This window comes from Eretmochelys imbricata, chromosome 13 (assembly GCF_965152235.1).
Source record: "Eretmochelys imbricata isolate rEreImb1 chromosome 13, rEreImb1.hap1, whole genome shotgun sequence".
Lineage (NCBI taxonomy): Eukaryota > Metazoa > Chordata > Testudines > Cheloniidae > Eretmochelys > Eretmochelys imbricata.
The window spans coordinates 41,374,083-41,446,171 of NC_135584.1; the positions used below are offsets into that span (position 1 = coordinate 41,374,083).

Below are 72,089 nucleotides of genomic sequence, written 5' to 3' on the forward strand. Positions count from 1 at the left end.
AGGAGTCCATGCACAGGGGTGGGGTAGCAGTAGGGGCACCCCCTAGAATTGCATGCAGCTCATTATAGAAGTGGGTGGAAGAGAACAAAGGGGGCTGCCAGTCATGAGAACACCCCTGCTTCCCACCTAAGATGTCTTCTGGAACTAACAAGGATTGTACCAGGGGAAAGGATTGGGCCAGACTAGGAAGGAGTCTGGTCTGTGAAAGGTTTCACAGTAGCAGTCGTGTTAGTCTGTATTCGCAAAAAGAAAAGGAGTACTTGTGGCACCTTTGTCAGTCTCTAAGGTGTCACAAGTCCTCCTTGGTCTGTGAAAGAAGCTTACTGGAAGATTGCTGAGGGTGAGATTTACCTGTATTCAGTTTCTTAATGTTTTAGGCTTAGACTTGCATGTTTTGCTTTATTTTGCTTGGTAACTTACTTTGTTCTGTCTGTTATTTTTTGGAACCACTTAAATCCTACTTGTTATACTTAATAAAATCACCTTTGTTTGCCCATGACTTTGCAGCTATTCCTCAGCCTCACAGATGAGCTGGGTACTTAGGAGCTCATTAGTGACCCCAGCTGCATGTAATGGGGCTTCATTAGAAAGACTGAGCCCGGCTGTGGTGGTGAGGGAGGTGAGCATTGCTTCAAGAGAGCTGGGAGCTCAGCAGAGGCCTAGAGGATGGGGATCTAGGCAGAGTTGCTGGAGGAAGGTTTAGTTAGTTGGGGACAGGCTGTGGCCAGAAAGCAGAGCTACGGGAGTGGGGTGAACTCCTGGGGGGCTAGAGTGAAATGGAGCCCTGAGGTAGGGTTTGTGAGGACCAGGGAATGAACTAGAAGGCCATGAAGGGTGGAAGGCTAGTTTAAAGGGCACTTGGGCTCCCAGTGGGAGGAGTCTAGGGGCCTTCTACACTCATAAGAGGAGGAACTGAAGTGAAGCTCAGATGGGTGGGGAAGGACCTTTGGTTCAGAGCTGAATTGGGACAGGGATTGGAACCCATATCTTCCATTGTCAAAGGGAGGGTGATATTAGGGTGCAGACACCCCCTTTCTTTTTCAGGCCTCATGAGTATTAAATTATTCACAGTGGAATAGCTTCAACAGGAGAGATTGAAAGACCCCTCCCCAAAATACCCCATAGCCTGATGCTTAGGCCATTAGCCCAGGACAGTTTTGCTGCTGTGACAGGTGACTGTGTTACAGGAGCCTAATTCATATTTTGAGAAGTGACTTAGTAGCTAGAAAAAAATCTATTTACCATGAGGCTTAAGTGAGTGAGGAGCCTAAGAAGTTTGGGGGAAATTACCCTCAGTCTGTTTACGTGGGTAAAAGCTCTCTGGGGTGACTAAAGGCTCAACCAGTGTTCGCCGGAGACTTGGGTTCTCTCACTGAGGGTTTTAGAATTGCTGTAGATGTGGTTTGTGTCACTGTGTCCCTAGCACAGTAATACATGGCTGTGTCGTCGGTTCTCAGGCTGCCCAGCTGTAGATAGGCCGTGCTTATGGAGGTGTCCCTAATGATGGTGAATCACCCCTGGAAGGCCTGGGAGTAGCCAGTTCTACCGCTACTGGGACTGATATATCCTACTCACTCCAATACTTTCCCACGAGCCTGCCGTACCCAGTTAATGTAATAGCTGGTAAAGGTGTAGCCGGAGGTTTTACATGTCACTGTCACAGACTCTCCAACAAAGAAAATAACAGAAAGCCACTAGCCATCACCTTCACCCCCTACTAAAACCTCTCCAACGCATCAGCAGAGATCTACAACCTATCCTGAAGGACGACCCATCACTCTCACAGATCTTGGGAGACAGGCCAGTCCTTGCTTACAGACAGCCCCCCAACCTGAAGCAAATACTCACCAGCAACCACACACCACACAACAGAACCACTAACTCAGGAACCTATCCTTGCAACAAAGCCTGTTGCCAACTGTGCCCACATATCTATTCAGGGGACACCATCATAGGGCCAATCACATCAGCCACACTATCAGAGGCTCGTTCATCTGCACATCCACCAATGTGATCTATGCCATCATGTGCCAGCAATGCCCCTCTGCCATGTACATTGGTCAAACTGGACAGTCTCTACGTAAAAGAATAAATGGACACAAATCAGACGTCAAGAATTATAACATTCAAAAACCAGTCGGACAACACTTCAGTCTCTTTGGTCACTCAATTTCCGATCTAAAAGTTGCAATTCTTCAACAAAAAAACTTCAGAAACAGACTCCAACAAGAGACTGCTGAATTGGAATTAATTTGCAAACTGGATACAATTAACTTAGGCTTGAATAGAGACTGGGAGTGGATGGGTCATTACACAAAGTAAAACTATTTCCCCATGTTTATTCCCTCACCCTCCACCCACCACTGTTCCTCAGACGTTCTTGTCAACTGCTGGAAATGGCCCACCTTGATTATCACTACAAAAGGTTTTTTCCCCTGCTCTCCTGCTGGTAATAGCTCACCTTAAGTAATCGCTCTCATTACAGTGTGTATGGTAACACCCCTTGTTTCATGTTCTCTATGTATATAAATTTCCCCACTGTATTTTCCACAGTATGCATCCGATGAAGTGAGCTGTAGCTCAGGAAAGCTTATGCTCAAATAAATTGGTTAGTCTCTAAGGTGCCACAAGTCCTCCTGTTCTTTTTACGAATACAGACTAACGCGGCTGCTACTCTGAAATATATCATTTGGCTTTCCCTGTGTGAAGGTGGAGGTGGATGGGGGGATGGTGTTCCACAGAGGATTTGCTATTCATTCAAAAGGGAGAGAATTTAGAATTCAGATTTTCCTTGTACTGTGCGGTTCTCATCTGACACACAAGCAGAGGATCCTGGGAAGTGACCAATTGTTTTTCTTTTGCACCCAGAGCACTCCTAGCCAGAGCTTTTCTAGTGCTTTAATCAGTGCAGCTCTAGGGCGTTTCTCTGGGTATTTGCCCACCTCTGCACAGTGCTACAAACCCAGAGAGCCATAGGCTGCTGTACAAACTGCTGGGTAATTCTTGCGCAATCTTCCTCTTTCCCTGCCAGCGGCAGCTTCTGAATGTGGAACAGGAGCTTGGTCAGCACACGACTGAGGCGGGCTGTAGGATAGAAATTTTGAAACACAAGATCAGGCTGAGAAAAGCATTTCAATTGGGGGAAAGTGGCAAGAATCCAGTTCTGCTGGTTTACCACTGCCCCATGGACTTCAAAGGAGCTCTGGCGGATGGACGCTGGCTGCATGGCCACCCTCTGACGTTAACACCTGTTGACATCATTTGAGCACCTGGCCCGCTGGTTCCAGGAAAGCTGGGCCGATTCACACTAGCTGTGGATCTGGCTTTCTCTGCCCAGCGGCACCGGCTGCAGTAGACAGCATTGGGGCAGGTAGGAGCTAAGTGGCTGCAATTGCTTGTCCCACAAGTGCGTTAAAAGGCTCAGTTCTGCAAGGGTCAAAATTCAGCCCGTGTGAGTGGGAATGGAGGGGTCTGAACCGCTCCTTCTGAGATGTGTTTCGCAGCATGGGCTCTGCGGGGTGGGCTGCTCAGAGGAGGTTCCTGTTTTGGTCCCAGCCCTCACTGGTTTCTATTCAGTGTGTGTCTCGTACAGTGATACCTTACAGTGTCTTCATTAGTCCTGGAGACGAGCTGGAGATAGTAGGCGTCCTGGGCTGTCTCTGGAGAGACTGGGCCGGCTTTGGAAGGACTGGGAGTACACTAAACCTCTGTCATTCTTGCTAAGCCCCAACCATTCCCATGCTTTCCCTGGACGCTGCCTTACCCAGTGTCACCAGCAGCACCCATCGGTGATGGAGACCCCAGAAACAGCACAGGTCAGTTTGAGAGACTCGGAAGGTTTCAGCGGTCTCTGGCCGGATTGAACGAGTGTCACTTGAGAAGAGATGCCTGGAGACAGAGAGAGAGAGAGAGAGAGATTAATTCAACATCGTGTAGTCCTTTAACTAAATAAACTCAGTATTGCATCACTCCCCACAGCCTTACTTGTAGGGAAACCAAAGCAAGAAGAGAGAGGAGTAGCAACTTCAGAGTTGGGTGAGAAGTCCAATCGAGAGTGAACGTCCTCATTGAAGTTACAGAGAAGCAGACCTCCATATATGAACAGGGAACAAGGAGCGGAGATTTGCATGTGGCATGTTGATGTCTCAAAGGGCACAAAAGGTCCCATAGGCGATGATCGCTCCTGAGCATAAGGTGAGAAAGAGGCTTCGGCACTTTAAATGAGCTTTGCTTGTGAGGTGTGCAGACACCAGAGCGTGTTGGGAGACATACGTCCCAGAGCATCCACTGAGGGCCAGTCTCTGCCTTTTAACAGGGAAAAGGGTCTCCCTCTTCATTTGCATAGGGAGGCTGCGCCACCCTCCAATGTATAAAACCAGACACTCAGAAGGAGTAAGGCTGGGCACTTGCATGATCAACTCAGAGAGGTCCATGCAGTCCGGGCCAGGGAGCGAGGTGCGTCACAAATTTCTCTCTCCACTACTTGTATGGCCCCATCACTGTAGACTCTGATCACCTCACAGTCTGTGATGCATGCGCGTCTTTGAAATAGGGGGTATCATTCCTACTGCCTGCCTCAGTTTCCCCACTTATGCACTGAGCTAAAGTGACCTGCTCAAGGTCACACAGGAACTCGCTACCAGAGAGGGGAGTTGAAGCAAATTCTTCCAAACTCCAGGTGAGTTCTAACCACTGGACCATCCTCCCTCTCCCTCCTGCAGAGATTTAGGAATGTGCTGCACTTTGGGCATGTGAGTAATCTTATTAATTTAAATGGGACTACTCGTAGGAGTAAATTTAACTAGGAGCTTTGTCTAGGGTGGAGTAATGTGCTCTGCAGGGGTCTCATTTCTGTTTGAAGCACTAAGAACACAAGAATGGTCACAATGGTCAGACCAAAGGTCCATCTAGCCCAGTATCCTGTCTCCTGACAGTGGCCAGTGCCAGGTGCCCCAGAGGGAATGAACAGAACAGGGAAACATCAAATGATCCATCCCCTGTCGTCCATTCCCAGCTTCTGGCAAACAGCAGCTAGGGACACTATTCCTGCCCATCCTGGCTAATAGCCATTGATGGACCTAGCCTCCATGAATTTATCTCGGACTCTTTTGAACCTTGTTCTAGACTTCAAAGAAGAACTAGATAAATTCATGGAGGATAGTACTAAGTTAAGGTGCACTACAGAACATGTGCAGAGCCTTCTGGTGCACGTTACAGACCAATCCATGTGCAATCCATTGGTGTTCTTTAGAAATCAAGCTCCATATGCTTAGATCTTTGTATGGTTTAGGTTTAAGAATGGATTTTCAAAAGGCACCTCCCTCTAAAATTCAAGGCAGTCTGTGTGTTGCATTCCCTCAGTCCCTTTGAAAGACCCAGTCTAATTCCCTGTTGCCTGGACTTCCTTGTGAACTAAATTCCCACCAGGTGTCTCTGCTGTTCTCATGTGCTGCAGGGAAAATGGAATGATGAAGTACGAAGTCAAGTTACATGAGGAGTAACAAAAGATTTGGAGGGGGAAGAGCATCAGATTGTTGTTTTTACATTAGTGCCCAGGGCCCCCCACCAAAACAGAGACCCCGTTGTGTAAAGTGCTGTGTGCACCCCTCGGAAGAACCTGCAGTGAGGAGTTTAGGGAGCCTTGTCAAAGGCATGAATGGGAGCTAAGCAGCCAGTTCACGTGGATTTTTAATTGCAATGCACTTTGGGCCTTTGAAATTCTCCCCCTGAAAATTTAAGGTTAGGGTTTGCAAGGAACCCTAACACAGCTAAGTGCCCAAATCCCGTAATTGGACTGAGTGCCTAACTCCCTTTGGCCCCTTTGAAAAATCCTACCCTAAAGAGACAAGACCCAGACAAGTACATACCTTTTTAAGCACCAATTTTAGCAGTGACTGAGATTTTTGAAAGATCAGAAAGGAGATACGCCTGCAAATTCCATTGCACTGAAGATTAAATTAATAAGCAGTGGGTTTCATACTAAAGAAGAGGAAGTACTTTTTCATGCAATGCACAGCTAACCTGTGGAACTCATTTCCATGGGATGGTTTGATAGCCAAAACTATGGTTAAAAATGGATAAATTAATGGATAAGTCCATCAATGGCTATAAGCCAAAACACTCAGGGATGCTTTGGGTGACCTTAAACCTCTGACTACCTGAAGCTGGGAGTGGAAGACAGGGATAAAGCACTGCAGAATTGCCCTTTTACGTACACTCCCCCTGAAGCTCTGGTATAGGCCATTGTCAGACAGGATACTGGGCAATGCGGACCGTGGTCTGAACATAATGGCAGGTCTTATGTTCAATAGGATCTGGGTTTCTCACTCTGTTGGGGTTTGTCTACACAGGGATAAACCCACTGCTGGCCTGGGTCAGCTGGCTGGGGCCAAGCGGCTAAAAATGGCTGTTTAAAAATGTTCTCTGGCTCTTAAAAAAGCAGTAGCCCTACTTAATTTGTATGAGGTAGTTCAAAAAGACTTTAAAGCCAGGCAGCAAACAAAGGGGCAGGAGAGAGGGAAGAGGAGGTAACAATAGGGAAAGGTTTCCAGTTTACTTAGGTTAAGATTTCCCAAACTGCCTTTCTTCCTAATATAAACCAGGCATCTAAATGCCTTTAGGTGGCTTTTTAAAATTAAATCTCAGCCAGAATTAATACTAAAAAGGAGGGAAAACCCAACTGGGTTCAAGACTGAGCTTGAGAAAGTTCTGGTGGGTGGTGGTATGATGAGATGGCCACATGCCATTGTAGGCACATCGACAACTGCTGGTAGCAAATATCCCCAATGGCCAGTGATGGGACACTAGGTGGGGAGGGCTCTGAGTTACTACAGAGAACTCTTTCCCCAGTGTCTGGCTGGTGGGTCTAGCCCACATGCTAAGGGTCCAACTGGCTGATATCTGGGGTCATGAAAGAATTTACTGCTACCTCCCCCTGCCAGAGCCTTTCGCTGCTGGGTTTAGCTACACAGACAGTGAGTATGGAGGCAGCCTATGTGTTTCAGACCATGTCTCTGGTTTGTCAAGCTCATGTTGAATTCCAATCCTGGTCTCTGAAGTGCTTGCAACCCCTCCCAGATTGGTATAATCTGAAAACTTTTTAATGTACTCTCTCTGCCATTATCCAAGTCATTTATGGGGCTATTGAATAGAAGTGGACCCAGGACAGATACCTGTGGGACCCCACTCGATATTCCCTTCCAGCTTGACTGTGAATCATTCATAACTACTATCTGAGAACATTTTCTAACGAGTTGTGCACTGACCTTATAATAGGTTCATCAGTCTATATTTCCCTGGTTTGCTTATGAGAAGGTGATCTGAGACTGTATGAAATGTCTGACTATAGATGAGATATACCACATATACTGTTCTTATCCCCGCCCCCATTCCCTCGTCTTGTTACCCTGTCAAAGGAGGATATGAGGAGGGTTTGATGTGATTTGTTCTTTACAAATCCATGTTGACTGTTAGTTGTCACCTTATCTTCCAGGTGCTTGCAAATTGATTATTTGCTCCATTCTTTCCAGGTACAGAAGTTAAATTGAGTGGTTTATAATTCCTGGGTTGCCCTTATTCTGCTTTTTATTGATAGGTACCACTTGCCCTCTTCCAGTCCGCTGGGATCTCTCCTATCCTCTGAGAGTTCTCAAAAATATTCTTTAATCACAAAGATCTCTTTGGCCAGTCCCTTAAGTATTCTCTGGTGTATTTCATCTGGCCCTGCTGACTTGAGGACGTCTAACTTGTCTAAGGAATTCTTAACTTGTTGTTTCCCTATTTTAGACTCAGATCCTACCCCATTTACATTGATGTTCACTGTTAGTCCTCTGATAACTGCTAACCTCTTTGGAGAAAACCTAAACAAAAATGGCATTTAATACTTGGGCAATTGCTACGTTGTCTTGTGACTGTGTTTCCGTCCTCATTGAGCAGTGGTCCTTCCCTGTCCTTCACCTTCCTCTTGCTTCTAATGTATTTGTAAAATGTTTTCTTGTTTCCCTAAATCAGAAGTTAGCAAATTACAGCCTGAGGGCTACATCTGGCCCCTGAGCTCCCGGCCACGGAGGCTAGCCCTCGGCCCCTCCCCCACTGTCCGCTCTCCTCCGCAGCCTCAGTGCTCCGCACCGCAAGTGCTCTGGCCCTCCGCTCCTGCTGGGCAGCGTGGCTGCGAGCTTCTGCCGCTCTGAGCGGCGGAGTTAGGGCGCGGGGAGCCAGCGGGTTGGATAGGGGGCAGTCGGGGGACAGCGAGCAGGGGGGATTGGATAAGGGATGGGAGTCCCAGGAGGCCTGTCAGAGGGTGCTGGTGGGGTGGATAGGCTTCGGGGCAGTCAGGGGAGAAGGAGCGGGGGGGAGTTGGATGGGTCACTGGTTCTGATGGGGGCAGTCAGGGGGTGGGAAGTGGGAGGAGGTGGATAGGGGGTGGGGGCCGGGCTGTTTGGGGAGGCACAGCCCTCCCTACCCGGTCCTCCAATGTAGCCCTTGGGCCAAGAAGTTTGCCCACCCCTGCCCTAAATGTTCAAACACTACAGTAATGGGGACAATATGAATACCTAAAATAGCTTGAGGGCTAGAGCTCAAACATGGCTTATATATATATATATATATATGCAAATGCATATCCTTAATGCCCTGCCTAAGTCATTTAATAGCTCTGCACCTTTGCCTATCGGAATGTTGATTGACATTTTTCAAGGGGACTTAGGTAATGGGGTATCTAATTCCCCTTGATTTTACCCTTTGAAAATTCCAGTTGTGATTCATGATACTTTTTCCCCCCTAGGAGCTCTGTCAAAGGTCCAGCTGGTGGAGTGCGGAGGGGATGTGAAAAAGCCCGGAGACTCTCTCCGCCTCTCCTGCAAAGCCTCCGGCTTCTTCATCAGTAGCAAGTGGCTGGATCGGATCCGTCATGTTCCTGGGAAGGGACTGGAGTGGGTCTCCAGTGTAGACAGTGCAGGTACCCCCTATTACCTGGACTCAGGGAAAGGGCAATTCACCATCTCAGAGATGCCTCAGGTAACCTGGTGCATTTGCACATCAGCAGCCTGAAACCTGAGGATGACAGTGTGTATCCTTGTGCTTGAGATATGGGATCCCACAGTGATTCACTTCACTACGAATACTCTAATGGGATCCTGCGCTGGAGAAAGTCACTAAAGAAAGTGAAATACTCTGACTGCCTTCTGCTTCAGTCACAGAGTACAAGAAATTCAGAGAATCCTAGAAAGGTAGGGCTGGAAGAGGGACTTCAAGGGGTCAATGAGCCAACCCCCCTGCACTGAGGCAGGATTAGATATACCTCGACCACCCCTGGCTCTTCATCTGTTCTTAAAAACCTCCAGTGATGGGGATTTCACAACCTGCCTAGGTAACCGGTTCCAATGCGGATAGTTAGATATGCTTATCCTTAAAAACTTCTCCCCCACACCCCATATCTAACCTAAATCTCCCTTGATGGATTTTGCATTTCTTTATTTTCTAAAAGACACAGAATCATAGAGACGATAGTTGCTCCTGACGGAGAATCCACCATGACTCTTGATCAGTTGTTCCAATGGTTAAATCACCTCAATGTCTTTTTTAAAAAATCACCTTCTTTCCAGCTGGACATTGTCTAGCTTCAGCTTCCAGCATCGGATCCTATTGTACCTTTGTCTGCCAGACTGAAGAGCCCATGATCAAATTTCTCTTCCCCACCTAGGATCTACAACAGGCACCAGTGTAAAGATGCATCATTTTCAGAGGCAGCAGGTTGTTGGGATTGTCTCTGGAGATGGTGAATCTCACTCAGTGGGAGCTGCGCTCTGTGACCCTCGTGCCCCCCACGGGCCTCTGCTTCTCCCTCGGCAGCCGCCTCCCCCTGAGCCACCCCATGAAATCCCACCGTGTCCCTGTCCACAGCCCTTCGCCACGTGACTGTCCCCAATGTCCTGCGGGCCAGCGCTGGGCTGAGTGAGGCCATCGGGGCTGAGGGGCGGGGCCTTTTATCTCCATGGTGACTCTGTGACATGGGGGCCCTTTATTGTGGGCAGGATCCTGAGCGGCACCGTTTACACCGGAGCTGTGATTTCCAGCTGTCAAATGGATGGAAAAAATGCTCGAGTCTCTTTGGAAAGTCCCGGCGGTGCCCCATCCCCGGGCTCAGCAGAGCGGGGTTTATTCCGGCGCCGGGTGATCTCTGCCCCCCAGCCCCGCCCGGACCCTGCATGGCCCATTTCCACACCCCGCCCTCCATCTCTGGGGTAGGGAAATGGGCCATTCAGAGCCCGGGAACGGAAGGGTTAAACTGGCGGGAGGTTTGTGTCCCGTTCCCCCGGGGGCCGGGTCTCCTGCCCGAGCCCGAAGCGGGGGGTGTCGCTGCTGCCCCCGCGCGGCCGCCGGGAGAAGGGCGATTCCGCAGCCTGGGTTTTTGTACGATCACAAACCGGTTTGGTGTCACTGTGTCTCTCGCACAGTAATAGCGGGCGGTGTCCTCGGGCTTCAGGCCGGTCATTTGCAGATACAGCTCACTCTTGGCGTTATCCCTGGAGATGGTGAATCGCCCTTTCACTGCATCGAGGTAGTATATAGTACCCCCACTGCTGCTGATATAAGCGACCCATTCTAATCCCTTCCCGGGAGCCTGGCGGACCCAGCTCATCCCGTAGCCGCTGAAGTCTAACCCGGAGGCTTTGCAGGAGAGGCGGAGAGAGTCTCCGGGCTTTTTCACACCCCCTCCGGACTCCACCAGCGTCTGGGACCGGACACCTGGCAATAAAGAGAGGCCATTAATATCGGTATAAAAACAGCGAGAACACAATATTCTTCTAACTCTGCCAGGTCTTCAGAGGAGGAAAATACCTTCCAAAGCTGCTAGAGCGACAATGACAAGGAGCAAAAATCCCATTTTGCCGGGTGCTGGAGGGGAAAGTTCTCAGGGGACTGGCTGGTGACTGCACAGACCCAGGGGCTGCGGATTGTGTCTCCGGCTACAGCGTGGGCAGAGGGAGGCAGAGATTTAAAGAGGAAACTGTCTCCCTCATTTGCATGCCCCGCTTTATAAGAGACACACTCTCCTGCTGCCAATGATCAGATTTACTCGCCTGCGGGAGTCGGACTGTCCCGTCCTGTGTGTCTGTGCAGCTCCGGGCACAGAGCGCTGGGGTCCTCCTGACACTTTCGGACCGTGGGAGGAATGAACAACTCCCTGCAGGGATTGTATTTCCTCGCATGGGAACTGAGGGTCTGGCTTTTTTGACCTGATATTGGGGATTGGGGGGACTCAGCTCTGGAGCCCGGTTCCACAACATAAGGGCCATGCAGTGTCCGGTCAGGGGGGCCAGTGTCCGGTGTGGGGGAGGCGCGAAGTCTTGTCTCAGGGATCCATTGGGCTGGGCCACCCGCTGGAGGCGGAAGATTTCCCATGGTGCTGGGAGGGATTTGGGAGGGAAGCCCCTTTCCCTTCCCGGCAGTGACCGGCTACACTGAATGATCCATGACACCAGGAACGTGATCTGAGCAAGCCTGGCTCCTGCTTTGGACCAGGTCTGGGGGCCTGCCTGTGGGTGCAGGTGGGAGTAGCTGGCGGGGTGGGGAGTCTGAGGACAGAGTTAAGTTTTGCAGTGAAGCCTCCCTGACATTCGTGTGCCAAGAGCAGCGTCTCTGGGTGTTTTTCTTTAGGGGAGAGTTGAGGAGGATTAAGGCTACAGTGAAGGAAGATTATTATGCATGGTTGAGATTTATATTCCTGTTTATATTTCCATTCCCACTCCACTTCCCATTTACACTCAGATTGTAAACTGGGCAAGGGGGGGGGGGTCCCATCCTCTTTCCGAACTGGAATTGCCTGGGTCCATCAGAGTGGGGCCCAGCTAAGGGGATAAAGATAGCTGGAGTGAGGACTCAAATCCTTTCGCTAGCCCATTTCACCAGGGTAGTGTATAAGCCAGGAAAGTTCCTCACAGTAGCTGGACCATTCCCTCACTAACATAATTGGCATCACGAACAGGATCCTATCCACAGGGTCCACCCCACTGGTTTCCTGGTTGAGTTCTGACAGCACTGTCCAGGCCTGGTCAAGAACCCGACTATGGCTGGAATTGAAGAACTATGGGCCCACTTTGCTGAACTTGTGCGCAGATGATCAGACCAAACTGAGGCATTACAACAAGCTAGAAGAGAACAGAGAGAAGCCTTTTCACTGGCTAAGGCAGTAATAGACCATCAAGCAGCAGAAGCTCAGAAACCCCCTACTATTTATGTCCTATGGGAGCAGAAAGTCACAGAGTTTGGTGGCTTCCCAAGAAGACCAGGAGACATTACAGTAGAGGAGTGAGTCAAGTCTGTGAAGGCAAGTCCATGTGTGCTAAGAGTACCTGAAGAGGATAATATGGACTTCATAGAGGAACACCTCAAGGGCCAGGGCCAAGGCCACAGTTAAGCTCCTGGCAATGGCAGACAAGAAAGAAGTGGGAAAGGTATTTGAACTCCTCCTGGAAGTGTATGGAGACAAGGTGTCACAGTCACAATAAAATAGCCTCATGGGAATGTCCCAGGCACAATAAAATTGCCCCCCATGAGGTCTCCTGGGTAAGCACCAGCCTTGTATATCGCTGCCGCCTATATAGGCATATTCATTTTGGGAGGGGTTGAAGGCGTGTGTGTGGAGTGAAAGATTCCTTTGCAGGTTGTGAGAGGCCAAAAGGGGAGGAAGGGAGAAAGGAATGTGTTAACTCAATGATCCAGCTAGGTGCGAAGAAAAGAAGCTGACTCCAGCTGCCCAAGGCCAATGCACCCAAGCAGACTCTCTGATGCCAAGAAAGACGGGGGCCTGGATTACAACCCCAACCAGCTGTGAGAACAGAGCAGTAAACTGAACAAGACTGCAGGGGATTGAGAAAACTAGTGAGAAGGTAAAGGTCAGCGATTGGGAACATAACAACCCTGAAGCCGATGTGTTTTGGGGAAGCCAAGGAAGCCTCAGAAGGCCGGTTTGGACTGATACAAAGAGCACGGTGGACAAAGGTCCCCGGACAAAATGCCCCCAGAAGAACCCAGGACTTAAAACCTTCCCGAGAGCTGAAGTAAGTCGGAGATCAACAGCAGACCCTGGACGACCTGCGTACAGGACAGAATTCCCGTCCACATCTCCTCCCGCTTCTTCGTACGTTACACCCGGGCTTGACCAGCCTTGGGTAGTGGATGTGTGAGTATGAAAGTGGATTAGGGCTGGGGCATGAACGCTTTTCCTTCCTCTGAGTGACGTGGGCAACCCTTCGCACTCTCCGCTGTTATTTAACTTTATTTTATGAATAAAGCTTTAAACTCAGTCACTTGGTGTCCTCAGTCATCTCCTCCCCTAACGATTCTGCGGCCTCAGCCTGATCACCTGACACCTCATGCAGATTGGTAACTTAATCTGTCACAAAGGTCCCTATTGGAACCAGACGATAGGAGTTATTTGAGAGCAATCAGGAGCCTGGTGAAACTGTCTGGCCATATGCATATGAGCTCCAGGAGAGAATGAGCAAAGTGGAGGGGCGAGACCCTCAACGAGTTCCAGACCCAGATATGTTTCTGAAAGAGCAGTTGGTGCTGGGGCTCCAGGATTATTCCTTCCACCATGAAATTAAAAGGTGGTTTAAGGAAGAGGCCAGTCAGAAGTTCCATTAACTCAGTCTGGCTGCCATTATGTAGTCAGAAGAAGAGGAAGTTCCTGTGGCAGAGATGGCCAAGCCGAAGCCCTGCCACGAAGTGGGGGCCAAGTGAATGCAAGTGCTGGGGAAAAGACCCTGCCCCAAACACAGTTAACACTGGAAAGATTAAGTGAAGCTGTCCAAAAACTGACAGTCCAACAGCTGAAAGTGATGACTGTAGTGATGAAAGGAAAAACCTCCACTAAAATGCCAAAGTATCCAAGGACACCAGGATCCTGAAGAAACCCACTGCAGGATGAGCAGGGAAGGTACATTTGTTTCCCTTGTGAAAGGCCAGGGCATACTAGCCGAGAATGTCCACTGAGAAGAAGAAGAGAGTCCCAGGCACTGGAAACCAGTGGGGCACCAGGAGCAAGTGGTCCATCTACAGTAGAAGGCCAAGCAGCGGCAGAAGGATTCCTCGGCCTGTCGTTGGTGGAAAATCACTCTGCATACAGTGTTGAAAGGGACACGGGCAGTGCCAGCATATCTAGTGACTTCCGTAAGTGAGCATTTGGAGACTGTCTAACTGCTGAAGTATGTATAGCAGGGGTGGAAACCAGATGTTTGTTAGATACTGGCTCAGAAGTCACCACCATTACTCAGTCGCATTTTCATAATTATTTGACAGACAAGGAGCTGACCATGCACAGCACACAGTTTCTGTGTCTAACAGTAGTTAATGGACTGGCAATCCCAGTGGTGGGATGCCTCGAAGCAGACATAGACTACATGGGTCAGACTCTGCCAGGGAAATGCATCTTCATCCTGAAAGACAAAGCCGCTGAAGGGAACCATGTGGGAGAAGGAGTCCCAGGGATTCTAGGGATGAACATCATTAGTGAGCTAAAGGAGCTACTGTTGCCAGTAGAAGGAACCTGGAGGATAAATTGCCATGGGCACACCAAGAAGAATACTGTGCTGAGTCGAGTACTGGCTGGAGCGGAGAGACAAAACCATTGACTGGGCCCTGCGGGGCAGATTGGAAATGTTAAAGTGGGCAGAGAACAGAAGAGTGTTGTTCCTCCTCGGAGAGGGAGGATGCTTGATGAACACTGCTGTAGCTCACGAAAGCTCATGCTCAAATAAATTGGTTAGTCTCTAAGGTGCCACAAGTACTCCTTTTCTTTTTGTGAATACAGACTAACACAACTGTTACTCTGAAACCCAAGAGATATGGAGCTCTTGTAGAGCCTACATCTGGGGTAAACCTACCGAATGGGCTCCAGCCAGCCAATGTCTGACTAATGCCGTCAAAGGAAGAGGAGCAATGAGTCTTCTAAACTCAAGTTTGAAGGCTGTGGAGTTGCATCCTCAAAACAGCACTGCAGAGATGCATTGGCCTGACGGAGTGGTTCCTCGGGTGAAGGTAACATTTGAGGAGAATGGAAATGAGCTGCGGGTGAGAAAGAGGGAGAAGGGTGGACGAGTTCCCTTTCCTCGAGAAAGACGTGGTGAGAGACTGCCAGTTCCAGTTCACTCAGCACGCCAGGGGCTGATGCCTGCACAGGTGGCTAACTTAAGGGCGTTACCAGAGAAGCATCAAGAAGTCTTTTCTAAGGATGCGGTGAACAGTTTGGATGACTGGGTCAAAGGTCACCATGACAGGCTGAAGACAGCCTGTGAAGTTGCTCTCAATACAACAAAAGACAACGAGCAAAGGAGGAAAAGGACTTAGGGTCGCAAGTCCAGTGGGGCTCTGCTCAGGCCTGGTGCCTGCTGCCACGGAAGCTTTTTAATGTTGCCAGTGTAGACTAGTCCTGAGGCTTCCCAGCCACGTGCTGGGCAGCTTGTGTTTGAAACAAAGGAAGCACAGGCTGCATGGCAAATGACTATAAAAGGCAGCTGCATCTTCTCCATTTGGTCTTCAGTCCTGCTTCTTCCCTCTGGAGGGACTTTGCTACAAACTGAAGCTCTGAACAAAGGACTGAATGACCCATCCCAGCTGTGGGTGTCCTCCAGGGACTTGACTTAAGACAGCAGATTAGTCCATCACTGCTACAAGCCTGAACCACGAACCTTGCCATTACTGGATGTCATTGATTCCTTTAACCATTTGTAACTCTCACCTTTCTTTCTTTCTTTCTCCTTATGAATAAACCTTTTAGATTTTAGATACTAAGGGATTGGCATCAGCATGATTTTGGGGTAAGATCAAAGTTGTATATTGACCTGGGTGTGTGGCTGGTCCTTTGGGATGAGAAGAACCTATTATTTGATGAGACGAGTTGTAAATAACCACTCATCTCTGAACCTAGTGTTTTTGGTGGTGATATAAGAGCTGGGATGCCTGAGGAAACTGCCTTTATGTTTTCTTGTTAGCCACTGTGGTGAACCAGGAATTTACTTTTGTGGCTGCTTTGGTATATCTTATAAAAGAATAACCACCAGTTTTGGGTTGTGTTTGCCCTATTTCTCAGCATTTCATCCTGTCTTTGGCATTTCCAGTTGTGACCCACTAAGAGACAGTTACACTTATCTTAACCTTAAAATGACCAGACCTTATCCTGCGACTGGGGAGGCGGGGGAAAAGTGGCATGCCCAAGGTCGCCCAGTAATTCCCTGGTAGAGGTAGAGGTGAGAACAGAACCCAGTTCCCATGAGTCCAGTGCATGACTACAACGGGACAGCTTCTGGAGCCAGCTGAAAATCTGTGAGGGAATTAAAGTGTAGGCAAAGGCAGTGGACCATCTCTCTACACTGAATTCGTTTTTCCCCCAGTGCGGGGTAAAACTCTGGTGTCTGTCACTCAGCACAAATTGAGAATAATGATATTTACCCCAGGGAAGCAACTTCATATTTAAAGCAATGTTGCTGGGAGGAGAATTTGGTCCATTCTCTTTATGTACCATGCATACAGGAATTGTATGGATGTGTCTCTTTGTGTGTTTGTGTTCATATGTGTTTGTGTGAGAGTTTTCTGTGTGTTAAAAGACTAATCTGTGTGTGTTTAGGTGTGTATGTTTGTGTAAGGAAGGGTTTGTTTGTGTCTGAGCTTGCTTTTTGTGTTTAGATGTGTATTTGTTTTTTGAGTGATTGTGTATATTTATGTGTTTGTATGTGTGTTTGCATGCTGTCTCTGTTTGTGTTCTTATGCAGCAGTGATTGCCTGTATGTGTTTGTGTATTTTTCTGTACGCATCAGTGTTTTGTTTGTGTGTCTGGAATCGAAAAAAAAGGGAGAGAGAATAAATCTTTCCAGCACCCTGTCTGATGCTCAGAGGAGTTCCAGGGGGAGTGAGTCAAACCGATTCTGAAACTGCACCAGTCTGCAAGTATTTCTAGCCGGGGAGACTTTCTCCGGGCTGCTCCCATCGCCTGTCCTGGGCAGTCGGGGGCTGGTTCGCGCACTCAGCAGCGGACACGTTGCGCTGTTACTGCAGGGGGAGGTTTTTGGCTGAGCTCAGACTCGCTTCCCCTCGCTGTGTGTCTGGCGCAGGAATACACGGCGGTGTCCTCCGCTCTCAGGCTACCTCTACTCATGGGGGCCAGAGGGGAAACATGCTGCTGCTTCCAGGAGCCGCATGAAGCCATGGCTCATCCCATTTCCTGGCAGGAGCTCAATGGCCAGATTAAAATGTCTGTAGGGCCGGATGCGGCCCCCGGGCCGTAGTTTGCCCTCACCTGGGGCATGGGGTGCTGGCTCCAGGAGGGAGCTCAGGGCTGGGGCTTGGAGTGCGGCCTCCTGCCAGGCAGCATTTACCCCCAGCGGCTAAGGCAGGCTCCCTGCCTACCTGGGCCACACACTACTCCTGCAAATGGCCAACACACTCCTGTGGCCCCTGGGGTGGGGATGAGGGGGCGGCACATGGCTCCGCATGTTGCCCCTCTCTGCAAGCACTGCCCTGTTGGCCACAGCTCCCCATTCCCAACAAATGGGAGCTGCGGGGGTGGTGCTTGCAGGTAGGAGCAGTGTGCGGAGGGAGATTCCCCCTGCCCCCCCACCTCCTGGGCCACGGGCCGTGCTGGCCCTTTCTGGGAGCGGCGTGGGGCCAAGGTAGGCAGGGAGTCTGTCTTAGTGGCAACCCGCTGCACTGCTGGAGATCACGATCAACTGGAAGATCCTCTAGGATCGACCAGTTGATCGCAATCGACCGGGAGGAGACCACTGCTTTTGTAGCTCTTCGCAGTCCGCCTGCAACTTAACTATCTTGAGTAGTTTTGTATCATCTGCAAATGTTGCCACCTCACTGTTTGCCCGCTTTTCCAGATCATTTATGAATGTGTTGAATAGGACTGGGCCCAGTACAGACCCTTGGGGGGACATCACTATTTACCCCTTTCCATTCTGAAAACTGACCATTTATTCCTACCCTTTGTTTCCTATCTTTTATCCATTTACTGATCCATGAGAGAACCTTCCTTCCTATCCCCTGACAGTTTAAAGCTTCCACTAAGTTCTGTCTGCTTGTCCCTCTGTTCTTGTGAGACCCTTGGAGCAGTGCAATCTTGTTTGGGCACATTAGCCTGGTACTCAAGAACCCAGCAGTTTATTCCTGACTTTGTTCCTTATCTGATGGGTGACCTTGGGCAAGAAATTACACTTCCAATGCCTGAATTTGTATGTCTCTGAAGTGTGGGGGGAATGATATTCAGCCTCCTTTGTCAGTGCTTTGAGATCTATGAATGAAAGCCACTACAGAATAGCTAGGGGTTGTTATTACTGCTCATGTCTGAAAACTTCTTCTTGGAGAACTGGAGAAAGTCTATTAAACTCTTTCTATCAATGACGGACTAGAAGACCGAATTATTATTTATTATTATTCTACCAGAATTTTAAATGGTGGCAATTTGTGGGTCAGGATCCCCTCTGTTGTTGTGAGAGTCGTAGCCCAAGAGTCTCCATGGTGCGGGACGCTGCTCAGTCAGGCAGTGAGTGTTATCTCCCAGGTGAGAGGCAGTGCGCTCAGATGCCAGGCTCCGTTTCCTTTTCGGGGTGGGTGACCCTTTGCAGAGATTGTTTTGTAAAAGCTGAGAGCTGGGGTTGGGGTATTCAGGAGTCCTTAAGGGAGATATCAGCTCACTGGATCTCTGAGTAGCGCCATGGGCTATATAAGGCCTGGTGAAAATTTGTCTGATGTTACTGAATCATGGAGAAATACCCAAACACCCGCTAATATTTGTGTCCACCAGACAGGTTATACACAGTGTTGGGTGCCAGTCAATATAAGGCTGTCACTGTCCATTCCCTACTTCTGTCTGGAATGATCATTGCAAGCGACACGAGCAAGCTCAGCTTTATTTTTGTCCTTGCCTTCTGCTCTCTGTATTTCTTTTCCCTGGGGGTATGTTTTCTGTGATCTGAGTGTAGTTATGTAAGATGAAATATTTAGGGGGGGTCTCGGAATTTATAGATTAAGGGCTAAGCTCCCAAGGGGACGTGGGACTTGCAAGGTTGTTGCACTCACTATCAGTAATGAAAGACTCATTAGAGCAGGGATTTGAGTCTCCTGAATCCCAGAGGTGGAGGTTTTCTAAAGTCCCTGAAGGATTATAAGAGGAATGATGTGTCCATATCTGTAGGGCAGCTTGGAAATCCTCAGCCTGGCTGTTGAAGGAGTTGGGGGGGGTTAAATAACACTTATTTAAACCCGTTAATGTTGTTTGTATCACTCATACTAAAGAAGAGGAAGTACTTTTTCATGCAGTGTACAGCTAACCTGTGGAACTCATTTCCATGGGATGGTTTGATAGCCAAAACTCTAACATGGTTAAAAAATGGATAAATTCATGGATAAGTCCATCAATGGCTATTAGCCGAAATGCTCAGGGATGCAACCCCATGCTTGGGGTGACCCTAAACCTCTGACGACCTGAAGCTGAGAGTGGAAGACAGGGATGAAGCACTGCAGAATTGCCCTGGTACGTTCACTCCCCCTGAAGCTCTGGTATAGGCCACTGTCAGGCAGGATACTGGGCAATGCGGACCGTGGTCTGAACCATAATGGCAGCTCTTATGTTCAATAGGATCTGGGTTTCTCACTCTGTTGGGGTTTGTCTGCACAGGGATAAAGCCGCTGCTGGCCTGGGTCAGCTGGCTGCGGCCAAGCGGCTAAAAATGGCTGGTTCCACATTCAGGCTTAGGCTGGGCCTGAGCTCTGGGACCCTGTGAGGATGGAGGATCCCAGAGCTCAGGCTCCAGCCCCAGCCCGAATGTCTACACAGCAATTTTTAGCCCCTTGGCCCCAGCCAGTTGACCCAGGCCAGACACAGTCATGCCACAGGGCTTTTATCCCCCTGGATACGGACCTTTAGACTCCTCTGGAAATGCGAAGCAGAGTGCTTTGCTGAATCAGGTGCTTTATCTCAACCCTTCAAGATGCTCCAAATTCTGAAGCCCTGTTGACTTCCACTTGAAGGATCAGGGACTTGGTCAAAGGAAAGATGCAAGAGGGGAAGGACACAAAGTAAGGGATAGGTGTGGGGGAGTAGGAAGAGGAGGTAAGAATAATCTAACCATGTCTGTCTGTCCACTCCTTGCCTTACTGAAGCAGACTCCTTCTATTGAAAAAGGGCAAATAATTAGCCCTGGCCCAAAACTTTCCATCCAAACTTTAAGAGAATTGGGGTTTTGGCTAAACAAAGATGTTACCAGAAAGTGTCCGCTTTCCTCAAAATTAAATAAACCTTTTCATTGACAGAAAGTTGAAGTTTTTTGCAGAACATTTCAACAAAAAGAGAGTTGAAATTTTCAGCGGGAGAGAAAAGCATTCTCGCATTAGCCCCACGAATGGTGTTTTAACCAGTGCTGTCATTAAGAGATGACCCTGCATACAGGACAGGTGTCATTCTGAGCTGTGGTTAGGTCTTTCCCTGGCCTCTCCTAATGTGGGCCACTGCTGCTATCTGGTGGAGAGATGACCTGGAATCTCCCACTAAGGAGTTTTTGAGTGAACAAGGGTACGTTCTCCGACCCTGTGTTCACCCCATCTGGCACAGTAACACACAGCTGTGTCCTCCGGCTTCAGCCCATTCATTTGCAAGAACAGCAGGTTCTGGGTGTTGTCTCTGGAGATGGTGAATCGCCCTTTGACCGAGTCTGTGTAGCATGTGGTGTCACCAGCCTGGTTTGTAATTGAAGACGCCCATTCCAGTCCTTTCCCCGGAGACCTCCGTGCCCAGTGCCTACCGTGGCTAGTGTACGTGTAGCCAGACACTTGACAGGAGAGTTTTGCAGAGTCTCCTGGCTTTTTAACTTCTGCTCCGGACTGGCTTCACTGGATTTGTGACCAGACACCTGCAAATAGACAAATATTAAAGATCTAGGCTGTAATTCAGCAAAGCATCTAAGCATGTTCTTCAGTGCTCTGGAGAATCAAAGATTGAACTGAACGTTCATTTTGGCAGCATATGTTTCCTTCTTTTATCCCAGGTGCCTCTCAAGTTCTTACCTGAGAAAGCTGCCAGCAGGGAAAGAAAAATGAAACGCATGGTATTTATTTTTGAATCAGAATTCCAAGGGAACAGACGAAGATAAACAGCACAAAGTAGGGTATTTGGTGTGTGTCGGAGAAGGAGATGTTCTCGGGCTCTTAAAAAAGCAGTAGCCTTACTTAATTTGCATGAGGTAGTTCAAAAAGCTTTTAAAGCCAGGCAGCAAACAAAGGGTCAGGAGAGAGGGAAGAGGAGGTAACCATAGGGAAAGGTTTCCAGACGACTTGGGTTAAGATTTCCAAAACTGCCTTTCCTCCTAATATAAACCAGGCATCTAAATGCCTTTAGGTGGCTTTGAAAATCTCAGCCAGAATTAAACGAAAACGTGGGGAGGGGGAACCGAACTGGTTTCAAGACTGATCTGGATAAACTTATGGTGGGTGGTGGGATGATGAGATGGCCACATGCCATTGTAGGCACATCGACAACTGCTGGTAGCAAATATCCCCAATGGCCAGTGATGGGACACTAGGTGGGGAAGGCTCTGAGTTACTACAGAGAACTCTTTCCCCAGTGTCTGGCTGGTGGGTCTTGCCCACAGGCTCAAGGTCCAACTGCCTGATATTTGGGGTCAGGAAGGAATTTACTGCTACCTCCCCCTGCCAGAGCCTTTTGCTGCTGGTTTTAGCTACACAGACAGTGAGTGTGGAGGCAGCCTATGTATTTCAGACCACGTCTCTGGTTTGTCAAGCTCATTTTGAATTCTAATCCTGGTCTCTGAAGTGCTTGCTACCCCTCCCAGATTGGTATTCTGCAAACTTTATAATGTACTCTCTCTGCCATTATCCCAGTCATTTAAGGGGCTATTGAATAGAAGTGGGCCCAGGACAGATCCTTGTGGGACTCTTCTCAATATTCCCTCCCAGCTTGACTGTGAATCGTTGATAACTACTCTCTGAGAACATTTTCTAACTCGTTGTGCATCTACCTTATAATAGGATCACCAGTCTATATTTCCCTGGTTTGCTGAGAGAAGGTGATCTGAGACTGTATGAAATGTCTGACTAAAGTGGAGATATACCACATCCACTGTTCTTCTACCTGCCCCCATCCCCTCGTCTTGTTACCCTGTCAAAGGAGAATATGAGGTGGGTTTGACGTGATTTGTTCTTTGTCACCTTATTTTCTAGGTGCTTACAAATTGATTATTTGCTCCATTCTTTCTGGGTACAGAAGTAACGTTTAATGGTTTATAATTCCTGGGTTGCCCTTATTCTGCTTTTTACTGATAGGTACCACTTGCTCCCTTTCAGTCCTCTGGGATCTCTCCTGTCCTCCGAGAGTTCTCAAAAATAATTGTTAATGGCTAAGATCTCTTTGGCCAGTTCCTTAAGTATTCTCTGGTGTATTTCATCTGGCCCTGCTGACTTGAGGACGTCTAACTTGTCTCAGTAATTCTTAACTTGTTGTTTCCCTATTTTAGCCTCAGATCCTACCCCATTTACACTGATGTTCACTGTTAGTCCTCTGATAACTGCTAACCTCCTTGGAGAAAACCTGAACAAATTGGCATTTAATACTTGGACAATTGCTGCATTTTCTTGTGACTGTGTTTCTCTCCTCATTGAGCAGTGCTCCTTCCCTGTCCTTCATCTTCCCCTTGCTTCTAATGTATTTGTAAAATGTTTTCTTGTTACCCTAAATCAGACGTGGGCAAATTATGGCCTGTGGGCTACATCTGGCCCCTGAGCTCCCGGCCAGGGAGGCTAGCCCGCAGCCCCAGTGCACCGCATCTCAAGGGCTCTGGCCCACCGCCCCTGCTGGGCAGCATGGGCAGCGTGGCTGTGAGCTCCTGCTGCTCTGAGCGGCAGAGTTAGGGCGCGGGGAGCCAGGGGGTTGGATAAGGGCCAGAGGGTTCCAGGGGGCAGTCAGGGGACAGAGAGCAGGGGGGATTGGATAAGGGGTGGGAGTCCCAGGAGGCCTGTCAGGGGGCAGGGGGGTGGATAGGCTTCAGGGCAGTCAGGGGAGAAGGAGCGAGGGGGGGTGGATGGGTCGCAGGTTCTGAGGGGGGCAGTCAGGGGCCAGAGGTGGGAGGAGGTGGATAGGGGGTGGGGGCCTGGCTGTTTGGGGAGGCACAGTCCTCCCTGCCCGGCCCTCCTATGTGGCCCTTGGGCCAAAAAATTTGCCCACCCCTGCCCTAAATGCTCAAACAGTACAGTGATGGGGACAATATGAATACCTAAGATTGCTTGAGGGCTCGAGCTCCAAATTGGCTTATTTAAAAAAAAAAAAAAAAAAGATATGCAAATGCTTATCCTTAATGCCGTGCCTAAGTCCTTTAATAGCTCTGCACTTGCATAGCTAGGACACAAGGATGGGTCTGGACAGCTAATGCCGAGACACCATGAGCACTTTATCCAGCATCAACAACATATTTTGGCTGAATTGTCTCTTCAGTCGAGTGGCCTGTAAAGGAATGATGGTTTCTGACCTTTTCTGGAGATATTGGGGAATATTGTGCTTTATGGGCCTGATGCAAAGTTCACTAAAGGCAAGGGGAGGACTTCCAATGGCCTGAGTGGGGTTTGGAGCAGGGCCTACTGGAATGTTGATTGACATTTTTGAAGGGGACTTAGGTAATGGGGTATGTAATTCCCCTTGACTTTACCCTTTGAAAATTCCAGATGTGATTCCAGAGCCCCCTGCACTGAGGCAGGATTCGATATACCTAGACCACCCCTGGTTCTTCATCTGTTCTTAAAAACCTCCAGTGATGGGGATTTCACAACCTCCCTAGGTAACCGGTTCCAACGCTGATAGTTAAATATGCTTATCCTTAGAAAGTCCTCCCCGGACCCCATATCTAACCTAAATCTCCCTTGATGAGTTTTGCATTTGTTTATTTTCTAAAAGACATAGAATCATAGAGACGATAGTTGCTAGTGACGGAGAATCCACCATGACTCTTGATCAGTTGTTCCAATGGTTAATTCACCTCAATGTCTTTTTAAAAAATCACCTTCTTTCCAGCTGGACATTGTCTAGCTTCAGCTTCCAGCATCGGATCCTGTTGTACCTTTGTCTGCCAGACTGAAGAGCCCCTGATCAAATTTCTCTTCCCCACCTAGGCTCTAGAACCGGCACCAGTGTAAAGACTCCTTGTTTATTTCCCCAGTCGTGGGGTGGAAGAATAACCTAGTGGCTCTAGCTTGAGTCTCGGTATGAATATTCCCGGGGCTCTTTCCCACACACACAGGGGTGGGACCCGGGAGAGCCAACGTGCCAGGTCTCCGAGGGGAGAGCGACTCAGAACACGACTCACTCCGGATTGGAGTTCACAGATGGAGCGAGGGGTCTCTGCACCGCAGCCCAGCGGGGCTCTGGGCAGGCAGGGGAGACACATTGCCCGGGAACCGAGAGTGGTAGCCGGCGGTGCCCCTGGGCTTCAGGCCGGTCATTTTCAGAGGCAGCAGGTTGTTGGGATTATCTCTGGAGATGGTGAATCTCACTCAGTGGGAGCTGCGCTCTGTGACCCTCCTGCCACCCACGGGCCTCTGCTTCTCCCTCGACAGCTGCCTCCCCCTGAGCGACCCCATGAAATCCCACCGTGTCCCTGGCCACAGCCCTTCGCCACGTGACTGTCCCCAATGCCCTGCGGGCCAGCGCTGGGCTGAGTGAGGCCATCGGGGGCTGAGGGGCGGGGCCTTTTATCTCCATGGTGACTCTGTGACATGGGGGCCCTTTATTGAGGGCAGGATCCTGACCTGCACCGTTTACACCGGGGCTGTGATTTCCAGCTGTCAAATGGATGGAAAAAATGCTCGAGTCACTTTGGAAAGTCCCGGCGGTACCCCATCCCCAGGCGCAGCGGAGCGGGGTTTATTCCGGCGCCCGGTGATCTCTGCCCCCCAGCCCCGCCCGGACCCTGCATGGCCCATTTCCACGCCCCGCCTCCATCTCTGGGGTAGGGAAATGGGCCATTCAGAGTCCGGGAACGGAAGGGTTAAACTGGCGGGAGGTTTGTGTCCCGTTCCCCCGGGGGCCGGGTCTCCTGCCCGAGCCCGAAGCGGGGGGTGTCGCTGCTGCCCCCGCGCGGCCGCCGGGAGAAGGGCGATTCCGCAGCCTGGGTTTTTGTGCGATCACAAACCGGTTTGGTGTCACTGTGTCTCGCACAGTAATAGCGGGCGGTGTCCTCGGGCTTCAGGCCGGTCATCTGCAGATACAGCTCACTCTTGCCGTTATCCCTGGAGATGGTGAATCGCCCTTTCACTGCATCGAGGTAGTATGTACTACCCCCACTGCTGCTTATAGCAGCGACCCATTCCAGTCCCTTCCCGGGAGCCTGCCGGACCCAGCTCATCGAGTAGCTGCTGAAGGTGAACCCGGAGGCTTTGCAGGAGAGGCGGAGAGAGTCTCCGGGCTTTTTCACACCCCCTCCGGACTCCACCAGCGTCTGGGACCGGACACCTGGGAATAAAGACAGGCCATTAATATCGGTTTAAAAAGAGCGAGAACACAATATTCTTCTAACTCTGCCAGGTCTTCAGAGGAGGAAAATACCTTCCAGAGCTGCTAGAGCGACAATGACAAGGAGCAAAAATCCCATTTTCCCGGGTGCTGGAGGGGAAAGTTCTCAGGGGACTGGCTGGTGACTGCACAGACCCAGGGGGCTGCGGATTCTGTCTCCGGGTGCAGCCTGGGCAGAGGGAGGCTCAGATTTAAACAGGAAACTGTCTCCCTCATTTGCATGCCCCTTTGCTTACAAGAGACACACACTCCTGCTGCCAGTGATCAGATTGACTCTCCCCAGGGCTCCGGGAGCAGGAGTCAGAGTGTCCCGTCCGGAGCGTCTGTGCAGCGCCGGGCGCAGTTTGCTGGGGTCCCCCTCATACTTTTGCACACCTGGGAGGAATGAACAGCTCCCTACAGTGACTGTATTTCCTCACATAGGAACTAAGGGCCTGACTATTGTAATGTGATATTGTGGATTTTGGGGCGGGGGAGTGAGGATTATCAGCTCTGAAGCCCAGTTCCACGCGCACAAGGGATATGCTATCTCCGGTCAGTGGGGTCAGTGTCTGGTGGCGGGGGGTCGTGTCCTAGGGATCCATTCGTCTGGGCCCCCCTCTGGAGAGGGTAGATTTCCCATGACGCTGGGAGGGATTTGGGAGGGAAGCCCCTTTCCCTTCCCAGTAGTGACCAGATACATTGACATGATCCATGACACAAGGAACGTGACCTTAGCAAGCCTGGCTCGTGGTTTGGACCAGGTCTGGGGACCCGCCTGTGGGTGCAGGTGGGAGAAGCTGGGCTGGGGGGGGGGGGTGAGTCTGAGGACAGAGTTAAGGTTTTGCAGCGGAGCCTCCCTGACATTAGAGGGCCGAGAGTGGCATGTCTGAGAAGTTTTCTTGAGGGGAGAGTGGAGGAGTCAGGCAACCGTGAAGGAAGATTATGATCCATGGCTGATATTTATATTCCTCTTTATATTCCTGTTCCCAGTCACACTCCATTTCCCATTTACACTCGGATTGCAAACTCGGTTGGACTGAGAGAAGTTTTATGGTCTGTTTTTTTACCGTGCCTAGGACTATGGGATCCTAGACTATAATTAAGAACATAAAACGGCCAGACTGGGTGAGATCAAAGGTCCGTCTAGTCCAGTATCTTGTCTCCCGGCAGTGGCCAACGCCAGGTGCCCCAGAGGGAACGAACAGAACAGGGAATCACCGAGTGATCCACCCCCTGTCGCCCATTCCCGGCTTCTGGAGACCCTGGGCACTGGGACCCCAACCAGCACCAAATCTATCACCGCTGAGCATCATCCTCAAGATCATTTACTTCCTTAATTATTAATTAGCAATAAAGTGCAGACAGAAGTTTTCTCCTGGTTGTGTTTAAAGAACTTGTGTGATAGGAACGCTACATGTTTTCACAACATCCCCGTGATGTAATATTGAGGGATAACGACAAAAAGAACAAAAGTATTTCCGTTCCCACTTCCATTCAGACAAGTATAAGCATTCACGCTGAAACCCAGATTTCCATTCCCATTACCACTCATGTTCCCTTTCATCTCCCCAAACCCATTCACACACATTGGAGAGAGAGAGAGAGAGAGAGAGAGAGAGAGAGAGAGATTAGATGTCTCCAACAATGATAACATTCCTTAGGGGCATTTGTCACTGAACTTTATGTGCTTCATTACTGCTTATATTTCCTGCATTGGTAGCTCCAGAGCAATGATCCCTGCAAGAAGCAAAGGAATCTAGAACATGAAACGATTTTATACAGTCCTCGGGACGTTCAATCAAATTCTAAATATTTCATCTTCTCCATTCTGTAAAATAAAACTGGGCACAAATCGGTGCCTTTGGCATAACTTTGACTATTGGGGTTAATTCCTGTCTTTTCTTAGGTTTGCCCATTTTAAAACCCAAACGCGGTGTGAACCCACCGTTGGTTTTGGTGATGGGCTTTGTGACTCTGGTCTAGTCTCTCACACAGTGATTCCGGCCTGTGTCCTCGGGTCTCCGGCTGCTCGTTTGCAAATACAGCCGGTTGTTGGGATTGTCTCGGGAGGCAATGAATGGCCCTTGTTTCGCTGAATCGGTGTCGTGTGAACTCTTTCCCGTGTACTCTGCCCTGGAGACCCGCTCCACCGGACCCAGCGCTGAAGTGGAACCCGGAGACTTTACAGGCGAGGCGGAGTCAAAGGGCACCGGCGGGTCCTACGTCCAAAGCAGCAGTTTCTGTCGGTGCTGAGTTGGAAAATGATGTTTCCCAACCTCTGGTGCCCCTTTTCCGGCTTGTCCCCCAGGCTGGGCTGGGCTCTTTGCTCATTGCTGCCCCTGGTGGCGGACGGGAGAAGGGGCCTCTGCAGCCTTTCCTCTCTTTCTCTCACTGACCCCCTTCTTGTATTGTTATTTAAACCAGAAAATGAATACTTTTGGAGTTATTTATTTATTCGTTTAACCCAGGATTTGTTTTCTCCTAGGAAAATGTTTCTTGTGCCAGAAAAGCCAGCTTTGGTGGGAAAAGTATTCAACTAAGCAAAGGGGAAAAATCAATCAATCAAACAAACAAACTTGGTGTAGACTGGTGCCCAAATCTGAGAGTTCAGGGTCTTTCTGCTCGAATGTGTCACCGACCGGGCTGATACTAAGAGGGGGCTAGACTGAACCCGAATGAACCAGGTTGAGGCTCTATGGCCTGTGTTATGCCGGAGGTCAAACTGGTTTATCATACTGCTCCTTTCTGTCTTGGAAGTCTATGCATCTGTGACTATCCGGGAGACTAGGGGTGGGTTCAGAATTTGTCCCCGGCAGAGGAAAGAAAGAGGAAGGGTCCCAAAAAAGAATGTTCTGTCTTTGTGGAAAGGTGTCAACTCCTTCACCTGCGGTAAAATTAAGGAGGAGGAACAATAATAAGAATAAAAAGGGGTTGTTGTTGCTAGCCCCTTTCCCAGAACTGATCTCATTTTCACTTAGAGGCCTTGGGCGCCCCCAACACCAGACTACTTCTCTCATTACTGCAGGGGAAGGCTTTTGTCTGAGCTCAGACCGGCTTCCCCCACTCTGTCTCTCGCACAGTGATACCGGGCGGTGTCCTCGGGCTTCAGGCCGGTCATTTGCAGATACAGCTCACTCTTGGAGTCATCCCTGGAGATGGTGAATCGTCCTTTCACTGAATAGAGGTAATATGCAGACTCCCACCGCTGCTGATATAAGCGACCCATTCTAATCCCTTCCCGGGAGCCTGGCGGACCAGCTCATCCTGTAGCTGCTGAAGGGGAACCCAGAGGCTTTTCAGGAGAGGCGGAAAGAGTCTCTGGGCTTCTTCACACCCCCTCCAGACTCCACCAGCTGGATCTGCGAGCGGACACCTGGGAATAAACCATGTTATAAATTATGTGAGTACCCATAGCAATAATGCAATCTTCCTCTGCCGCTGCAATGCATTTAGGGGGAGAAATTACCTTCCAAAGCTGCTGTAATGAGAACAAAGTGGAGCCAAAGCCTCATTTTCCCTGGTGCTGGAGGGGAAAGTTCTCACCGAATTGGCTGGTAACTGGACAGACACAGGGGGCCGCGGATTGTGAATCTGGGTGTAGCCTATCCAGAGAGAGGCTCAGATTTAAACAGGAAACTGACACCTTTATTTCCATATCCACTTCCTTATAAGAAACAGCAACTCCTTCCCCGAGCGGTCACACTGTTTGGGGCTGGGGACCAAGACAAGGAGGAAGACCCGGAACTAGAGAAATAAGGATAGCTAGCTAGCTAGATAAATTAGATAGATAGAGGGGGTGGATGGGGATAGATAGATAAATAGATAGATAGATAGATAGATAGAGGGGGTGGATGGGGATAGGTAGATAGATAGGAGATAGGGTCATAACAGTGTCCAGCTAGTGTCTTAACAAGGGACCAGGCGATTCTGGTGCTTCTATTTTGCCTGTTGCAAAAGTGGGAATGGAAATACTTTTGTTCTTTTTGTTGCTATCCCTCAATATTACATCATGGGGATGCTGTGGAAACATGTAGCGTTCCTATCACACAAGTTCTTTAAACACAACCAGGAGAAAACTTCTGTCTGCACTTTATTGCTAATTAATAATTAAGGAAGTAAATGATCTTGAGGATGATGCTCAGCGGTGATAGATTTGGTGCTGGTTGTGGTCCCAGTGCCCAGGGTCTCCAGAAGCCGGGAATGGGCAACAGGGGGTGGATCACTCGGTGATTCCCTGTTCTGTTCGTTCCCTCTGGGGCACCTGGCGTTGGCCACTGCCGGGAGACAAGATACTGGACTAGAAGGACCTTTGGTCTGACCCAGTCTGTCCGTTTTATGTTCTTAACTATAGTCTAGGATCCCATAGTCCTAGGCACGGTAAAAACACAGACCATAAAACTTCTCTCAGTCCCACCGAGTTTGCAATCCGAGTGTAAATGGGAAGTGGAGTGTGACTGGGAACAGGAATATAAAGAGGAATATAAATATCAGCCGTGGATCATAATCTTCCTTCACTGGTGCCTGAATCCTCCCTCGACTTTCCCCTCAAGAAAATTTCTCAGACACGCCACTCTCCGCCCTCTAAGGTCAGGGAGGCTCCTCTGCAAAACCTTAACTCTGTCCTCAGACTCCCACACACCCCCGCCAGCTTCTCCCACCTGCACCCACAGGCGGGTCCCCAGACCTGGTCCAAACCACGAGCCAGGCTTGCTAAGGTCACGTTCCTTGTGTCATGGATCATGTCAATGTATCAGGTCACTACTGGGAAGGGAAAGGGGCTTCTCTCCCAAATCGCTCCGAGCGTCATGGGAAATCTTCCCTCTCCAGCGGGGGGCCCAGAAGAATGGATCCCTGGGACACGACCCCCCGCCACCAGACACTGACCCCACTGACCGGACATTGCATATCCCTTGTGCGCGTGGAACGGGGCTTCAAAGCTGCTAATCCTCACCGCCCCCCCTCCCCCCCCCCCCAATCCACAATATCACATTACAATAGTCAGGCCCTTAGTTCCTATGTGAGGAAATACAGTCACTGCAGGGAGCTGTTCATTCCTCCCAGGTGTGCAAAAGTATGAGGGGGACCCCAGCACCCTGTGCCCGGCGCTGCACAGACACTCCGGACGGGACACTCTGACTCCCTCAGCCGGAGCCCTGGGGCGAGTCAATCCGATCACTGGCAGCAGGACAGTGTCTCTTATAAAGCGGGGCATGCAAATGAGGGAGACAGTTTCCTCTTTAAATCTCTGCCTCTCTCTGCCCAGGCTGCACCCGGAGACACAATCCGCAGCCCCCTGGATCTGTGCAGTCACCAGCCAGTCCCCTGAGAACTTTCCCCTCCAGCACCCGGGAAAATGGGATTTTTGCTCCTCGTCATTGTCGCTGTAGCAGCTCTGGAAGGTATTTTCCTCCTCTGAAGAACTAACTGGCCGAGTTAGAAGAATATTGTGTTCTCGCTGTTTTTATACCGATATTAATGGCCTCTCTTTATTGCCAGGTGTCCGGTCCCAGACGCTGGTGGAGTCCGGAGGGGGTGTGAAAAAGCCCGGAGACTCTCTCCGCCTCTCCTGCAAAGCCTCCGGGTTCACCTTCAGCAGCTACGGGATGAGCTGGGTCCGCCAGGCTCCCGGGAAGGGACTGGAATGGGTCGCTTATATCAGCAGCAGTGGGGGTACTATAAACTACCTCGATGCAGTGAAAGGGCGATTCACCATCTCCAGGGATAACGGCAAGAGTGAGCTGTATCTGCAAATGACCAGCCTGAAGCCCGAGGACACCGCCCGCTATTACTGTGCGAGAGACACAGTGACACCAAACCGGTTTGTGATCGCACAAAAACCCAGGCTGCGGAATCGCCGTTCTCCCGGCGGCCGCGCGGGGGCAGCAGCGACACCCCCCGCTTCGGGCTCGGGCAGGAGACCCGGCCCCCGGGGGAACGGGACACAAACCTCCTGCCAGTTTAACCCTTCCCTTCCCGGACTCTGAACGGCCCATTTCCCTACCCCAGAGATGGAGGGCGGGGTGTGGAAATGGGCCATTCAGGGTCCGGGCGGAGCTGGGGGGCAGAGATCACCCAGCGCCGGAATAAACCCCACTCCGCTGAGCCCGGGGATGGGGCACCGCCGGGACTTTCCAAGGAGACTCGAGCATTTTTTCCATCCATTTGACAGCTGGAAATCACAGCCCTGGTGTAAACGGTGCAGGTCAGGATCCTGCCCACAATAAAGGGCCCCCATGTCACAGAGTCACCATGGAGATAAACGGCCCCGCCCCTGAGCCCCGATGGCATCACTCAGCCCAGCGCTGGCCGGCAGCGCATTGGGGACAGTCACGTGGCTAAGGGCTGTGGACAGGGACACGGTGGGATTTCATGGGGTCATTCAGGGGGAGGCGGCTGCTGAGGGAGAAGCAGAGGCCCATGGGTGGGGGATCAGGGGGGCACTAAGGTCACAGAACGCAGCTCCCACTGAATGAGATTTGGCCCAGGACTCCCCAAAGTCTTGTGTGACATTCCCATCCCACATTAGCTTCAGCCAATTGTCACTGTCAGGTCTCCCATGGCTACAAAACGCTGAATCTGCTTTCCTTTGTCCTCAGAGAGTTTCTCAGATTCTGGTCCTGCTGCCAAATACTCTTGTCCCCCACAGTCTAACCCAAAGGCAAAGAGGAATAAGGGAAGCTTTTTCCTGACCCAAGAACACACTGTGTCTGGTCAGGGAAGGATGTGTTGGGATTTGAGATCATTTTACTTCTTCCTTAGGTAAGAAGGATCCCCCAGCCCAGGTGCCTCACAACACAGGATAAGGGGCCCGTTGAGTCCTCTTCTTGTTTCCGAGTAGTAGCCGTGTTAGTCTGAATCCACAAAAAGAACAGGAGTACTTGTGGCACCTTAGAGACTAACACATTTATTTGAGCATAAGATTTCGTGAGCTACAGCTCACTTCATTTCTTAATACCATTTCTAAACATGTCCTTATTCCCAGGTGCCCGGTCCCACGTCCAGCTGCTGGAGTCCAGAGGGGATGTGAAAAAGCCTGGAGACTCTTTCTGCCTCTCCCTGCAAAGCCTCTGGATTCACCTTCCGTGATTACAAATGAATTTGTTCCGGCAGGCTCCTGGGAAGGGCCTGGAGTGGGTTGCCCAAATTCTAGTCACCTCTACATATGACCCTGATTCCATCAAAGGGCGATTCACCATCTCCAGGGAGAATCCCAACAACATGGTTTATTTGCAAATGAGCAACTTGAAGACCGAGGACGCCACCCGGTATTGCTGTGCAAGGTGCACAGTGAACCAAAACCTACAAATGATCATACAGAAACACCAGGTACGGATTTCCCGTTATCCCATGGGCTGCAGAGGGCTGCAGATCATAAACAATACCCCACTGGGCACAGGAATAGGAGGGGTCACCAGGATAGGAGTTAAGTCTGGTTTTATGTATATAATTCCCAGACAATATTCCATCTTGTTGCCCATCGCTCCATAGTGGGTGTGATCTCTGATCAAGTATCAATGTATTAAAGAGAGACCCTCCCAGCCTTTTCTAGATTCTCTGGCTACCCACCCGAACCCAGCATACACCTACCCAGGCCCCACACACTCCCTGCTTCCTGGCTTAAACCCCTTCAGGTCAATCCAGTATATGCAAAGATGACAGCCCCCTCTTCCTGGTTAAATACTGATGGTAGCACCTCAGACAAAAGATCTGATTAATTGGAGACTCCCTTTCTGCCACACCACGATGCTCTTTGCATTATGAAGCTTCATTTGCCTGACTGGACTCCCATATGGAGTTTTTGAACATACAGTTGAACTACACTTTAGAGGACAGAGTCATCCCTGCTCTAACTCAAGGGACTGGCCCGGGAAGTTGATTGGACACAAATGAAACCCACCTACAACCCCTCTAACACCTAAGGAATGTAAGAGCAAAGTGGGTGCAAATCATTCCTCCCTCCTCTTTGCACAGCTGGGAATGGCCTCATAAGGTTCACATCAAGGCAGAGTCGGGCCCCAGACCTTTTTAATGTAATTATTCACTATTCATATCACTTTTCACCAATTGCTTTCCTCTCCATGGCATCTTTTGTTAGACTGTCCTGACCCAATCGGATCCAGCAGTGAAAAAGTCAGGCATGCGCTGTAGATGGATGTAAGATGAACCTTTACATCATGCCTTGGGTCCAAAAGGCTTCCACGAAGACGTGGGAGTGGACACTTTACTCTCATACTTCCTATACCAACAGCTACTGGCCTATAACCCCGGTGGGGGAGGGGGGACTCACAATTTCCAAAGAGAGCTCCATCTCTATTTACACATCAGCAGCCTAAAGAAAATGCACACAGAACAGTTAGCACACACACACTATTCTTCCTGAAAGGCAGCAACTTTATAGTACTTTATTATTGTTCAGAATCCAGACTCCCTAACACACCAGAACCAAAGACAGAGAGAGCGAGAAGGGAGCGAGGCACAACTCATCCCCATCCTGATCTACCATGGCTCTTTGCAAAGTGACTGTTAAAAATCCAGATCACTAGCTTCCCTATGGAGCCCAACAGCCTGCATGCAGGAGAAGGAAACTCCTTTCAAACGTAAAGTGATGGCTTCAAATGTTAAAGCAGTTTTCAATAAACCACAATGGACTATTGACACTTCTGCCTCCAAGACTTCTAAACATTATGTGATTCTATTTATTCTGCCCCACCTCCTTTAACATTAACATGTAACTCCTATCCCCCATGCATTAAGGTATAGACTTTAGGGTTAGGGCAAGACTTCAAGCCTCCAGGTAGAATTAAAATTTAGCGTTAAGATTAGCTCTAGGTTTCAGGTTAGAGTTCAGGTTTATGGTTACAAATAGGGTTAGGACGTAGAGACAGAGTATAAATTTGAGGTTCGGGCTACAGTTAAAGGTTAATGTGCACATCATGTTTAATATTAGGGCAAATTTTAGGATTATGGTTATTTTATGCATTTAAGGTTAGGGTTAGGGTAAATGTTAAAGATTAGGGTTATTTGTTACCCTTAGATATAGGGATAGAGTACAAATTTAGGTTTGTGTTCAGTTAAGTGTTAAATTTTGGGTATGGTTTTATCTTTATCCTTAGGTTTTAGGACAGGTGTTAGTGTTAGATTCCAGGTAGTGATGGAAGGTGAGGCCTAATATTAAAAGTCAGGGTTAGAATTTACATTTAGGGAAGAAATCAGAATTTAGGGATAGAATGAAGGTATCCCTTTAGTTTTCAGGTTCAAATCAATATAAAGGTTAAGGTTCAGGTTTCTCCTTAGGGTCAGGGTTAAATGTGGGAGTTATGGAGACGACAAAGAAGATGCGAACTGGACTCCTTACAGTCACATAGGAAGCTCTAATCCAGTCGAGTGAGCACTCCGACTGGGAGAGGCGGGTACCCCACAGATAAACTGCCGGCCCTTCTCTCAGCCACACACAAAGAAACCGAGTTCGCTCTAGGAACTAATTGGAGTCTCTTATAAGAAGGGAGATATGCAAATAGGGGGGAGAGTTTCCTGTTTAAATGTGTCTCTCTCACTTCCACGGCTGTGAGACTGACAATCTGCAGCCTCCTGTCTCTGGGCAGTCACCAGACAACCCCCCTGAAAACTCTCCTCTCCAAACACAGGGACAATGAGGCTTTGGTTGTCTCTCGTTCTCATTGCAGCAGCGTGTGAAGGTATTTTCTCCCTTTCCATATCTTGCAGAGTCAGGAGATTGTTATTCTGTTGCCCTAGATACTAATTTTTCCCATAATTCTTCTTTCTTTTCAGGTGTCCGGTCTTCGGTCCAGCTGGTGGAGTCCGGAGGGGGTGTGAAAAAGCCGGGAGACTCTCTCCGCCTCTCCTGCAAAGCCTCCGGCTTCACCTTCAGCAGCGACGGGATGAGCTGGGTCCGCCAGGCTCCCGGGAAGGGGCTGGAGTGGGTCGCCGGCATTTACAGCTCTAGCATAGACTACAGTGACTCGGCAAAAGGGCGATTCACCGTCTCCAGAGATGACCCCAACAGCCTGCTGTACCTGCAGATGACCGGCCTGAAATCCGAGGACACCGCCCGGTATTCACAGTGAGAGGAAACCTCCCGTTGCGGTCAGCAGAGAAACTCCCGCTGGCTTGACGCCGACGGTCTAGGGGCTGGGGGTTCTCACAAGCGATTCCGTCTGTTCGGTTTGAAATGGGTCGGATTTACCCTGCTGCTTTAAGCAACTCGAGTGCCACAGAAAACAGGGATCCAGGGACCGGCCTTTCCTCACTGGGACTGGGGGGGGGGGGGGGCTTACACTCTGTCCCATCAACTACCCCGCCTGGCTGGAGTCTCGGTCCTAGCCCCCAGGACTCTCTGCCGGGCAAGCGCTGAGCTTCAGAATTACCTCAGGGCCGAATGCCCAGGCTCCTACCCCTGCGATGGGAATCTGAGTAGGGATGGGAATAGGAATCTCAGTGTGAACAGGAATGGAACGGTGAGTGCGAAAGAGAACAGGAAAGGGTGTATGTCTGGACACCGGAGAGGTGCGGAAGAGGGAAAAGGAAAATGTAAAAACATGCAAACAGGCAGATGAGTGTTAATGAGAACATCAGCATGCGTGAGAATGAGCACGGGGATATTAAAGAGAACATGCGTCAGACTGGAGAGGGGAATGGAAAGATGAGTGTCGGGGGTGGTTATTGGGGTATGAATGTGAGAATGGAATTTATTATTTATTATTATGACTATTTTTATTATTAGTGTTGGAGTTGGGGGTGGCTGTGGGCCAAGCGCCTAAGGCCTCCAATCACAGACCACAACCCCACAGTGCTAGGCACTGTCCCAAGACAGAACACAAGGCCTGTCTCCACCGCAGTGAGTTTACAGCCTAGGTCTCAATGGGAAGTGCAGTAGGAGTAGGAATGGGAACAGGAATGGGAATGTGAGCAACAGTATGAATCTCCATGATTAATAATCGTCTCCCTTCAGCGCTGCCTGCATCCTCACCGAAAGACTTCCAGACACACGCCGCTCGCCGCCCCAGGAAATTTAACTCTCCAGCAGGTGTCCCAGCCCAGTGCAACCCTGTGACCCGACCCGACCCCTCCCCTTCACTGACCCCACTGACCCGACCTTCGCAGAGGCAGGGGCTCCGGAGACCCCTTCCCCACGCCCGGATAATCTGACGACAATCAGGCCCCACGTTAATAACCAGAGAATTGGGTTCACATCTCGTCTGGCAGCTGCTTCTTTCCCCCTTTATACACCACCCCACCGCACTGGGGCTGCACAGACAAACAGGAAGGGGCGATCTGACTCGTGTCTGAACCCTGGGGCAAGAAATTCACAGCCTTCAGGGAAGGAGTTTGCGTTCCTTATAAGGAGCGGGGTATGTAAATAGGGGTGAGAGTTTCCTGTTTAAATCTGTCCCTCTCTCTGCCAAGGCTGCACCCGGAGAGACAACCCTCAAGCCCCTGTGTTTGTGCAGTGATCAGCCAATCCCCTGAGGACTTTCCCCTCCAACACTAGGCAAAATGAACCTTTGTGTGGTAATTGAGACACAGCCAGGAAGGAGTACTCTTACAGGTCCGCTCTGCGGCTCCACCAATGTGATATATGCCATCATGTGCCAGCAATGCCGCTCTGCCATGTACATTGGTCAGACTGGACAGTCTCTACGTAAAAGAATAAATGGACACAAATCAGATGTCAAGAATTATAACATTCATAAACCAGTCGGAGAACACTTCAATCTCTCTGGTCACGCAATCACAGACATGAAGGTCGCTATCTTAAAACAAAAAAACTTCAAATCCAGACTCCAGGGAGAAACTGCTGAATTGGAATTCATTTGCAAATTGGATACTATTAATTTAGGCTTAAATAGAGACTGGGAGTGGCTAAGTCGTTATGCAAGGTAGCCTATTTCCCCTTGTTTTTTCCTACCGCCCCCCCCCCCCCAATGTTCTGGTTTAACTTGGATTTAAACTTGGAGAGTGGTCAGTTTGGATGAGCTATTACCAGCAGGAGAGTGAGTTTGTGTGTGTATGGGGGTGGGGGGTGTGTGAGAAAACCTGGATTTGTGCTGGACATGGCCCACCTTGATTATCATGCACATTGTAGGGAGAGTGGTCACTTTGGATGAGCTATTACCAGCAGGATAGTGAGTTTGTGTGTGTGGTTTTTGGGAGGGAGGTGAGGGGGTGAGAGAACTTGGATTTGTGCAGGAAATGGCCCAACTTGATTATCATGCACATTGCATGGAGAGTGGTCACTTTGGATGAGCTATTACCAGCAGGATAGTGAGTTTGTGTGTGTGGTTTTTGGGAGGGGGGTGAGGGGGTGAGAGAACCTGGATTTGTGCAGGAAATGGCCCAACTTGATTATCATGCACATTGTGTAGAGAGTGGTTGGTCACTTTGGATGGGCTATCACCAGCAGGAGAGTGAATTTGTGTGTGGGGGGGGTGGAGGGTGAGAAAACCTGGATTTGTGCTGGAAATGGCCCAACTTGATGATCACTTTAGATAAGCTATTACCAGCAGGACAGTGGGGTGGGAAGAGGTATTGTTTCATATTCTCTGTGTGTATATAAAGTCTGCTGCAGTTGGTATGCATCCGATGAAGTGAGCTGTAGCTCACGAAAGCTCATGCTCAAATAAGTTGGTTAGTCTCGAAGGTGCCACAAGTACTCCTTTTCTTTTTGCGAATACAGACTAACACGGCTGTTACTCTGAAATCTGTAATTTATTTGAGACTCCCTCCCTTTTAACATTCATGATAAAGCGCCTTAAAAACTACAGAGAGTGGGAGTCTCTCTGTGCTATTTCTAAGAACAGTTGTTGTTACAAGGTATCACTTGCACAGCATGGCTTTGAGCGCAGAGTCAATTAACGGCTTCCGGAGGTGATTGTTACAAAGTGTCAATATGGGTTACAAAGTATCATTTAGGGAGCAGAGTCAATTAACGGTTCACAAGCTTTACACAGACACCTTCAGCCCCTTGCCAGTTAACAAGAGACCCAAGAGATGTTATTATGGTTTTAGGAGATGGCTTTTTCTGCCCTGGTCCCTCTCTGTCCGAGAGAACCAGACAAAGAGCACAAACAAAACCTCCCCCCACAGATTTGAAAGGATCTTCTTTCCTTTTTGGTCCTTTTGGCCAGGTGTCAACCAGGTTATTTGAGCTTCTTAACCCCTTACAGGTAAAGGAGGGATTTTAGGCTACCCTTAGCTGTAGGTTTATGACAAAGACAATGGGACTATTTGCATGTCTATGTACCACTTTTGTGGTAAGAGTTTCAGGAGTCCGTTCTATTCCTATAAGGATGTTGAATCTCCCATTTAAATGCAATGTTTGGGTACAATACCATAATGCAGTTTAGGATTCAGCTCTACTTAAGATTTGTCTTTTAATAAGTCATACATACGCTGAAATGACTCTTCACCCAACTCCCATATTCCATATAAACAGACTGAAATTCTACATATTTGGAGGGAAAGTGAGTAGTTAAGCATGTTGATGCTTGTATATACAAACACCCATTTCATCCCTGTACTGGAAAATATAGCTGAACTTAATTTTTGTACGGAATTTGAAAAAAGTTTAACAGCCCTGGTTGTTTTCTGTGGTAATCAGTGTGAACCTGGGAAAATTACATGCCTTCTAAGAGAAAAGAATCAGTCCACATTTACTGGGAAAAAAAATTCCTTCCAACTGCTGTTCAGAAGAGTGCTACAAGACACATACATGACCTCATGAGCAGAGGGCGGAGAGGATACCCTCCCACATTATGACCAGCAATAATAATAATAGTAATAAAATCTCAAAGAGGCAGAGGTTCACAGATTTGCAAACCTAAAAAGCTGTGTTATGCTTTAAACCACCTCAGCCCATGCCAGGTTTATGAACATTAGAAAGTTAACTGGAAAGGAACACTGAAGCCCATTAACCTGCATGCGGGCCAGCCAGTCTGCCCTCACGGACTAAAGGTGCAGTCATACCTGAACAGCTCAGAATTAACTTTGCCCTTTTAGGCTACATGGAGAGTCCTGTCACTGGCTCCAGAGTCCTGCCTGTTGTTACATAACAGATAAAACTCCAGTGGGACCTGGTGCTGGCACAGGGGGTCTCAGGTAAGTGGTGTGATTTTTCAGAATCTCTTTTGGGAATAGTCATGCAGGTGAAATAGCTGGTACTTATGATTATGCTATTTCTATGCATGTGTATTCATCTTGGTATCTGAAGTTATGAATATTAGCTATGTTTACTACATGCTTGCTCCTGTGGTAACACCCACAAGATATTGATCCAGCTCATGAAGGGAAAGTTGAATGGACACTGAGCTCACAATGAACCCTGAAAAATGCCTGTCTACACTTAATGGACTTTTGGTGAATGTTCTAATAAGAATATGGGTGGGGGTGATGGACATGTAACTTTCCCATGTGACTCCAAACACCATCTTTCACAGTGAGAACAGATTTCCCTTTACTTGCCCCTTGGCAGAAGCTAAAAGGCCCTGGCCTCGAAACCTCCCCATTTTACCTCTTTTCTGCTCCACTCTCTGGACTATGAGCATATACTAATGGGAGCATTCTAACCAAGGGACTGAGGACTTGAAGGTAGTCTGGAGCCTTCATATTTCCTTGACCCATTGTGGGGCATTGCACTCCACATGATTTTATAAAAAATATGCTAATGAGTATAAATATAATGTAAGTGGAATATGCTTCCTGCAAAACGTCTCTTGTAAGGTATCATTACAAAGCTTATAATCTACTGAGTGTGGTCATCCTATTTGTCTAAATGCATCACTCTTCAGAATTGTGCTTCAATTTAAAATGGTATCCTGGATAGAGATGGGTTTAAACAAATTCTTACATGCTTTCATGAATCAAGGCCTAACAAATTGTACTAGGGTCCCCCTGAAATCATTTCCATCCTTGAAAATCATCCACAGACCTGCCATCTCCCTTAAGCAATTTGGAACATCCCAACCCTGCACTGCTGTGGGATTTTACATTACAGTCTTTGCAACAGATTTCCCACACTTATATATTACTGAGCTGTGTGCCTGAGTGCACTGTATCTTACCTGAGAAACAACAGGTCCTCCACCAATTAGAGAGTGTGAGACTGAGATTTTCAAAGGAACCCAAAGTTGTGAAGTTCCAGCTCCCTTGGGATTTGAGTATTTGCCTTGCTTAAGACCTTTTAAAAAATCCACCCTGCTGCATAAACACAGCCGCAAGGCAGAGCTTTTAAGGTCTATGTACTGTTGTTTTTCTATTATTTTATCCAGCATTTCCACAGAAACGTTAGTTTGACATTTTTATCTATATTATTGCCTATTTATAGTGGGTGTTGAAAATAATAGGAATGGTAATACTAAGAAGAAGAGTGATAGAACACTTCTATGCAACTGAATTGTTTTATTCATATCATTAGTCCCACTCAAAGCAAGGCAAGTACTCTCAGTTGCAGAGGCCTATAAACACCTGCAGGATTATAACCCTAACCTGTAGATTCTTTCAGGGTGCCGACTGTCCATTCTTACTGTATGACTTAGCCCAGAAGTCCGAATAACTGAATTCTGCTAAAACATTCTAAGCAGGCTAGGCGGGGATCCACACCCAACTCCCATTCATTTTAAGGTAGTAATCTAATAATAATTCTGTCTCCTAGTCCAGCATTTCAAGGAAGAATTTCAAACATAGGGGCTGGAATTAGGGGTTCTGGCTTGAAGGTGGTTCCTTTATATACAGAGTTTACAGTTTGGCTCAATGTCTCGCAGCACCCCCACTATAAAAACTGTTCCAGGACCCCTGGTTTCAAATGAATATTTGCTCCCCATGTAAGATCTGATCCGATGTCAATCGCAGTCAAGGCCACATCCCCTCTGATTTCAGGGAGGCTTGGGTCCGAACATTACACACATTCCCCCTTCCTTCTCCTGGAATTGGAGGGCAAGACATTTGATTGCTCAGGGAAGGAGTTTGTGTCTCTTATAAGGAGCAGGATATCCAAATAGGGGTGACACTTTCCTGTTTAAATCTGTCCCTCTCTCTGTCCAGGCTGCACTTAGAGAAACCATCCACAGCCCCCTGGGTCTGTGCAGTTACCAACTGATCCCCTGAGACCTTTTCGCTCCAACTCCAGGGAAAATGAGACTTTGGCTCCATTTAGTGTTCCTTGTAGCAGCTCGGGAAGGTATCTTCTCCCCTGGGAACCACTAGCAGGGCAAGGGAGCAGTCTATTATCGCTATTACTATCAATATGATTTACAATATCTTTCTATTCCCAGGTGCCTGGTCGCAGATCCAGATCCCAGAGTCCCAAACTTATGTGCAAAAGTCTGGAGACTCCCTCCGCCTTTCCTGCAAACCCACTGGGTTTCTCCTTCAGCAGCTACAGGATGAGCTGGGTCAGACAGGCCCCTGGGAAGGAACTGGAGTGGATCAGGGAAATACACCCAACTTCTACTACCATCAACTATGCACAGACCTTCAAGGGACACTTCACCATCTCCAGGAACAGCCCCACCAACCTGCTGTATCTGCAAATGACCAGCCTGAAATCCTAGGACACCGGTCAGTATTCCCTGTTCTGTTCATTCCCTCTGGGGCACCTGGCATTGGCTACTGTTGGAAGACAGGACACTGGGCTAGATGGACCTTTGGTATGACCGAGTCTGGCCATTCTTATGTTCTTAAAATTTGTGGCGGACCGACACTAGGATTTTGTACACCATAATTTTGTTGCTGTTTGCGCAGACCACTGAATGGTGCTTCTGCAACACATCGTCTGTCCTGAACAATTAAAGACTGAACTGCAGTGCATAAACACATGCGCTGCGGGACTAGATAAAGCTTTGGTTTTGCTTCCTGACTAATTTCAGGATCCTTCCTCTAGACCTGGTGGATCAACCTGAATTCTGCTGTTTAGGATCCTGCCCAAAGAAAAGACCAGACCACAAGAATATCTGGCATACCCACAAGTCTTTGCATTGAGGGGAACCAAGGTGAAAAGCTGAAATAGAGACAGCTGCCAAATCCAGCTGCCTATTAATAGCCTCTATTCTCCACGTGGCTAATTCAATCTAGGCATTTTAAGGCCCCCGTCAATGCTGCATTTAGGATTCCTTAGTGAATCTTAAGGTAGAGAAATATAATTCCCATTGTGCAAATCAGGAACAGTTTAAGTGAGCTGGGAGCCCAAGGCCAACTTTCGATAGTGACTTAAATTTAGGAGCCTAAATCCCAGAGACAGTGATTAGGATTTCGGTTCCCAAGTCATTTAGTTATCCCAAATCCGACTCCCTGGGGCTCCTCTGCCAATTCTCGCTGAATAATCTGTGTTGCTGAAAGACAGCACAGCCCCACTGCAGGGCTCATTCTGCACTGAAGATGATGGTGATGATTGAAATGACTGCAGCTTCCTTTCTTGCTTTCTCTCTTTTCTGCTCACTCCATTCTTCCTCAGTTTCTGCTTTGACAGCCCATTTCCGAAGCTATTCAGGACCGGGTTCCAAAATTGTGCTGGACTCCACACAAACACGTGGGACCGGATCCGATGTAGCTCCAAGCCACTCAAAAATCCCCTTGGGTTTCAATGGGATTTGGGTCAGAGCGCTACACACATTTACCCCCCTCTCCTGGAATCGGAGGGGAAGAAATGAGATCAGCAAGGGAAGGAGTTTGTGTGTGTTATAATGGGCGGGATATGCAAATCAGGGGGACAGTTTCCTGTTTAAATCTGATCCTCCCTCTGCCCAGGCTGCACCCAGAGAGACAATTCGCAGCCCCCTGGGTCTGTGCAGTGACCAGCCAGTCCCCTGAGAACTTTCCCCTCCAGCACCAGGGAAAATGAGATTTTGGCTCCAGTTAGTGTTCCTTGCAGTGGCTTTGGAAGGTATTTCCTCCCCTCACACCCATTGGCGAGGCAGGGGAACAGTCTATTGTTGCTCTTAATACTAATGATAATTACATTATGTTTCTATTCCTAGGTGTCCGGTCCCAGGTGCAGCTGGTCGAGTCCGGAGGGGACGTGAAAAAGCCCGGAGACTCTCTCCGCCTCTCCTGCAAAGCCTCTGGCTTCACCTTCAGCAGCTACTGGATGCAATGGGTCAGACAGGCCCCTGGGAAGGGGCTGGAGTGGATTGGGGAAATACACCCAACTTCAACTACCATCCACTATGCACAGCCCTTCAAGGGACGCTTCACCATCTCCAGGGACAACCCCAACAACCTGCTGTATCTGCAGATGACCGGCCTGAAGCCCGAGGACACCGGCCGGTATTACTGTGCTGGGCACACAGTGAGCAGAAAGCTATTAAGCAGGGAGGAACAACCGAGCTGAAATGGTAACAACTCTGCCAACACTCTGCAGAGGGCAGCAGTGAATTAAAATTAAATACTGTTATAGTAAATTATTTAAGGAGTCAGTATTAAAGGGCATGTTTGTGCACATATCAGCATGTAAGTATTTAGGGATTTCTATGTGTTTTAGTAACATGAGACAAATATTCTTTCAGATCTTGAATAGCCACGGGCATTACTGAGAATTTAGTGTGAAGTTAAATCCATGGCACTATGAATTGTGCTGAAATGGATAAGGTGTCCTGCACAGAGATGGGGTTAAGCAAATGCCTAAGCGCTTCCCTGAATGAAGGCCTAAGAAATTGGTCTAGGGTCTAGATGAAATCACTAATTAATTTGCATCCTTGAAAATCATCCCCTGCCCTACTATCTCCCTTAAACTCTTTGGAATATCCCAACCCCAGACTGCTGTGGGAGTTTACATAACAATATTTGCAAGAGATTGCCCACACTTAAATATTGCTGAGCTGGGCCTCTGAGCGCCCTGTATCCTGCCTGAGAAACAGTAGGTCCTCAACCCATTAGAGAGTTTCCTCCCGGTTTTCAAAGGAACCCAAAGCTGTGAGGTTTCCAACTCCCATGGGATTTGAGAATTTAAACTGCTTAAGTTAAGACCCTTTAAAAACTCCCCCCATATCAGAATGCATAAACACAGGGGCGGGGCTGAGCTTCTCAGGTCTGTGTATTATTGTTATTTTTTACCCAGCGTTCCCACGGAGACTTTCATTTAGCTTGCTGACACTTTTATCTGTATAATTCCCTATGTACAGTGGGGGTTGAAAACAATATTGACACCACCACGACGACGACGACGAGTGACACAACACTTCTGGGCAACTGAGTTTCTTACAGTTAGCCCCACTCAGAGCAGTGGGAGTTACTGTGTCAATCACAGTTACACACGGGCGTACAGACACCTGCCGGGTTATACTCCTAGGCTGGAGATTCTTTCAGGGTACCGCCTGTCCATTTTCACCATATGATTTAGCAGAGTTTAGCTCTGAGCTACAACAGTCAAAGCAGGCTGGGGGTATCCACACCCAACTCCCATTCATTTTAAGGTGCTAATCTAATCATAATTCTGTCTTGTCGTCCAGCAGTGCAAAAAAGAGTTTCAAACATAGGTGGTGGAACTAGAGGTGCTGCTTCAAGCCTGGCTTGAAGTGGTTTCCATCACATACAGGGTTTCCAGTTTGGTTCAATGTCTCTCAGCATCCGCACTATGCAAATTGTTCCAGAACCCCTGCTTTCAAAGGCTTGCCTCCTTCTTCTTAGAGAAGAAGAAAAAGACGGTTTCAGACATTAGTAATAGTACTAACCCCTAGCATTTATAGAGAGATTTCCATCAGGAGGTCTCAGAGCACTTCACAAAGGAGGGTCAGGTCAGGGTGTCTATCCCAACTTTACAGAGAGAAGTGACGTATCCAAGCAACCCTGCAGACCAAAGAAGAAACAGCTCGTGTCCCATGGCCCAGTCTAGTGCTCTGTGCTCTAGGGCACAGTGGCAAGGAACTCACAAACTGAGAACAGACAGAGCTCAGTGGCAGGTGAACAATCAATGGTGCATTTTGTCTGTCAGAGGCAGTGAGCATCCCTGGAGAGATCAGAGAGATTCTAACTCTCCTTCTCCAGCTGAATATCTTCTTCCTCTGAACCCGTCTCCCGGTGGCCTGAGTTTAATGAGGGTTGCGGTCTGTTGTGTGTTTTTTAAAGAGGGAAGATGCAAATTCAGTGTCTCGGAGCCCAGCATAAAATGGTGTCTTCTGGTTGGCAGAGTATGAAAAGAGAGCAGGCCAAGATCTTGGCATCTTTGCAGTAACCGTCAGAAACTCCTCCAGCGTCAGCAGCAGGATAATGTGGCTGAATCTTCTCTTTGCCCTACCAGCCCTTCCAGGTAATTCTCCCCTCCCTTGCCCCCAACATTGGCTGGAGACTCCAGGGAAGGTTATACATTCCTTCCCCAACCCAAAGCGCAGTGAAGTGAATGGGCATCTTTCCAACGGCTTCTGTGAGCTTTGGCTCAGGTCTTGTATTAACATGATTCTTAATAGCCTTTTTCCTTCTTCTTTTCCCCCCAGATGTGCGGTCCCAGGTTCTTCTGGTGGAGTCTGGAGGTGGAATTCAGAAGCCGGGGAGATCTCTCCTCGTCTCCTGCAAAGCCTCCAGGTTCACCTTCAGCAGTTACCACATGAGCTGGGTCTGTCAGGCGCCCGGGAAGGGCCTGGAGTGGGGCTCACGGATATACAACCCTGCTAATAGCTACTGCATGTTTGACAGCGATGTGGTTAAAGGGCCGTTCACCATCTCCAGAGACGACTCCAGCAGCCTGGTGTATCTGCAGATGAACAGCCTGAAAGCGGAGGACACCGCCCGGTATCACTGTGTGAGAGACACAGCGATCAGGACCAGCTGCAGTGAATACAGAAACCTCCTCCTCGAATCCAACCAGCTCCCAGGACCCGCAAAGAGCCACAGACACAGACACAGCAGAGCAGTTTAGACACCAAGAAACCGCCAATAATGGATCTGGGCTTCAGTCATCTCAAAATGCGCTTTGGCAATTAAAGACTCACTGTGCTGAGAGAATAGAGAGGACTTTACTTCGTGGTTGGCAATGCAGAACTAGAATCCATCTCAGTTGCTATTGATCATTAGCTTTCTGCCCTTCAACCTGCCTTGTGAACATGAACTAAGAGGAAGAAATGCCAGAGACATTATTTAAAGAGTCTGTTTGCCAGAAGCTGGGAATGGGTGACAGGGGATGGGTCACTGGATGATTCCCTGTTCTGTTCATTCCCTCTGGAGCACCTGGCATTGGCCACTGTCGGGAGACAGGACACTGGGCTAGATGGACCTTTGGTCTAACCCAGTCTGGCCGCTCTTATGTTCTTAACGCTCGTGGTGGAACCTCCCTAAAATTTTACACACCATAATTTCGTCACGATTTGCACAGACCTGCAGACCGCTGAATGGTCTTTTGCAGAACATTGTCTACCCTGAACAATTAAAGACTGAACTGCAATGCACAAGCACATGAGCTGAGGGACTAGTTAAAGGTTTGGTTTTGCTTCCGGAGTAATTCCAGGATTCTTCCTATACACCTGGTGGATCAACCTGAATCCAGCTGTTTAGGATCCTGCCCAAAGAAAAGACCAAACCACAAGAATATCTGGCATACCCACAAGTCTTTGCAGTAAGGGGGAACCAAGGTGAAAAGCTGAAATAGAGACAGCTGCCAAATCCGGTTGCCTATTAATAGCCTCTATTCTCCACTTGGCTAATTCAAAGTCGGTATTTTAAGGCCCTCATCAACAGTGCATTTAGGATTCATTAGTGAATCTTAAAGTAGAGAAATATAATTCCTGTTGGGTAAATCTGGAACAGCTTAAGTGAGCTGGGAGCCCAAGTCCAGCTCTTGACAGTGACTTAAATTTCAGAGCCTAAATCCCAGAGACAGTGATTAAGATTTAGGCTCCCAAATCATTTAGTTACCCCAACCCGACTCCATGGGGCTCCTCTGCCAATTCTCGCTGAATAATCTGTGTTGCATAAAGACATCACAGCCCCACTCCCTCAGTGCCCCACTGACGCTGCAGGGGTCATTCTGCACTGAAGATGATGGTGATGATTGAAAGGACTGCAGCTTCCTTTCTTGCTTTCTCTCTTTTCTGCTCACTCCCTTCGTCCTCTGATTCTGCTTTGACAGCCCCTTTCTGGAGCCATTCAGGACCAAGTTCCCATTGCGCTGGCTCCATACAAACACATGGGACCTGACCCAATGTAGATCCAAGCCACTCAAAAATCCCCTTGGGTTTCAATGGGATTTGGGTCAGACAGCTACACACATTCCCCCCTCCTGGAATCGGAGGACAAGAAAGGAGATCTCTGCAGGGAAGGAGTTTATTACGAGCGGGATATGTAAACCAGGGTGACAGTTTCCTCTTTAAATCTGTGCCTCTCTTAGCCCAGGCTGCACCCGGAGAGACGATCCTCAGCTCCCTGAGTCTGTGCAGTGACCAGCCAGTCCCCTGAGAATGTTCCCCTCCAACATGCGGGAAAATGAGATTTTGGCTCCAGTTAGTGTTCCTTGCAGTGGCTTTGGAAGGTATTTTCTCCCCTCATATGCATTGACGGGGCAGGGGAACAGTCTATTATTGCTCTGAATATTAATGTGATGTATAATATCTTTCTATTCCCAGGTGCCCTGTCCCAGGTGCAGCTGGTGGAGTCCGGAGGGGATGTGAAGAAGCCCGGAGACTCTCTCCGCCTCTCCTGCAAAGCCTCCGGGTTCTCCTTCAGCAGCTATCACATGAGCTGAGTCGAATGGGCTCCCAGAAAGGGGCTGGAGTGGGTCTTACTCATTTATTATGATGGGAGGCAACGGTATTACGCAGACTCAGTGAAAGGCCGATTCACCATCTCCAGGGACAACCCCAACAACCTGCTGTATCTGCAAATGACCGGCCTGAGGGCCGAGGACACTGCCCCGTATCACTGTGCGAGAGACACAGGGCAGGGAAGCTGATCTGAGCTCAGACAAAAACCTGCCCTGGCTGTCTAAGGACAAAAAGAACGAGGAGGACTTGTGGCACCTAAGAGACTAACAAATGTATTTGAGCATAAGCTTTCGTGGGCTAAAACCCACTATCTCCGATTCATGGAGTGGAAAATACAGTATATTGACACACAGAGAACATGAGAAAGTGGGTGTTGCCATACTCTCTGCTGGGGGCGCTGCAGCTCTGTATCTCACAGCGCAGAGACAGTGAGCGTGAAAACTCCTGTCCTCAGGGTCTTTCCGTGGCTCTCGCACACACAAATGCAGACACAGACACACCGCACTGTAAGAAAAGGGTCAGGCCTCCAATTTCCCTTCCCCCAATACACTCCCTGCTCCTCACTGCGCTGCTCCCCGCCTTTCCTCACCCCACTCCACCTCCTAATACCCCAGACTGAGAGAACCAACATTAAAGTGTATGAAAAAACATTATTTAACCCCCCAACTCCTTTAACAGCCAGGCTGAGGATTTCCAAGCTGCCCTACAGATATGGACACATCATTCCTATTATAATCCTTCAGGGACTTTAGAAAACCTCAGCCTCTGGGATTCAGGAGACTCAATTCCCTGCTCTAGTGAGTCTTGTATTACTGATAGCTAGTGCAACAACCTTGCAACTCCCATGTCCCCTTGGGAGCTTCGCCCTTAATATATAAATTCAGAGACCCATCCCTAAAAAGTTCATCTTACATAACTACACTTTTACAAAACAATCTCTGCAAAGGGTCACCCATCCCTAAAGGAAACGGAGCCTGGCATCAGAGCGCACTGCCTCTCACCTGGGAGATAACACTCACTGCCTGACTGAGCAGCGTCCCGCACCATGGAGACTCTTGGGCTGCGACTCTCACAACAACAGAGGGGATCCTGACCCACACATTGCCCTATTTAAGGTGCTGGCAGAATAATAATAAATAATAATTCGGTCTTCTAGTCCATCATTGATAGAAAGAGTTTAATAGACTTTCTCCAATTCTCCAAGAAGAAGTTTTCAGACATGAGCAGTAATAACAACCCCTAGCTATTCTGTAGTGGCTTTCATTCATAGACCTCAAAGCACTGAGAAAGGAAGCTGAATATCATTTCCCGCACACTTCAGAGAAATACAAATTCAGGCATCGGGAGTGTAATTTCTTGCCCAAGGTCACCCATCAGACGAGTAACAAAGTCAGGAATAAACCGCTGGATTCTCGAGTACCAGGATAATGTGCCCACACAAGATCATGCTGCTCCAAGGGTCTCACAAGAACAGAGGGACAAGCAGACAGAACTTAGTGGAAGCTTCAAGCTGTCAGGGGATAGGAGGGAAGGTTCTCTCATGGATCAGTAACTGGCTAAAAGACAGGAAACAAAGGGTAGGAATAAATGGTCAGTTTTCAGAATGGGAAGGGGTAAATAGTGATGTCCCCCAGGCATTCACGCTGAGACACAGATTTCCATTCCCATTACCACTCATGTTCCCTTTCATCTCCCCAAACTCATTCACATACATTGGATAGATAGATAGACAGATAGATGGATGTCTCCAACAATGATAACATTCCTAAGGGGCATTTGTCACTGAACTTCATGTGCTTCATTACTGCTTATATTTCCTGCATTGGTAACTCCAGAGCAATGATCCCTGCAAGAAGCAAAGGAATATAAAACATGAAACGATTTTATACAGTCCTCGGGACGTTCAATCAAATTCTAAATATTTCATCTTCTCCATTCTGTAAAATAAAACTGAGCACAAATCGGTGCCTTTGGCATAACGTTGACTATTGCGGTTAATTCCTGTCTTTTCTTAGATTTGCCCATTTTAAACCCAGATTCGGTGTGAACCCACCCTTGGTTTTGGTGATGGGCTTTGTGACTCTGGTCTAGTCTCTCACACAGTGATTCCGGCCTGTGTCCTCGGGTCTCCGGCTGCTCGTTTGTAAATACAGCCGGTTGTTGGGATTGTCTCGGGAGGCAATGAATGGCCCTTGTTTCGCTGAATCGGTGTCGTGTGAACTCTTTCCCGTGTATTCTGCCCTGGAGACCCGCTCCAGACGGACCCAGCGCTGAAGTGGAACGCGGAGACTTTACAGGCGAGGCGGAGTCAAAGGGCACCGGCGGGTCCTATGTCCAAAGCAGCAGTTTCTGTAGGTGCAGAGTTGGAAAATGATGTTTCCCAACCTCCGGTGCCCCTTTTCCGTCTTGTCCCCCAGGCTGGGCTGGGCTCTTTGCTCATTGCTGCCCCTGGTGGCGGACGGGAGAAGGGGCCTCTGCAGCCTTTCCTCTATTTCTCTCACTGACCCCCTTCTTGTATTGTTATTTAAACCAGAAAATGAATAGTTTTGGATTTATTTATTTATTCATTTAACCCAGGATTTGTTTTCTCCTAGGAAAATGTTTCTTGTGCCAGAAAAGCCAGCTTTGGTGGGAAAAGTATTCAACTAAGCAAAGGGGAAAAATCAAACAAACAAACAGATAAGTTCCTGGGTTAGTGGTTCTGTTGTGTGGTATGTGGTTGTTGGTGCGTATTTGCTTCAGGTTGCGGGGCTGTCTGTAGGTAAGGACTGGCCTGTCTCCCAAGATTTGTGAGAGTGTAGACTAGTGCCCAAATCTGAGAGTTCAGGGTCTTTCTGCTAGAATGTGTCACTGACCGAGCTGATACTAAGAGGGCGCTAGACTGAACCCGAATGAACCAGGTTGAGGCTCTATGGTCTGTGTTATGCCGGAGGACAAACTAGTTTATCATACTGCTCCTTTCCGGCTTGGAAGTCTATGCATCTGTGACTATCCAGGAGACTGGCGGTGGGTTCAGAATTTGCCCCCAGCAGAGGAAAGAAAGAGGAAGGGTCCCAAAAGATAACGTTCTGTCTTTGTGGAAAGGCGTCAACTCCTTCACCTTCGGTAACATTAAGGAGGAGGAACAATAATAAGAATAAAAAGTGTTTGTTGTTGCTAGCCCCTTTCCCAGAACTGATCTCATTTTCACTTATAGACCTTGGGCGCTCCCAACAGCAGACTACTTCTCTCATTACTGGTTTCAGAGTAACAGCCTGTTAGTCTGTATTCGCAAAAAGAAAAGGAGTACTTGTGGCACCTTAGAGACTAACCAATTTATTTGAGCATGAGCTTTCGTGAGCTACAGCTCACTTCATCGGATGCATACTGTGGAAACTGCAGTAGACTTTATATATACACAGAGAATATGAAACTGCAGCAGACTTTATATATGTTTCATATTCTCTGTGTATATATAAAGTCTGCTGCAGTTTCCACGGTATGCATCCGATGAAGTGAGCTGTAGCTCACGAAAGCTCATGCTCAAATAAATTGGTTAGTCTCTAAGGTGCCACAAGTACTCCTTTTCTCTCATTACTGCAGGGGAAGGCTTTTGTCTGAGCTCAGACCGGCTTCCCTCACTGTGTCTCTCGCACAGCGATACCGGGCGGTGTCCTCGGGCTTCAGGCCGGTCATTTGCAGATACAGCTCACTCTTGGAGTTATCCCTGGAGATAATGAATCGCCCTTTCACTGAATCGAGGTAGTATACAGGACTCCCACCGCTGCTGATATGAGCGACCCATTCTAATCCCTTCCTGGGAGCCTGGCGGAGCCAGCTCATCCCGTACCTGCTGAAGGGGAACCCGGAGGCTTTGCAGGAGAGGCGGAGAGAGTCTCCGGGCTTCTTCACATTCCCTCCGGACTCCACCAGCTGGATCTGCGAGCGGACACCTGGGAATAAACCATGTTATAAATTATACGAGTACCCATAGCAATAATGCAATCTCCCTCTGCCGCTGCAATGCATTTAGGGGGAGAAATTACCTTCCAAAGCTTCTATAATGAGAACAAAGTGGAGCCAAAGCCTCATTTTCCCTGGTGCTGGAGGGGAAAGTTCTCATCGAATTGGCTGGTAACTGGACAGACATAGGGGGCAGCGGACTGTGAATCTGGGTGTAGCCTGGCCAGAGAGAGGCTCAGATTTAAACAGGAAACTGACACCTTTATTTCCATATCCACTTCCTTATAAGAAACAGCAACTCCTTCCCCTAGCGGTCACACTGTCTGGGGCTGGGGATCCAAGACAAGGAGGAAGACCCGTAACTGGAGAAATAAGGATGGATAGACAGATAGATAGATAGAGGGGGTGGATGGGGATAGATAGATAGATAGATAGATAGATAGATAGATAGATAGATAGATAGATAGATAGATAGATAGATAGATAGATAGATAGATAGATAGATAGATAGATAGTGTCATAACAAGGGACCAGGCGATTCTGGTGCTTCCATTTTGCCTGCTGCTCGTGTGTTGCTGGGGGTTTGGCAACTCTGTTTAACCAGGTTGATATCATGACCAGGGCACCAGGAGAGCATGAAGATGATTTAACTGTGCTACCCACTGACTCTATCCCTATTTATAAGGGTAACAAATAACCTTAATCTTTAACATTTACCCTAACCTTAAATATATAAACTGACCATAATGCTAAAATTGGCCCTAATATTAATCATGACGTGTCACATTAACCTTTAACTGTAACCTGAACCTCAAATTTATACTCTGTCTCTACGTCCTAACCCTATTTGTAACCATAAACCTGAACTCTAACCTGAAACCTAGAGCTAATCTTAACGCTAAATTTTAATCCTACCCGGAGGCCTGAAGTCTTGCCGCAACCCTAAAGTTTGTACCCTAAACTGTAGCCCTAATGCGGGGCGGGGGGGGGGGGACGAGGGACGGGGGACGACGACAGGAGTTACATGTTAATGTTAATGGAGATGGGGCACAATAAATAGAATCACATAATGTTTAGTAGCCTTGGAGGCAGAAGTGTCAATAGTCCATTGCGGTTTATTGAAAACTGATGTAACGTTTGAAGCCATCACTTTGTGTCTGAAAGGAGTTTCCTTCTCCTGCATGCAGGCTGTTGGACTCCGTAGGGAAGCTTGTGATCTGGATTTTTAACAGTCACTTTGCAAAGAGCCATGGTAGATCAGGATGGGGATGGGTTGTGCCTCTCTCCCTTTGGGAGCATCCTGCTTTCTCTTTTTTTTGAGTCTGGTGTGTTAGGGGGTCTGGATTCTGAACAATAATAAAGTACTATGAAGTTGCTGCCTTTCAGGAAGAATATTGTATGGGTTTGTGTGTGTGTGTGAGAGAGAGAGAGAGAGCTAACAGTTCTGTGTGCTTGTCCTTTGGACTGCTGATGTATAAATGGAGATGAAACTGTCTTTGGAGGTTGTGAGTCCCTCCTCCGGGGTTATTAGCCAGTAGCTGTTGGTATAGGAAGTATGAGAGTAAAGTGTCCACTCCCACGTCTTCATGGAAGCCTTTTGGATCCAAGGCATGATGTAAAGGTTCATCTTACATCCATCTACAGCACAAGTCCAACTTTTTCACTGCTGGATTCGATTGGGTCAGGACAATCTCAGAAAAGACGCCATGGAGAGGAAAGCAATAGGTGAAAAGTGATATGAATAGTGAATAATTAAATTAAAAAGGTTGGGGCCTGACTCTGCCTTGATGTGAACCTTATGAGGCCATTCCCAGCTGTGCAAAGAGGAGGGAGGAATGATTTGCACCCATTTTGCTCTTACATTCCTTTGGTGTTAGGTGGGTTTCATTTGTGTCAAATCACTTCCTGGGCCAGTCCCTTGAGTTAGAGCAGGGATGACTCTGTCCTCTAAAGTGTAGTTCAACTGTATGTTCAAAAACTCGATGTGAGAGTCCAGTCAGTCAAATGAAGTTTCATAATGCAAAGAGCATGGTGGTGGGGCAGGAAGGGAGTCTCCAATGAGTCAGGTCTTTTGTCTGAGCTGCTACTGTCAGTATTTAATCAAGAAGTGGGAGCTGTCATCTTTGCATATACTGGATTGACCTGAAGGGGTTTAAGCCAGGAAGCAGGGAGTGTGTGGGGCCTGGGTAGGTGTATGGAGTGCTGGGTTCAGGTGCGTGGCCAGAAAAATCTAGCAAAGGCTGGGAAGGTCTCTCTTTAGTTTAATACGTTGTCTGATATTTGATCAGAGATCACACCCACTATGGAGCGATGGGCAACAAGATGGAATATTGTCTGGGAACTATATAGACAAAACCTGACTTTACTCAGGGCCTGGTCACCCTTCCTATTCCTGTGCCCAGTGGGGTATTGGTTATGATCTGTAGCCCTTTGCAGCTGATGGGATAAGGGGGAATCCACAGCTGGTGTTTCTGTATTATCATTTGCAGGTTTTGGTTCACTGTGCACTTTGCACAGTAATACAGGGTGGTGTCCTCGGTCTTCAAGTTGCTCATTTGCAAATAAACCATGTTGTTGGGATTGTCTCTGGAGATGGTGAATCAACCTCTGACGGAATCAGTGTTGTACGTAGAGGTGACTTGAAAGTGGGCAACCCACTCCAGGCCCTTTCCAGGAACCTGACAGACCCAATTCATGTCGTAATCACTGAAGGTGACCCCGGAGGCTTTGCAGAAGAGGTGGAGAGGGTCTTCAGGCTTTTTCACATCCCCTCTGGACTCCACCAGCTGGACGTGGGACCGGGCACCTAGGAATAAGGACATGTTTAGAAATGGTACTGAGAAGAATAATACAATATTTCCCCTTTCTCTGCAATACATTTAAGAGCAGTAAATACCTTCCAAACTGCTAGACTGAAAACCAAATGGAGCCAAAGTCTCATTTTCCCCGCTGCTGAAGGGGAAATTTCTCAGGGGATTGGCCGGTCACTGCACAGACCCAGGGGGCTGTGGACTGTGTCTCCTGGTACTGTCTGGGCAGAGAGAGGGACAGATTTAAACAGGAAATTTCTTGACCTATCTGAATTTCCCTTTCCTTATAAGACACAAGCTCCTGCCTTTTGCTTTACCCTCAGTCTTGAAGAAGAGGACTCAGCGGGCCCCTTATCCTGTGTTGTGAGGCGGCTGGGCTGGGGGATCATGTTTGCGCTTTTACCTAAGGGAGAAGTAAAATGATCTCAAATCCCAAGACATCCTTCCCTGGCCAGACACAGTGTGTTCTTGGGTCAGAGAAAAGCTTCCCTTATTCTTCATTGCCTTTGGGTTAGACTGTGGGGGACAAGAGCATTTGGCAGCAGGACCAGAATCTGAGAAACTCTCTGAGGACAAAGGGAAGCAGATTCAGCGTTTTGTAGCCATGGGAGACCTGACAGTGACAATTGGCTGACAGCTAATGTGGGATGGGAATGTCACACAAGACTTTGGGGAGTCTGGGGCTAAATCTTATTCAGTGGGAGCTGCTTTCTGTGACTGTAGTGCCCCCTGATCCCCCACCCACGGGCCTCTGCTTCTCCCTCAGCAGCCGCCTCCCCCTGAGCGACCCCATGAAATCCCACCATGTTCCTGTCCACAGCCCTTAGCCACGTGACTGTCCCCAATGCCCTGCGGGCCAGCGCTGGGCTGAGTGATGCCATCGGGGCTGAGGGGCGGGGTTTTTTATCTCCATGGTGACTCTGTGACGTGGGGGCACTTTATTGAGGGTTGGGATGTCTCAGCTCCACCCACTGACACCAGCGGAGGGTCCGGGCTGGGATTTCCACAGGGCAGTTGGTGAAAACAACCCTGGAGCCGCTTTGGAAAGTCCCGGCGGGGCCACATCCCCCGGCGCAGCGGAGCGGGGTTTATTCCGGCGCCGGGTGATCTCTGCCCCCCAGCCCCGCCCCGACCCTGAATGGCCCATTTCCACACCCCGGCATCCCTCTCTCTCTGCCTCAGTCCCCCGACCCGAACCAGGGGCTGTGATCGTTCCCCGGCCTCCCGGCAGCGTTGGGAGGATAAAGGCAATAACCGCATGTAAAGGGTGAACTAGGCGGTGCCAAAAAGCGGTGCCCCAAATTTTTTTTTACACTATTGCTGAGGGGCAGGTACCTGTCAGTCTCCAGCTGTCGGGCCACACCAGGGCCAGCAGCTTCTTCACCTCGGAGTCTCCTCCGCTTGCCCAGGGGCCACCCCTCCTGTCAGGCTCCCCGGCCGCTGCCACCACGGCCGCCTGGAGGACATGGGCGAGGGGCACTGCCTCAGAGGAGACGCAAGGGGCCGGGCTTGGGTGGGGCCCCACTTCTGCAGGCCGAGAGTAGCAGGAACCGGGCACCGCTCGGTGGGAGCCAGGCGGCCCAAGCCCAGGGCAGCAGCACCCTCCGCAGCAGCAGGGGCAGGCGGGGAGCATAGGTGCCCTGGGCTCAGGCCAACCGGCTCCTCCTGAGTGGTGCCTGGTTCCTGCTTCTCTCAGCCGGCAGGTGCGGGGCCCCAGCCAAGCCCAGCCCCTTGCGTCTCGTCTGCGGCGGCACCCCCCGCCTGCATCCTCCTGGGTGGCTGTGGCCGGGGAGCCTGAGAGGAGGAGTGGCCCCCGGGCAAGCGGAGGAGACTCCGAGGTGAAGAGGCTGCTGGCCCTGGTGCGGTCCGAGTGCTGGAGACTGACAGGTACCTGCCCCTGCCCTATCCCGGCACCGCCTGCCCCCCAGCCCAGTGAGTGTTACCTGCCCTACCAGCCTCAGTGCCCTGCCCCATACTGTCAGCCACCCCAAGCCCACTGTGACACCAGCTCCCCTTGGCAAAGGGCCCCCGATCTTCACAAACAGCTGTTACCGCAGGCCTGACAAACTCACTGCACCCCACACGTGTCTCACAGGGCACTGACCCACAAAGAGGAAAGTGGAAGGGATCTACACAAGGCTGCTAAGTTGCCAATAGTGAGAATCTCTGTGAGATGTGTGCATGGGTAATATTGTGTATTTACCTTAAAAGTCTGCTTTACGGACTTGGAGTAGAAATTAGTCTCCAGGGGATAATGGCCCTTTGGGCAAGGGGGATTTGTCACCCGCTAACATGGCTGGTGATGCAATGCAAGGCTCCGTTGTTTAGCTTTGCACAACAGGAAGACTTTGAATGGGACACCATCAGAGGCGATGGCAAACAACTGAAACTCCTTAAAGGTAAAAAAGAAACAATACAAGAGCCGTTACCCTGGGCCTCTTTTAGGCTATGCCATGGCATCTGGAAGCATCTTGTATTCTATTGCAGCAGCATCTGAAGTTGTGTAGATCAGGTGTTTTTTGGAGAAGGCGCTCCAGCACGAGAGGCCTTCAAACACCAAACCACGTCCACCTCCTCCAGCCAGTCCAATTCTGAGAGGCTGTTTATAATGCTAAGTTTACTAGTTTCTGGAGGATGGCGGGGGCACAGTGGAGGGGGACGGGGAGGACGGTCGCAAGGTGGAAGTTTCGCCCAGGGCGCAAAATTATCCTTGCACTGCCCCTGGGGGGCCTCACATCGGTTATAACGAGCTAATCACCTTCCGCTGCATTAATGCGATAAACATCCCAGTTTGCTGAAAGGGCCAGAGCCTCCCTGCTGTAAATCAGGAGTAACTCCAGTCCAGTGAAAGCAGTTGCGGTGTCTTTACACTGGCGGAGGATTTGCCCCTGGAGCAATTCTCTCCACCCGTTGGGTCTGATGCAAACCCCAACGCGCTTGTCCCCTTTACACTGAGAGACGCTGGCCTGTGAGTCTGACACCGAGACGGGCCCCGCGGGAGCCAAAGTACCGGGTCTGCGAGGGGAGAGCGACTCAGAACAGGACTCACTCCGCATTGGAGTTCACAGATGAAGCGAGGGATCTCTGCACTCAGCGGGGCTCTGGGCAGGAAGGGGAGACACATTCCCCGGGAACGGAAGGGTTAAACTGGCGGGAGGTTTGTGTCCCGTTCCCCCGGGGGCCGGGTCTCCTGCCCGAGCCCGAAGCGGGGGGTGTCGCTGCTGCCCCCGCGCGGCCGCCGGGAGAAGGGCGATTCCGCAGCCTGGGTTTTTGTACGATCACAGACCGGTTTGGTGTCACTGTGTCACTCGCACAGTAATAGCGGGCGGTGTCCTCGGGCTTCAGGCCGGTCATTTGCAGATACAGCTCACTCTTGGAGTCATCCCTAGAGATGGTGAATCGCCCTTTTACCGAGTCACTGTAGTGTATGCTAGAGCTGTAAATCCAGGCGACCCACTCCAGCCCCTTCCCGGGAGCCTGCCGGACCCAGCTCATCCCGTAGCTGCTGAAGGTGAACCCGGAGGCTTTGCAGGAGAGGCGGAGAGAGTCTCCGGGCTTTTTCACACCCCCTCCGGACTCCACCAGCGTCTGGGACCGGACACCTGGCAATAAAGACAGGCCATTAATATCGGTATAAAAACAGCGGTAACACAATATTCTTCGAACTCTGCCAGGTCTTCAGAGGAGGAAAATACCTTCCAGAGCTGCTACAGAGACAATGACAAGGAACAAAAATCCCATTTTCCCTGGTGTTGGAGGGGAAAGCTCTCCGGGGACTGGCTGGTGACTGCACAGAGCCAGGGGGCTGCGGATTGTGTCTCCGGGTGCAGGCTGGGAAGAGAGAGGCAGAGATTTAAACAGGAAACTGTCTCCCTCATTTGCATGCCCCGCTTTATAAGAGACACACGCTCCTGCTGCCAGTGATCGGATTGACTCGCCCTCGGGCTCCGGTGGCAGGAGTCAGAGTGTCCCGTCCTGTGTGTCTGTGCAGCGCCGGGCACAGGGCGCTGGGGTCCTCCTGACACTTTCAGACCCTGGGAGGAATGAACAGCTCCCTGCAGTGACTGTATTTCCTCGCATGGGAACTGAGGGCCTGGCTATTCTGAGGGGATACTGGGGACTGGGGGGACTCAGCTCTGGAGCCCCTTTCCACGTCCGGTCAGGGGAGACAGTGTCTGGAGAGGGGTCGTGTGCCAGGGATCCATTGTTCTGGGCCACCCGCTGGAGAGGGAAGGTTCCCATCGCATCGGGAGGGAAGCCCCCTTTCCAGCAGTGACCGGCTACACTGAAATGATCCATTTGTAGAGGAGAGTTAGGTGCTTGATCCAGGGATTGGCAAAAGCCAGCACAATGAGTGGAGAGCTGCCTGACCTACCCCTTAGGAAATGCTGAGGAGGGGTTTGGTCCAAGTACCACCTGTTAAAGGGAGTTAGGTGCCTATCTCCAGCTGGGATTCACAGCCCTGTCCTGGAGTTAGTCCCAGGTATTTACATTCAAAAACACACCCAAACTCCCTTGTGCCAGTGGTTAGAGCACCTGCCGAGGACATGGTACAGCCAGGATCATTTCCTGCCCCTCTGCCTGATCCGGAAGCAGGGACTTGAGCCCCGCTCTTGCACTGTCAAGGGCATGGTGACATTTGGGGTACAGACACCCCCAGCACATCCCTTTCTCTTTCAGACCAAATAAGTATTAATTAAGTCACGGTGGAACAGCATGAACTGGAGAGATTGAAAGACCCCTCCCCAAATACCCCGTAGCCTGGTGCTCAGGGCGTTCACCCAGGACCGTTTTGCTGCTGTGACGGGCGACTGTGTCACAGGAGCCTAATTCATATTTTGAGAATTGACTGGAGACGAGAAAAATCTACCGACAGTGACGTTTAAGTAAGATAGGAGCCGAAGACGTTTGGGGAGGAATAACCCCCTGTCTGTTTCGATGGGCAAATGCTCTCTGGAGGGACTAAAGGCTCCTGTGTTTATCAAGGCAGTGTTAGTGTTTCTAATTATAATGTGTTTAATTTTTCATAAATTACGCCCAGTGTTTTCCTTCCATTGACGCACAGCCGGGAACAATGAATTGTGTTCCAGACAAATGCCTCCTCCTTCGCAGTGTTGCGATGCACATTTCATCTGAAAAAGCTGCCGTTGTCACAACCATCTGGATGGGGCATCTATGCCAACCGGGGAATGTGTTATGTTACTAATAAAGCCAAAAGCCACTACCAGCCGCTGGATGCAATTGTTGCCACCATAACAATTGTGTTTGTAATATATTCCTGTTTATGTAAAAACCAACAGTCACCCTCGCCACTGTGTCAGAGGGAGGGTAAAAACCTAAGTGGTGACTCCTCACAACACAATGTTAATTCGGGGTGGGGGGGGGAATGCCACAACGCAATGGCCCCATCCCTCATGGGTACCCCTGGACTGGCAAATCAGCATTGTACGTTGCTAATGCTGTCACAGGCATCACAAGGCATTTTGAGAAGTGTTAAAGGTGTAAGGGTAAAGTAACAGGTTCCTTTGCAGTTATGAGAGGCCTTAGAGGGAGAAAGAAAAAAAAAGAAATGGGTTAACTCGATGCTCCAGCTAGATCCAAAGATAAGACGCTGACTCCAGCCCAAGGCCACAGCACACAACCTACTCTCGGCTGCCTGCCAAGAAAGACGGGGGCCTGAATTCCAACCCCAAAGAGCTGTAAAAAAAAAAAAATCAGCTAAACAAAACTGCAGGGGCTGCAAAAAGAAGTAAAACGACAAAGGTCAGTAAGGAAAAAATAGCCGTCTCACGTCCCTAAAGCAGGTGTGTTTTAAAAAAGTGGCGAAAAGCAGCGAAAAGCGGGGTTGAACTGGTACAAAAAGCATGGGGGACAGAAGTCCCTGAACGGAAGGCCCCCCAAAAAACCAAGGTCTTAAAAATCCTCCCAAAAGCCAGGGCAGCTCAGAGATCAACAGCAAACTCTGGGCAGCCTGTGCACAGAACAAAACTCCCGTCCACCCTTCCCCCTCTTCTTCTTACGTTACACCCAGGCTTGGCCAGCCCCAGGTAGTGTGTGTGTAAGTATAAAAGGGGGCTAGGGCTTGGGGCACTAACGCTTCCTTCCTTCCTCTAAGTAACGTAAAAAGCACCCCTCACTCTCCGCTGTTGTTTTACTTTATTTTATTAATAAAGCTTTAAAACTTAGCCACTTGGTGTGCTCCTTCATCTCCTCCCCTAACGATCCTGGGACCTCAGCCTAATCACCTAATGCTCCAGGCAAATTAATAACATAAATCTGTCACAATGGATGCCTGGTGCTTTCTATAAATCAGTCCCTGTTAAGTCACTTTTTTGTAGGACACCGCAGTGCTTGTGTTTCACTTTTGGGGTGTGCAGATACATTTCCAGTTATAGGGTGCAATGAGTAGTATAAATAGAATACAGACTCCTGTTTCCTGCTGCCCCAGGGGCTCCCATGTGCTCAGGAGATTGTGGTTTCCTCTGCAGATAGTTTTTCCATGACTCTGACTGGGTTTCCTTTTGCTGTGCTATTCTCATGGTAGTATATGGTGGTGTCTTCACTTCTGAGCCCACTGATCTCTACATAGGCTGTACTGATGGAGTTGTCTCTGGAGAGGGTGAATCACCCTTTATATTTGTAGGCATAGCCAATTCCTCCATTATATGGGTTAATCCTGTTGAATCCAAGAGAGCAAGTAGCTAGTAAAACTGTACCCAGATGGTTTACAGGACAGCTTCTCTGACTCTCCAGGTTTTTTAATCTCAGCACCAGGCTGGACCTGTTGGATTTGGGACCAGACACCTGCAGTTACGAGACAAGAATGCATGAGTCTGAGTACCCTTCTTGTTGGCTCTCCTTTCTCCTCCACACCCCAGATCTCTCTGAAATTCACTTACCCGGGAAGGCTGCCAGCAGGAACAGAAAATGTAGCAAATATTTAATGGTTGTTTCTACAACACCCTCCACCTGATTCCTTTTGATGGTGATTTTCTCCCATTGCAAACTTTAAACAGGGAGTATAATTACTTTATTTGCATATTCAACATCAAAGACGCCTCAAAAGCTCCAAGGAGCTGAACAGGAATCAGAACGCATCAACTGTGCTTGGATCTGGCATCTGCCGTTCTTCTGGTTCTCAGAACTCACCCGAATCTATTTTTAATTAAATCTCTTGCAGTAGCACATCAGGAGAAGGCCCCGATTCTATTGTGAGCTGCAGTTTATCTAGGTAAAATATTCAAAATGGGATTCAAGGAAAAGAATTAGCATTTAAAGGGAAACACAAAACGGATCTAGAGGCTGAACTTTCCTGAGCTGTCCAAGGGATTTGGATACCCAGTTCCCTTCCAAATCGATGGGGACTTGAGGTGGCTATTTCAAAGCTACAAATGCTTGGGCATCAAAATCACATTGATTTTCAATTGAGTTAGGGCCTAAGTGCCATTTGTGCCTTTGAATATTTATCCCTTGGAGTCTAAATCCCCTAGACAGCTTTGAGAATCTTAGCACTTGTCTACACACAAAAGGTGTACCATTGGAACTATAAAGGTATAATTCAGGAGGTACAACACACTCCTCCCCTAATATGGACACAGACATACCAGTGTTACACAGGAGGGCAAAGTAAGTTATGAAGATCTTCCCTTCTGGCCTTGAAATCTGAGTCTATGAATCAGTATAAAGTTCCTTCAGCTGGTGTGGCTGTTCTTGGGTGGGAAGGAGAATGCAAAATCCCAGTATAAGGCACATTTCTGCAGCTATACCTGTGTCCAGTCTGGGGAGTGTATTGATACAACTATTACAATCACACACACACACACACTGCAGAAACCCTTCCCAAAATCCAATACTTGTACAATATCCGTGGGCCAAGGAGGCCTCGGGCATGATCTGTAAACAAGGGATGTAAAGAACAGCCCTGGGTTCTCCTCCCGGCCTTTCCAGTGGACCTGTTGGTTCACCTTGAGGTGTAACATCAACTCTCTGAGCCTCTGCTGCTGTCTGCCTGGTGTATTTGGATTGTGAACCCTTCAGCGCTGGGACTGCCTGTCCCTAGGGCGAAGTGCGGCACCCGGCATAATGGGGCCCTGGACGCCCTTAGGGTGTGTGAGACAGACCCCCACAGCGTGTCCGCACAGCTGTATAACTGATGTTTAAAGAGACCGGGATTTCTCAGAGCTGCTGAGTAGATCAGTGTAGCTGGGTCCCCTTGATCGAAACAGTATTTTGGGTTCAAATCTCAGCCCCAAAGAGTCATTAGTAGACAGACACTGGCTGTGATTTCCAGAGGGGCAGAGGAAAACAGGACTTGTACTGCAGAGGCAGCTGGATGTTATGAAAACCCCACACCGAAATCCCCTTTGGTTTCATTGGGATTTTGGCACCTAATTCCCTTCATCTCCATTGACAATTCCGGCCACTGGCTGCTCTGAGAAGTGTGACATTTCAGTGACGGCTCCTGTCTCCTCGCCTCCGATGTCCTTTTACTGGGTTAGATTGTGTCTCCTCTCCTCATGGGGAAAACACTCAGGCACTCAGGGACTATTTGTTAAGGGAGTTAGGGACCATTCTCAGGTACTCACTGGTAAAACAAGACGCCCTGCCCCCCACAGAAGTGGAGGGGAACATAAAGAAGGAGATGGAGCAGATCTATTAAAAATGCCCGGGTGTTTATTTCACTCGGATTTCCCTTCAGTGGCTCTGAGTCCCACTTCCCCCATAAGTTTTCAGGGCTCAGTGAAATCAAAGTCTTTTTTCTCTGAGGTGTCCGTGTTCTCCTGAAGAAGGGAAGCCCCGGCCTGTGAGCCCAAAGTCAGTGCGAGCTTTCTCGGGGCTGCCTCTCTTCGCTGGGGCAGCACACAGGGACCTGGTCTTCTTTAAGCACCCCTCTTCTCAGGGGAGGGGGGCGGCAGGTTTGTAGACATTTTGGTGGTGCTCAGAACGCCCAGAGCCTGCCCCCCCCAACCCCGCCCCTCACAAACTCCACCACCCACCTGCCTAAGGCTCTGGGAGGGAGTTTGGGTGGGGGGAGGAGGTCTGGGGGGCAGACCCTGGGCGGGGGCAGGGAACTGGGGTGCAGGAAGGGTGCAGGTTCTGGGAGGGAGTTTGGGAGGGGGGAGGAGGTCTGGGGGGCAAGCCCTGGACGGGGGCAGGGAACGGGGTGCAGGAAGGGTGCAGGCTCTGGGAGGGAGTGTGGGTGAAGGTTCTGGGCTGGGGGTGCAGGCTCTGGGAGGGAGTTTGGGGGTGGGAGGGGGTGTGTGGGAAAGGGGTGGGGGTGCAGGCTCTGGGAGGGGGTGGGGGGGGGTGCAGCGCTTTTCTGGGGCTCCTCGGCAGGGCGAGCCGGGTTTCCTATTGGCTGCAGGGGTGCTTGGGGCGGGAGCAGAGAGCAAGGACAGAGACCCGACCCACCCCAACCAGGGGCCGCAGGGCGGGGCCGGCAGCCACGTGGAGCGAGCAGGCGGGACCCCGCTCAGCTCCGCTGCGCTGCCGGTGGTGGGCGGGGGCCCCGGGGCCACTTTAAATCACCCGCCGGGGAGCACCCAGGGGCAGAAGCGGGGCCGAGGGAGAGACCCGGCCTCAGACATTGCTGGAGCCGGGCCTCGGGCCAGAAATATTCCTGGTGCCCAGGCGCCACGGGCCCATAGACCTCGCCGCCCACCCACCCCTTATGCCCTCCCTCCTCAGCACTCCTTGGGTAGCTCCCTTTCCCCAGGGCTCGCTCTCCTCCCACAGACGGAGTTAAAGGCGCCTGTTTTGCGGGGGTCCTTAGTCTCCTCTCACTCCCAGCGAGGTTCGCTAACAGGGTCTAATAGCTGGGGCTCCCTTCCCGCCCGGGAGCTGTGGGCGAAGGCAGGGGGTCAACGCCCCGGCAACGGCTCCCATCCTGCGGCAGACACACGCTTCCTGGCACACCCAGCTTCTCCAAGGGCTGTGATTGTTCTGGTCCCCTTCTCCTCCGGCTAATGTTGACTGTGTCCCGGGAACAGAGTCCTAGCTTGAAAAGTGATTTAGGCACTTAAGGATCTAAATCCCATTAGCTTTCACTGATCCTAAGTCACTAGGGGATAATTACCCAGAGTCTGTTCACAGGGGTCACCGTTATCCGGGGTGGCTGAGGGCTGCAGTGTTCTCAGGAGACCCGGGTTCTCTCACTGGAGGGTTTTTGAATTGGTCCAGATGTGGTTTGTGTCACTGTGTCCCTAGCACAATAATACGTGGCTGTGTCATCGGTTCTCAGGCTGCCCAGCTGTAGATAGGCCGTGCTCATGGAGGTGTCCCTGGTGATGGTGAATCGCCCCTGGAAAGCCTGGGCATAGCCAGTTTCACCATCACTGGGATCAATATATCCTATCCACTCCAGTCCTTTCCCGGGAGCCTGCCGTACCCAGCTCATGTAATAGCTGGTAAAGGTGTAGCCGGAGGTTTTACATGTCACCCTCACAGACTCTCCAGGCTTCTTGATTTCTGCTCCGGACTGGGTCAGCTGGATCTCGGAGCTGACACCTGTCAACAAACAACAATAAAAACTCAGTTAATGCCATTGTTTTCCTCCTCTTCTCAGGTTTCTCCAAATCCTTCTGTTGCCCTCCTCAAAACAGTTTCTGATCTGCTTGTATGTAATAATGAATTCATCCGCACCACCCTCCTGTGAAGTAGGGAAGTACAGTCATCCCCCTGTTTAAGGGATTTGGACACCTACTTCCCATTCAAGATGAATGGAAATTTGGTATCCAGATCAACTAGGGGGCTTTAAAATTCCACACTGTGATTTGTTCAGAGCTCGGATTTTGAATCCAGAATCTCTGAATCCTACTGCTATGTCTTAGCTTTAAAACCATCTTCCCTGGCCTTGCCCAGCCGCCCTAACCAGACACCTGTAGGTTCATCCACTTACCTGGGAAAGCTGCTAAAAAGAAGAAGAACCCCAGACAGATCATTTTCAGTCTCCACAACAACCTGGCAGGCTGCAAAGCAGTGACCCTTCCTGTGCTGGCGGCTCTTCGGTGAGGGTCGCCTGCTTGCCTTTATCAGTCAGTTTTCCTACTTCATTTGCATGTGGTCGTTGCTCAATCATTTGACTAAACCTCAGCTTCACAAGCCTTTACAAATAAATGACCTGAGAGTTTAGAGGGACACCGTCCTGGAGGAGTCTAGAGCATGTTAACACAATTTGGGCCCCAATCCAGGAAAACACTAAAGTCATTTTGACCTCAGTGGGGACTTCAGTGTGAGCTGACAGATAATTGGTAAACTCGTGTGTTAAGCTGCCTAACAGTGGGTTACCAAAGTGTAACACCCAATGGATAGGAAACCAAAATAACCCACTATCAATGAATGTATCAACACCAGCCCTCTTCACTGGTGAAATATGTATGTGAGCTGTGATTTCCAAAACCTCCAAAGAGCGCTGGATGCTCAATTCCCATTGATTTGAAAGGGATGTGGGTGGGCAAACCCTGACTTTGAAAATTCCAGCCTTCAGTGCTGTGGACAATAATTCCTTGTGATTATTCCCAGGTTCAGTCTTTGGGAAGAAGCTCTTTTTAAGCTATTATGACTCTTTGCTGCCCCCATGTGGGTCTTTCCCTTTGGTAAACACAGAAACGATTTCCCCCTGTTCTTCCTTTAGATTTATGTAACTTGGTTATTTTTGTCTCCTGTAAACCATGGGGTAGGGAGGCTTCTTGAAAGGCTGATTTGGTTTTATAACTTCCTCCAGAGATTTTTCACTGTACTGCAAAAAATCCATCCGTCGTCCTATTCATAAGAAATTTCTCTCTCTGAAGTGCCTTTCGCTACTGTTATCTGGAAGTTTGACTTCACATGCCTCCTCCTTATGGTAGCAATGAGAAGGTTTGATGTGAACATTCAGTGAACAGGTGATAGATGTTATATGTCTGTGTTATATACAAACAGGAGGTAACACTAGATGCTTGTGACCTCCTGACCTGGCCCTCACTTGTATGAATCCCAGGAGTTCCCTTCAATGTATTAAGTGCCTAGGAATGTCTGTGTTCATTCTATGAAAGTACAGAAAAAACTAAGCAATGTCGTGTTACCAAGAATGCCAACTTATCTTGTAGCTGGCCACTTAGGTTAAGAATTTCAAAGCCACCAATGTGATCTGGAATTGCAAATTGTGCATATAAATCAGCGGTTCACAAACTGTGGTTCAGGACCCCAAAGTGGGTTGCGACCTCATTTTAATGGGGTTGCCAGGGCTGTCGTTAGACTTGCAGGGGCATGGGGCCAAATCCCAGGGCTGAAGCCATAGGCTGAGCCCCGCGACCTTGTGCCGGGGGTGCTGAGGCTTCGGCTTCATCCCTGAGCCGCAGGGTTCAGATTACAGGCCTCCTGCATAGGGTTGAAGATCTTTGGCCTCCCTGCCTGGGGTAGCTGGGATCGGGTTGACTGAGGCTTTGGTCCCCCCTCCTGGGAAGTGTAATTTTTGTTGTCAGAAGGGGGTTGCGGTGCAATGATGTTTGAGAACCCCCAATAACTTCTTTCGGCAGCTTGGAAAAATCTCATTCTTAATGGTGAGCGAGTGACAGCCTTTCTCTGTGCTGCCCCAGGGGTTTTTGCATGGCTGTGCGTGGATTTCTTCTCACTGTGTGTCTCTCGCACAGTAATACCCGGCAGTGTCTTCAGGCCGCTCATTTGCAGATACAGCAGGTTGTTGGGATTGTCCCTGCAGATGGTGACTCGCCCTCTGACCGAGCCTGTATAGTAGCTATCTCCCCCATCCTGCTTAATGCTGGCTGCCCACTGCAGCCCTTTCCCCAGGGCATGACGCACCCAGTCCATTCAATAGCTGCTGAAAGTGAACCCGGAGGCTTTGCAAGAAAGTTTTAGGGACTCTCCTGAGTTTCTGAATCCACCGCCGGACTCCACCAGCTCCACATCACACCGGACACCTGGGAACACAGAAGATACCAGTAATGTCCCCAGTGCATAGTACAATATATAACCTAACTGTTTATTGATATGACTCTAGGGAACAGGAACACACCTGAGAGAGCAGAGAGGAAGAGAAGAGATCTCCATAAGGAGAGCATGATGATTAATGAAGAGAATTAGACCCAGAAAAGGGTGTAGTTTGGAAAGTGTCTCTAGCAGCCTTGGCTTTAAACAGATGGCTTCCTCCATGAATTTGCATGGTTTGTTTGTGGTGTATAAAGAGCAACTGGATGGGGCTGTGGTTAAAGCACTGGACTGAGGGCTGGTTTACACGTACACTTGCAGGAAAATAATTGTATTTGTTTCATTCACACCTTTACAAACTGAAGCTTGAAATAGAACACCAGGCCGAAAGGAATCCACACAGAGACTGGCACTTCAACCTCAAAGGGTTAACATCAGTGTCGTGATAAGGGTCAAAGTTTATGACACAGGTATAATTTGCAATGGGAAGTCAATTGTTAGCATAGAATCAGACAGGCTGAGAGTCTCAAACTGGTAAAGATCCTCTGGCCTGTATTCTGCAGGAGCTCGGACTATGCCCTTAAATCTCTGACACTAAGAAAGGAACCTAAAGGAGTTAGGAACACCAATTTCATTTTGTTGTTGTTTTAGTGCGATTTGGACACCTAAATCTCAGGGCATCTCCCAATCCCAGCCTTTATCTATTGGGGCCCAGTTATTAAAATATTGAGGCAAATGAAGAAGCAGATAAATAGCTAGTCAGATTTTTAAGATCACGATAGAACCTAACTTCTACTGAAATCTATGGGAGTTAGGCACTCATATGATTCTGAACTTCCCACAAGGTGCCTTTCTGATTCTTGAGGCATCTACAGACCAGAGAGTTCAAGGGGTTTAGGCTGAGAGTTTTCAAGGTGTCAGTCATTGCTTCATTCAGCAGTTCAATGCCTAATCGATTTGGGAGCCTGAATTTGTATCATTTGCGTTTCTCTGTGTGAAGGTGGAGGTCGTGGGGATGGTGTTCCACAGAGGATTTAATATTCATTCAAAAGGGAGAGAATTTAGAATTCAGATTTTCCTTGTACTGTGGGCTTCTCATCTGACACACAAGGAGAGGATCCTGGGGAATGACCAAATGTTTTTCTTTGCACCCAGAGCACTCCTAGCCAGAGCTTTTCTAGTGCTTTAATCAGTCCAGCTCTAGGGCGTTTCTCTGGGTATTTGCCCACCTCTGCACAGTGCTACAAACCCAGAGAGCCATAGGCTGCTGTACAAACTGCTGGGTAATTCTTGCGCAATCTTCCTCTTTCCCTGCCAGTGGCAGCTTCTGAATGTGGAACAGGAGCTTGGTCAGCACACCACTGAGCCGGGCTGTAGGATAGAAATTTTGAAACACAAGATCAGGCTGAGAAAAGTATTTCAATAGGGGGAAAGTGGCAAGAATCCAGTTCTGCTGATTTACCACTGCCCCATGGACTTCAACAGAGCTCTGGTGGATGGACACTGGCTGCATGGCCACCCTCTGACGTTAACTCCTGTTGACATCATTTGAGCGCCTGGCCCGCTGGTTCCAGGAAAGCTGGGCTGATTCACACTAGCTGTGGATCTGGCTTTCTCTGCCCAGCGGCACCGGCTGCAGTAGGCAGCATTGGGGCAGGTAGGAGCTAAGTGGCTGCAATTGTTTGTCCCACAAGTGCGTTAAAAGGCTCAGTTCTGCAAGGGTCAAAATGCAGTCCGTGTGAGTGGGAATGGAGGGGTCTGAACCGCTCCTTCTGAGATGCGTTTCGCAGCATGTGCTCTGCAGGGTGGGTTGCTCAGAGGCTTTGATAAATGAGCTTTGATTGTGAGGTGCGCAGATACCAGAGGGTGTTGGGAGACATACATCCCAGACTTGTCAGATCTAAGGTGCATTTAGGCTGTTACCTTTTCTCTGGCAATGGTCAATAATACGCTTCAGAGGAAGATGTAAGAACTCTGGAGGCGGAAGTGAGCCAGTCTGCCCCGCACATCTCCCCCGATCTAGAATAGAGACTGGCTTAAAGCTTGATGCCTGAGGTTTAATGACCCTTTCAATTGTATTATAACGCTGAATATTATACCCATGTAAATACGCAGTTCTTTTCTGAACATTCTTAAATTCTTGGCCACGATGACTTGTCTTGAGAATGGATTCCACAGTTTAATTACATGGTGTGTCGTGTCAATACCCGCTTGTCACAGAGTCCCTGGGTGATGCTCTGGAACTGCTCCCCATGAAGCCAGTCAAGACTCTGGGGCAGTTGCCTTCCTGTGAGCAGCCTGTCTTCAGGACACACAGCTCACCCAGCTTCCACCTTCTTGGGTCTGACCTCGGAGCATTCAGCCTCCTCTGCCCCTCCGTGCGCTTCCCCCCAGCGAGTCCGCTCAGGCGGGGTTCCTGGGGAAGCCAGAGGGTCCTGCACCCTAACTTCGCAGTCAGACGGGACTCTCAGCCAGCCAGTAAAACAGAGGGTTTATTAGACGACAGGAACATTGTCTAAAACAGATCTTGTAGGTGCAGAGAACGGGACCCCTCAGCTGGGTCCATTTTGGGAGGCAGTGAGCCAGACAACCACGTCTGCCCTTCAATCCATGTCTCCAGCCAGCCCCAAACTGAAACTCCCTCCAGCCCTGGCCTGCTCTGGGCTTTGTCCCTTTCCCGGGCCAGGAGGTCACCTGATTCCTTTGTTCTCCAACCCTTTAGCTCTCACCTTGCAGGGGGGAAGGGCCCAGGCCATCAGTTGCCAGGAAACAGGGTGTCGGCCATTCTCTGTGTCCAGACTCCTGCACATACCTGCCCTCTAGGGCTCTGCAATGATCATACACCCTTACCCCACCCCCTAGATACTTAAGAACTGCATAGGGGAAACTGAGGCACCCCCACACTATTCAGAGGAAACATTAAGAACAGTCCCACTTCATCACATCTCTCCCCCCTTCGAGATCGAACTGAGCGGGGTCACTTTAGCCACCAACGTTCCCATGGATGCCCCAGCATCTCTCCCATTCCTTTAGCTGGCTTTTTTTAAATTAAATCTCAGTCAGAATTAATACTAAAAGGGGGAGAAAAACCCAACTGTTTTCAAGACTGAGCTTGATAAATTTTATGGTGGGTGGTGGTATGAGGAGATGGCCACATGCCATTGCAGGCACATCGACAACTGCTCGTAGCAAATATCCCCAATGGCCAGTGAAGGTGGGGAGGGCTCTGAGTGACTACAGAGAACTCTTTCCCCAAGGTCTGGCTGGTGGGTCTTGCCCACATGCTCAGGGTCCAACTGCCTGATATTTGGGGTCATGAAGGGATTTACTGCTACCTCCCCCTGCCACAGCCTTTTGCTACTGGGTTTAGCTACACAGACAGTGAGTGTGGAGGCAGCCTGTGTATTTCAGACCATGTCTCTGGTTTGTCAAACTACTTTTGAATTCTAATCCTGGTCTCTAAAGTGCTTGCAACCCCTCCCAGATTGGTATAATCTGAAAACTTTATAATATACTCTCTCTGCCATTATCCAAGTCATTTATGGGGCTATTGAATAGAAGTGGACCCAGGACAGATACCTGTGGGACCCCACTCGATATTCCCTTCCAGCTTGACTGTGAATCATTCATAACTACTCTCTGAGTACATTTTCTAACGAGTTGTGCACTGACCTTATAATAGGATCATCAGTCTATATTTCCCTGGTTTGCTTACGAGAAGGCGATCTGAGACTGTATGAAATGTCTGACTAAAGATGAGATGTACCACATCTACTGTTCCTATCCCCGCCCCCATCCCCTAGTTTTGATACCCTGTCAAAGGAGGATATGAGGTGGGTTTGACGTGATTTGTTCTTTACAAATCCATGTTGACTGTTAGTTGTCACCTTATCTTCTGGGTGCTTGCAAATTGATTATTTGCTCCATTCTTTCCGGGTACAGAAGTTACATTTTTGGATTATTTTCAGAATAACAGCCGTGTTAGTCTGTATTCGCAAAAAGAAAAGGAGTCCTTGTGGCACCTTAGAGACTAACCAATTTATTTGAGCATGAGCTTTCGTGAGCTACAGCTCACTTCATCAGATGCATACCGTGGAAACTGCAGCAGACTTTATATATACACAGAGAATATGAAACAATACCTCCTCCCACCCCACTGTCC

At 49.2% G+C, this 72,089-nt stretch overlaps 1 pseudogene; it reads left to right on the plus strand.

Moving 5' to 3' along the window:
* Positions 1-18,516: 18,516 nt before the first annotated feature.
* LOC144273278 (Ig heavy chain V region 3 pseudogene) lies at positions 18,517-47,946 on the plus strand (annotated as a pseudogene).
* Positions 47,947-72,089: the final 24,143 nt, after the last annotated feature.